Below are 65,226 nucleotides of genomic sequence, written 5' to 3' on the forward strand. Positions count from 1 at the left end.
CTAACCTTCGGACACGAAGTCCGAGGCAAAGAGAGTCGCGGCGAACGTAATGTTGATTCCAAGAGCGGAAGAGAAGTGAGGAGAGGCCAATGAGAAGGAGTTTATGATGACCGATAACAGCGCTGACACACCAGGTCGCTTATTCACCTGTCCTAACAACTACAGCGGCTTTATTGAAGCCCCCCCATTGGCGCACCCCTGCCGTATCAGACGGAGAGCTAGTTTTTGCGGCTCCGGCTATTAATCGATTGCTTGGCGGTTTTCCTTCTGCAAATCCGGCGACGTATAAGTAAGGTATCGGACACTCGCGGCGAATTACACGTATCTCAATATTTACGATTTTTACGAAAATATTTCATTTTAAGAATTATTTTCTACCATTTTCCCTTTTGAATTAGTTTTGTTAGAAGTACATTGGTCTGAACTTTAAAAATGCATTTCAGACGTCAGAATTATGTAGTCTCAAATGACCTAATATAAAGTTTCTTAAAGGCCGACTACATAAATCTTCGGTTTACTCTGTCTTTCACTGGAAGTAGGCTGACTGGATGGCACACGTGTATTGCAGTAAGCCTACTTCCAGTGAAAGACAGAGTAAACCGAAGATTTGTGTAGTCGGCCTTTAATTCTATTTCACTTAAAGGCCTAGTATTTCTTCTGCCTGTTTTCCTTTAAGTTTACTTCCCGCCGCGCAAATATCCTGGTGGTAGGCCAACGTGTTCTGCGGTTGGCCCACCACCAGGATATTTGCGCGGCGGGAAGAAAACTTAAAGGAAAACAGGCAGAATAAATCCTGGGCCTTTAATCTAATTTGTTTTTACAATGGAAAAATGTTAAAAATCCAATCACGCTTTGAAATCAACAAAGTAAAGCAGTATCAGATTTCAAATATACAAATGATCAAATGTAACGTTTCTTAATTAAATTTTACATAATCTAATTGGTTTTAACAATTGAAAAATGTTAAAAATCTGAAAACGTTTCGTTTGGTTAAATTGATTGCGTGCTCAAAGCATTTCGAAGTTACTTTTAGCCCTTAACCACTTAAATAATAACTTAACGTGAGTATTTTAACATCAAAGTCATGGTCCAGTTGGGTTACCATCAGGTACAAGTACTTTCGAACAAAGCGTGCTGAAATTCCCATTAAGACTTCAACATGATTTGATGGCACTGCCCAATTAACTTGACGAAATATGTACAACGTTTCAATGCAGGCAAACTTTAGCATTCGTAATGTTCTGCGCTTTAATAACCTCACTATTTAACAACATTAAAAGCTTATACAAGTCTTATGATTTCAATATAGATATTAAGTGCGTACAACAGAATGTGTGGGGATAACGCGTTTGTGTAGCCTGTTTTATATTTAATACACGTTTTGCTAATCACGAGCTAGATATTCTTTGAACTTAATGCGTAGTAGAGATCAATTTTAGCCAGAGTTATTGCCAATTTGAAAGCCATTGAGTACTTACTTCGTTATTTTTTTATTGATTTATTAAAATTCCTTAAATTAGTTCCCCATTTAATTAAATATTTAGGTAATCTATTGTGTGTTATTTAATTATTTTTAATGAAATTTTTCTCATCATATTTTATTTTATATTATGAACTATTACTAATTATTAATAGTGTAAGTTTGTGTCAGTGCAGTTGCCAGAAAAACACCAATTTCATCGCGAAATAAATGATATTACTTGAATCTCTATTTGGATAAAAATGGAATATTTGGTAAGTTACTTCATTTTGGTTCTCAGTGCGAGTGTCTGGGAGGCCGCAGTGACACAGAGCCTGGAAATTGGCAAGTTAGTTCCCCGGAAAATCGGGATTAGTTGGACCGAGCACCGGGGGGGGGGGGACAAACTTGGGTTTTGGGAAACTAGTTTGTCCTGAAAGCGAGCACTAGACAGTAAAGTAAACTATCAGCATCCGTCCGAGGCTTACTATAATCAGGTTAAGCGCTTGTTGGGAGAAAATAGACTACTCTGTAGACGTACTGTCGAGTAAATAGGGAGGATAAACTCTTCACGTTATACGTCTGTATATTCCACAATACTTTCTAGGCGTTTCTCAAGTCAACTTGGCAGTGATGTTAAAATATTCCGCAATCCCCGTTAAAACGTCGATGATTTTACTTTACTTCTCTATTTGCGAAAAACAGCCCTAGATACTCACGTTTTTACCAAGATAATTAATAGTGTATACAGGGTGTTTCAAATGGTTATGCAAAATGTTTAAGGAGTTGTAGGGGGTGAGTTGAGAAGTATGCCTGTTTTTCTCCCATTTTCCTACGCTAATTGAAAAGAGCACCAGAGAGCTTCAAAGTGTGGCCTACCACGCAGCAGGGAAACGCGAACATTCAGGTTTGGGTTCGTGTGATAAGTAAAAAACGACGTTGTAAACAAATCGAGGTAACCAGCGTAAAAAGGTAAACCTAAACAGTATTTAAAGTCCCTGCTGCTTGGTTTTGCGCTTGTTGCAGCCTCCCTCCAGGGGCTAGTAGGCCACACTTTGAAGCTCTCTGGCGTTCATTTAACTCATCGTAGGAAAATGGGAAAAAAACAGGCATACTTTTCAACTTACACCCTACAACTCCTTAACATTTTTGACTAACCTTTTGAAACATCCTGTCTACATGTATCTCCATACTGCAAATTAAGTATTACACACTTAATTAAGAGGTTTAATCGAATACTATAAACACTTTTAATTGAAACAATTAAAGATCGAGAATGAAGTCATTATAAAATACTAATGACATTGTGTTATTTTTAATTTAAATAATTAGCTCTCGATCCGTTGTTTTCAAATATTTAAAGCATCGTAGAATTTACGAAGTTACAGAGTAGAAAAGGTTCAATTAACCGTCCCACGTATTTAAGAAGATTTTATCCTGTCAAATTCAGGTCCGTAGGAGCATTTAAGCAGTTACAGGCAGTAAGGCAACTTAATTGGAAATTATTTATAGCATTTAATGTGATAATTCACACAAAATAGAATATAATTTAGTAAATATCGCATATGTTTTTTTAAAATAAATTAATATTTAATCAAATTTTAATTTTAACATATGTAATTTTTGCTAAGCCTTTAATATCTTTAGCTCGTGTATTTTATTTTTTTTAATCGACCAAAGGTTAGAGGGGTAATTACATTAGTAATTAAGTTAGAAGAAACCACCTATGGACTGTGATAAGGATGATAAAATACGCGAAAAAGTAGATTAGTCCATAATTAAAAGGGATAATATAGCTAAATCCTAAACAAATTTGAAGAAATTAAAAAACTTACTACAAACTCGTACCCAATGGGTCTTCGAGCAAAAAACGCGAAACTCGGATCAAATAGATCTTCGAGTAATAAACTAAATTAAAATTAAATAAAATAGCCAGAAATTCCAACGGTAGACCGGTTTCGTTCTATTTGGAACTCATCAGTACCGTGCGGGAAATCTGGCTGGCGACTGTCAAATCGAAAGGAGAAACTAAGCCTAAACATTATCCCTTTTAATTATGGACTAATCTACTTTTTCGCGTATTTTATCATCCTTATCACAGTCCATAGGTGGTTTCTTCTAACTTAACTTATCGTATATTCGATTCTCCACCACACTCCCCCCTTTTCGGCTTTCCGTTGCTATATGCAACGCGTTTTGAAATTTTTAATATTTAGGCATAGTTTCTCTATTCGGTGTTATAGTCGCGAGCCAGATTTCCCCGCACGGTACTGATGAGTTCCAAATAGAACGAAACCGGTCTACCGTTGGAATTTCTGGCTATTTTATTTAATTTTAATTTAGTTTATTACTCGAAGATCTATTTGATCCAAGTTTCGCGTTTTTTGCTCGAAGACCTATTGGGTACGAGTTTGTAGTAAGTTTTTTAATTTCTTCAAATTTGTTTAGGATTTAGCTATATTATCCCTTTTAATTATGGACTAATCTACTTTTTCACATTAGTAATTATATTGGTCCAACACTACTGTTAAATATTTAATTTATGATAATTGTTTCTGACGATTCTGGCAGAAACTCGGTCCAAAATTTGTAATTTCATAAATGTAGTTTTACAAAATAATGAAATCACCATAAATGTAGTTTTCCAAAATAAGGAAATCACCATAAATGTAGTTTTCCAAAATAAGGAAATCACCATAAATGTAGTTTTCCAAAATAAGGAAATCACCATAAATGTAGTTTTCCAAAATAAGGAAATCACCATAAATGTAGTTTTCCAAAATAAGGAAATCACCATAAATGTAGTTTTCCAAAATAAGGAAATCACCATAAATGTAGTTTTCCAAAATAAGGAAATCACCATAAATGTAGTTTTCCAAAATAAGGAAATCACCATAAATGTAGTTTTCCAAAATAAGGAAATCACCATAAATGCAGTTTTCCAAAATAAGGAAATCACCATAAATGTAGTTTTCCAAAATAAGGAAATCACCATAAATGCAGTTTTCCAAAATAAGGAAATCACCATAAATGCAGTTTTCCAAAATAAGGAAATCACCATAAATGTAGTTTTCCAAAATAAGGAAATCACCATAAATGTAGTTTTCCAAAATAAGGAAATCACCATAAATGTAGTTTTCCAAAATAAGGAAATCACCATAAATGTAGTTTTCCAAAATAAGGAAATCACCATAAATGTAGTTTTCCAAAATAAGGAAATCACCATAAATGTAGTTTTCCAAAATAAGGAAATCACCATAAATGTAGTTTTCCAAAATAAGGAAATCACCATAAATGTAGTTTTCCAAAATAAGGAAATCACCATAAATGTAGTTTTCCAAAATAAGGAAATCACCATAAATGTAGTTTTCCAAAATAAGGAAATCACCATAAATGTAGTTTTCCAAAATAAGGAAATCACCATAAATGTAGTTTTCCAAAATAAGGAAATCACCATAAATGCAGTTTTCCAAAATAAGGAAATCACCATAAATGCAGTTTTCCAAAATAAGGAAATCACCATAAATGTAGTTTTCCAAAATAAGGAAATCACCATAAATGTAGTTTTCCAAAATAAGGAAATCACCATAAATGTAGTTTTCCAAAATAAGGAAATCACCATAAATGTAGTTTTCCAAAATAAGGAAATCACCATAAATGTAGTTTTCCAAAATAAGGAAATCACCATAAATGTAGTTTTCCAAAATAAGGAAATCACCATAAATGCAGTTTTCCAAAATAAGGAAATCACCATAAATGCAGTTTTCCAAAATAAGGAAATCACCATAAATGTAGTTTTCCAAAATAAGGAAATCACCATAAATATAGTTTTCCAAAATAAGGAAATCACCATAAATGTAGTTTTCCAAAATAAGGAAATCACCATAAATGTAGTTTTCCAAAATAAGGAAATCACCATAAATTTAGTTTTCCAAAATAAGGAAATCACCATAAATGTAGTTTTCCAAAATAAGGAAATCACCATAAATGTAGTTTTCCAAAATAAGGAAATCACCATAAATGTAGTTTTCCAAAATAAGGAAATCACCATAAATGCAGTTTTCCAAAATAAGGAAATCACCATAAATGTAGTTTTCCAAAATAAGGAAATCACCATAAATGTAGTTTTCCAAAATAAGGAAATCACCATAAATGTAGTTTTCCAAAATAAGGAAATCACCATAAATGTAGTTTTCCAAAATAAGGAAATCACCATAAATGTAGTTTTCCAAAATAAGGAAATCACCATAAATGTAGTTTTCCAAAATAAGGAAATCACCATAAATGTAGTTTTCCAAAATAAGGAAATCACCATAAATGTAGTTTTCCAAAATAAGGAAATCACCATAAATGTAGTTTTCCAAAATAAGGAAATCACCATAAATGTAGTTTTCCAAAATAAGGAAATCACCATAAATGTAGTTTTCCAAAATAAGGAAATCACCATAAATGTAGTTTTCCAAAATAAGGAAATCACCATAAATGTAGTTTTCCAAAATAAGGAAATCACCATAAATGTAGTTTTCCAAAATAAGGAAATCACCATAAATGTAGTTTTCCAAAATAAGGAAATCACCATAAATGTAGTTTTCCAAAATAAGGAAATCACCATAAATGCAGTTTTCCAAAATAAGGAAATCACCATAAATGTAGTTTTCCAAAATAAGGAAATCACCATAAATGTAGTTTTCCAAAATAAGGAAATCACCATAAATGTAGTTTTCCAAAATAAGGAAATCACCATAAATGTAGTTTTCCAAAATAAGGAAATCACCATAAATGTAGTTTTCCAAAATAAGGAAATCACCATAAATGTAGTTTTCCAAAATAAGGAAATCACCATAAATGTAGTTTTCCAAAATAAGGAAATCACCATAAATGTAGTTTTCCAAAATAAGGAAATCACCATAAATGTAGTTTTCCAAAATAAGGAAATCACCATAAATGTAGTTTTCCAAAATAAGGAAATCACCATAAATGTAGTTTTCCAAAATAAGGAAATCACCATAAATGTAGTTTTCCAAAATAAGGAAATCACCATAAATGCAGTTTTCCAAAATAAGGAAATCACCATAAATATAGTTTTCCAAAATAAGGAAATCACCATAAATATAGTTTTCCAAAATAAGGAAATCACCATAAATGTAGTTTTCCAAAATAATGAAATCACCATAAATGTGATGGTTGGTATTCTATCTTTCTAACAATGAATTTCATTATATATTTGTTGTTATTAAAATTTATAAAAAAAAGCTGCTATAAAATTATTTTAAGCTATGAAGTAGCAGCTTTTTTATAAATTTTAATTATTTCTATTCATCATGGCTTTTAATATTTATAGATATATTAGTTGTTTTTAGTTTTTTCAAGTCCATATTTTTGAAACATACAGAACTTTGTTAAGAAATTATTTTGACCAGAATTTGTGCCAAGTTAATCAACAACATTCAGTCCTATGTAGATTGATAAATATGCAACATAATAATCAGCTAGGCTAATACCCAATTAAGGCACCACCCTAGGCCTAAGTCATCGAGCGACTTTTAAAGCCTTTAATTCAGGTGGCCGGGTTACAATGCGTAAGAGGGTGGTGGCAAGCCCTTCATGCCACGCGAGCCAACAGCTCCCTGCATTTACTATTACCGTTAACCTCTACAAGAATTTACGGAAATGGGAAACCGAAGAACTCGAGGGAAACCCCTTTAGCCAGTCAACTCAAGGCAGATGGAGTAGTTCCAAGTTTTCGCCCAGTTCCACAAGCTGGGTTTAAACCCGGCTCCTCTTGCTGCGAGGCAAAAACGCTAACCACTACGCCACCAAGTCACTTATGTTTATAAAGACATCATTATTGGATTCTACGAATTTATTTCGTAAAAAATTTACGAGATAGAGGTGAAAGAAAAAAACGTGTATTATACAGGGTATTTTAAAAAGTTACGCAAAAATTTGAAGGAGTTTAGGGGGTGAGTTGAGAAGTATGCCTGTTTTTTTTTTAATTTTCCTACGATGAATTAAGAGCGCCAGAGAGCTTCAAAGTGTGGCCTACTAGCCCCTGGAAGTAGGCTGCAACCAGTGCCAAACCAAGCAGCAGGGACTGAAAATACTGTTTAAGTCTACTTTTTTACGCTGTTAATTTCGATTTGTTTAGAAAGTCCTTTTTTACCTATCACACGAACCCGAACCTTGACGTTCGCATTTCCCCGCTGCTTGGTTTGGCACTTGTTGCACTCTACTTCCAGGGGCTAGTAGGCCAAATTTTGAAGCTCTTTGGTACTCTTTTAACTCAAAATGAAAAAAGGCGTACTTCTCAATTCACCCCTACAACTCCTTAAAGGTTTTGCATAACCTTTTGAAACATTCTGTATTTGGAATGAATATACCCAAATTTTTTATATTACCCACGGCGGGTGGTGGGAAAAGGACGTTGTAAAGGGATAGTGGTGAATTTACGGTCATAACAGTACTGTTATGCTCGGGGCTATTTCCTTTGGCACCCTTAATGGACGGTAACAGCTTCCGATAAAAGACGCCTCCACCAGGCCGTTTTACCGGCTCTCTTTATCAGCCAGATTAAATTACCCGCTTCTTCTGCGCAATAAATAAGACGCGTGGAGGAGGCGCAGTTAGAGAATAGTTGCTTCAACGGGCTCGAAGAAAAACCAGCGGAGGAAGATGCCCAATAAACGGAATTGAATCATCGTTACGTATACTGAATTTTCTCCAAATTGGCATTGATTTGACGTAACGGACCGAATTTGTAGACTTTTTTTTTCTACCCAAAATTACGACCGAAGTAGATTAAAAATTACATTTTTTTTAGATCTACGTCAGGAGAAAATTTAAAATGCTAGACGTATTCTTCGGTCGTATTTTTACGTTCTTAACCTCCCTATAGAGTACGTATCATGACGTCATCAGTGTTATTTCACTATTAAGAACCATAATGTCTCAGTTAGAGATCGGCGGAACAAATAAATTAACCGACAAAATTTCGATTAATCATAAACATTTTGGTTAACTGTTTATTTATGAACATTTTATACGAATAAATAACGATTGAACATGCAAAAAGTATGGGTTTTTTCTGATATTTTTTGGATAATTGTCGGTAAAATTGTAGATTTTAACGGTAATAGTTAGTGTAGGGAGCTGTTGGATCGCGTGGCTTGCAGGGCTTGCCACCACCCTCCTACGCATTGTAACCCGGCCACCTGAATTAAGGGCTTCAAAAGTCGCTCGATGACTTAGGCCAAAGGTGGTACCTTGGGTATTAGCCTATAGCTGATTATTATTATGAATAAAAATAAATGATTGGATAATTTCTTATTCAAACGCCGATCTCTAGTCTCAGTTATAGCGGGCACTATCTGTAATGACGAACAATTTGGAATTAATAATTAACCATACGTATGAAGATAAGTTAATTAATCAATATTTTAGTTTTTTTTTACTTTGGTGCCCATAAAAATCGAACCACCGCTCCACGGTGGCGACTTGGTGAACTTTTACCAAAGCATAGTTTATCTAAGTACTATCCGGGTGGAAGCATTGACTGAATTTATGATCTTTATTACTCCGCTATCCAGGCAAAATTTAGAAATTAAAACTGCTTAGTGATATTTATTTATAAAGCATATAGCTTTATTAAATTAGTAAGTACACTCTTTAAAAAAGGGTGTTTTAATGGTATATTAAGGGTGTAATATCTGTAAAAAACACTCTTTAATGTTAATTTAAACGCCCTAAAGGGATTTTTATTGTCCCAAATTAAACACTTGAATAGGCGTATAAAGGGTGTTATATTACCCCGTAAATTGAGTGATTTAACACCTGGTAAGGGTGTAGCTCCCTTAAGGCAGTAGTTTATTACCCTAAAAGCAGTATTTTAACACTTTAAACGGAGTATTGTAGCACCCTTAAGGCAGTAGTTTAGAACCTTAAAGGGAGTAGTGATAAAACTTTAAAGGGAGTATTATAGAACCCTTAAGGGAGTATTGTAGAACCCCGAAGGGGGTAGTGTAACACCCTGAAGGGAGTCATTTCTTACCCTAAAAGGAGTGATATTGTTCCCTAGAGGGAGTAGATAATAACCCTGAAGGGAATAGTTTTATACCACAAACTGTTAACAAAGGAACCAAAACGGAGGACATAAGCACCCCAAACAGTGTAAATAAACACCCTCGCAGGAAAACTGCTTTTTAAGGTGTAGAATAACATCCTTTATAAACCTGTTAAGGTGTTAAATATGGGACAAGAAAACACCCTTAAAGGTTTGAAAAGAAACCCTTTTTTTAAGAGTGTAGTGTGTTTTTCCTTGCGCAATTAATTTTTCTGGAAAAATCGACAGCAATCTGCGAAGGTGGTACTGGGTGAAAACTCGGAACAACTCCTTCCGCGTTGAGTTTGCAAGTTTCCCCTTCCATTATAAACTTGTTGAGGTTAACGGTAATAGTGAGTGTAGGGAGCTGTTGGTTCACGTGGCATGAAGGGCTTTCCATAACTCTCCTACGCATTGTAACCCGGCCACCCGAATTAAAGGCTTTAAAAGTCGCTTGATGACTTAGGCCTAAGGTGGTGTCCTAGCTGATTATTTTGACTTATTGGGCCTAGTTGATTAAGGTGTCTAAGAAATATATTATATTACATATTTCAGTTATATGTATGAACACGGTTCATCACAAAGGCGAATCAAATCGGGTAACCGATGAAAAATAACATAAATAACCAAAATAACAAATCAGAACGATTATTACACTGAACATTTTAAAATTGACATTCAAATTCGCAACCACAATTCTGTCTCCCTTTGAATTCACCGCCCCCTCCCTTATTTACATATTTTACATTTTTAACGATGACATATACCGGATTGGTTTGATGTTTTCGAGCATGACGGGGATTGGTAGCGACGCTAAATAATCGTCAGTCTTCCTACGCACAAATAAATACATTATCGATAACACTATACTGTCTACATAACAAAGTATAATTTGAAACGATAAAAAACCCAACAGTAGATACGTCATTCCACTATTTCGAAGGTAATATATCTTAGCACCCGCCTTTCAAGAGCGCGTGCAACTCTACTATTGGAGCAAAATGAGACGAATAGCCAAATAGACACGAGGATATTTTTCCAAGAATACAACAAAGAGAGAGAGAGAGAGAGAGAGAGAGAGAGAGAGAGAGAGAGTGTGTGTGTGTGTGTGTGTATAGAAGAAGGAGTTTAGCGTGATCCGATCTGATCCCGAGAGAAAGATGCGGATCAAGACGCGTTGTTTCCAACAAAGTACGTTGGATTAGGAAAGAGCTGATATTATCAACGTCAATGATGAAGCGTGCGAGGATAACATACAGTATTACGACGTGGTGGCGGCCCACGCTAAACTCTAGTAACGTAGGAAAGCGCTCGTATAGGCGCTCGATGCTGGAATACAAAAGCTTTAAGGAACGATCAATAGCGAAACTAGACGCCTTATCAAGAGATTTTCGCCAGAGAGGGTCGAAAAAAAGAAAACGCGTCTGACCTAAATACGAGCTCAAAACTAGCTGAACTAGAATAAAGCCCCTTGTACTCTGCAGCCTTAAATCGAGGGGATATTTAACAAGCCGGGTTAATTCGCTCGGAAGAAATCAACGTTCGGATAATTAAAGAACGATAATGCGCTTAGTGAATAATCGCGGGTTTCGGGGGTTAAATAAGCCGATTATCTTCGTTATTTCACTGCCGCCATCTCTCGAAAAGACAGTTAATGATAGCGTACCAAAAATTAATATGACCGTAACATCTGCCAAATTGTAGGTCCAATCAGCTCTAATCTGGAATCTGTATATTTGGACAGATTACGAAAGGTGTTAATAAAATACAAAATTTTTGTAGGCATTTGTATACAGCATCTTATGGACCTATTTAGCAGGCTAGAGGGAGTTTAAGAGCTGGTTATAAGTCGAGTGCGCTCAAAACCAAAGAGACACCAGAATGTGAAATCGTTTTCCACGCCCAAAAGTAGAGAATCGAAAATTGTTTTCGCGCTCATACGCAAAACGACGTTTGAATCGGGGATCGTTAGTTTTGTAACTAATAACAGATATTTTCCGCTCAAAATCTAAATTAAATTATGGAATTTTATAGAAATATTAAACTAGAAAATTTAAGAAATATTAAACTAGAAAATTTAAGAAATATTAAACTAGAAAATTTAAGAAATATTAAACTAGAATATTTAAGAAATATTAAACTAGAAAATTAAAAATGATTAAACTAGAAAATTTAAGAAATATTAAACTAGAAAATTTAAGAAATATTAAACTAGAAAATTTAAGAAATATTAAACTAGAAAATTCAAGAAATATTAAACTAGAAAATTCAAGAAATATTAAACTATATTAATTATTTATTTTTACTAAAAGAAAACTCCGTTATACGAGAGGGAGAGAGTCGCTGGCGTCTGGTAGTCGGCTTGTCCCAGAGCAGTAGTGTGCCGCGGTTGGAACACTTCTACAGGCGCCCGTAGATCAAAAATAGACTAATATTTTGTTACAATACTTTCTTTCATAAAATAGTAATTTTTATATCTGAAGTTATCGAAAATGATTAGTTTCTGTACAATAGTTGTTATCGACGAATAAATTAATTCAATAACCTATTTCTTAAGCGAAATATAGTTTGTCGACCTTTATAATAGTAGATCGTGTGACAGTAAAAGGTCTATGTAGGGAATGTGATGTCACATCACTTAGGAAAGATTTGGGAATACAAGAGTGACGGATAACTAAAATAGCGCACCCTCTTACTGGGCCCCAAAAAGGTGATCATTTTACTCCAGGACCGAGAACGAAACGAAAAAGACAGACAGTACGGTACGAAATAAAGCTCATGCCCCCGATTGCCATTGCGAAATTCGATTTACCAAAACGCTAGCCAAGATAGAATTGAGAGAGAGAGAGAGAGGAGAAGAACAAGGGGCGAAAAAGCGCGTCGCGATTCTTCCAGCTCTGTTATTTTTAGGGAGGTCCTGACTGGTCCCCGATTGTCTCCTGCACTTCTATACCATAGACCCCCCAAGCCGAGAGAGAGGGGGGTAGGTAGGGGTGAGTGCTGGGGTATAGGAAATACTGGGAGACACACGAGTCCGAAGTGGCTGCCGCAGGTAGGTGTAAGTATTGGGGAGGCCGGGCGACAGTGGCGTCGCCGCTACGTCGGCTGAGTCACGAGCGGCGCCCGTCTGACGACTCGGAACGAGGAACCGAGCCAGCGTCCTCGCTTCCTCTCTGCCATAGAGACTGACCGCCGCATTGCACTGGATACGGCGAGTGACCGCTTCGAGTCGCTGCAGTCGTCGTTCAACGCCGATTTTTAGGGTGTGGTGTGGACAGGCTCGAGAGTTGGACGGGAGAAGAGCAGCTTGCAGAAACCGATCGGCGGTTCGCGACGCGAGATCTCACTCCGACCCTTCCCGCAGTTCCAAGCGTTGATTCTTTCCAGAGTCGCCACCCGCGCAGACGAGAGCTTGTTTTTAGGTTTAGCGGTTCCGTTTCCTTGATTTATCCCTTCCCACGAGGCGCCTTCCGATCCTGTTTCGGGAGCGGTACCGATCCTTCGCCTACTATCTCTCTCCTCTCTCCTGTTTTTTGTACGAATCCGGGTAAAAACAAACTAAAGTGTCGCCAACATGGTCGGAACGTCCATCATGCTCGACGTGGTCAAGAAGTCGCTCGTCCAGTGCTTCTGTCAAACATGCGCAGCCAGCGTCAATCTCAAGGGCAACAATAAATTGACTAGTAAGTCTCGCGCGATTCATTTTCTTTTTTCTTAATGTTTAAAATAGGAGGTGCTCTCGGAAGTAAATAAGCACGCGTAAATAATGTGTTCTCGATAACTTATTGAAATAGCCATATTAAACGCTGTCATCAACGACCTAATTTTGAGAATTAGGCGTGCAATGACGTCACGAGTAACCTCCCATTAAATTGGAGTGCGCTAACCGTGATATGTTGAAACTACTTTTGTGGAAAACACCTTATATTCAACGGTTTAATTTTAAATCATAAACAATAGTTAAGTTAAGTCAACACTCGACGGAAAAATATTTTTTAAAGTTGCGAAATTGCGGCGGTAAACGCAGAGCGGAAAATTTTACCGCTAACGCCCAACGTTAAGCCGTTAATTTTCCGTCGAGTGCGAAACTACCGCAACAGTCGATACCCCATATAAATTTAATAAAAAACTAAATCTAGACGTTGACGTACGCGTAAGACCGTTGAGAGATTAAATCGGTCGGACACTAACCAGAGCGTCGAAACAAATGTCCCTTTTATTTTTAACCCGTTAGAGATAATCGATTAGGGTTTAGTTAGAAGGCGAGACAGCAACCCTTCGTTGCCGCAAACTTCGTTTTGCATATTGAGCCGCGTCCGGCAAAAGCGTTTACGGTTCATTAGCCTCTTTTCTATAATCGAACAGCTCCCAATGTCCTCCTTGACTTCGAAGCTATGGGCTCGAATTTCCAGAAATAAAGGGGTAAACTAGTGATATCGCGGGTCTTCCAAAAATGTTAATCTCCGTGACGAAAATCCAAAATTGGCTAAATCGTCGTTGGCTCGATAGAAAAAAGAAACCAAATAAATGAGCTGGCATTCGAGGCGAAACTAGGGCGTTGTCTCGCAAGCGCTCGTGTCGCTTCTAAGAGCCAAAGCCTTTTCTCCTCTGTTTACTAAAATCAATAATTTTGCGTTTATTTCGTACATAAATCACCGTGTTAGAAAAAAACATTATAAAGCTAGAAACCGTGGTTATTTTTAATGGTGAAATATCTGGGTTTTTTTCGGATATTCAACATTAAGAAATTTTTCAGGGTGTCCAAGAAGTTAAACGAATTTGAGTCAACTATTTTAGAATATTGGAAAATTTAAACATTTTAAATTGTTTTCGAGCAGTTTTACTTTTTGTACATTAGATTAAAATAGCAGACGACGTAACAAAATGACGTCATATATTTTTAGGGTGGCGGCCATTTTGTTACGATGACGTAAGAGGTATTTTAATTTAGTGAAACGCTTTTAAGCTGGTTTCAGACTGGATCGAAAACAAGATGCTATTGTTTTCTTAATCGAATTATAACTGACGCCCAAATTAACGCTACTAATGTTTCATCCAATTTAAAAAACGTTTTAAAATTTAGGGTACTTTGTGAATCAAACTTCAATTTAGAAACTATACAAGCTTAGTTTGACTTCCTTTTTGAAGTCGAGAAAAAAATGATATGCAAAACACATCTTTTAACAATTGCCCGGAGCAGGGTGGAAACGATCCGGTGTCGTTTTAATAAAGAGCGTACGCAGGGTCGGGGGTTGCTGCTACTAGGACTAGTTGATTCTTTTAATTTTCCACATACTTAAACTATTAGGTGTAAAGTACTCCATTTAAAAAAGCCTGGCAGGGAAGGGTTCTTCAAGGGGAAAGAAGCGTATAGTAAAGTCAGGGGGGGGGCATTTTGGCGTCGTCTATTCATCCCCCCCGCACGCACGCTACGACGGAGAAAGTCGGAGAACCGATCGTTTGCTGTGTACCGGGGACTTTCCGCTTTAGTTGCTAGGCAACAAGCCAACCCGAGTTTCGTGGGAGGGAGGCGAGAATATTCGAGTCGATGGTAGTAAGCTATTAAGAAACTGCGACGCAACGGCGGGATGGGAGTAATGAAGGCTCGGTTCGCCTAAGCCTTTGGCAAATTCCACGTCCATTCCGTAAAGTAGGTACGGGGCGCCCTCTCGCTTTTCATTTGAAAATCTCTTAGACGTTAATGAGAAATATTTCAATAAGAAAAGAGAGAAGGGACGAAGATGGGTGCAGACGCCTTTAAGCGACGCTGAAAGGTTTCAGATCGACGAAATTAGATTGACGGAATCGCACGGCCAACTCTTTATGTTCGGAGGAAAGGCAATTTGACGGCTTCTACCATTTTCAAGACACGTAGTAAAACCCTTGTTGATCTTTTCGCGCGGTTCCGTAAAAGAGATGAAGAGCCCGCAATAAATACGCTACCCTTACGAAAATAGCTTGGCACAATGTTCAAATTTGGAACCAGCTGGGATAAAAATACATCCAGTTTGGTTCAAATAATTTTGATCAAATCGGAATAAAGATTAATTTAATTGTAATTGTATCAAATATAACACTTTTTAGATTGTAATTTTCGATCTTTATGCCTAATTTTCGATATAATTTTATAACCAAATTTTAGGAAATCATTGTAATATTCAGCAGTTATAGTTATATAATATTTCCAGTTAATTAATATTTTATTTTATTAGACAGTTTTAAGCGTATCACAAAATTTACAAACGAGAAAAATCTTGAATTTTCTAAAGGTTCGATCAAATTGGAATAAATTTTCATACATTGTAATTATATCAAATATAAAAAAATTAAGATTTTAATTTTCAATCAAAAATGAATTTGGATCTATCCACTTTTGGAATTAAATTTGGTTCACCTTTATTACAGCTCTTCAGTTTTAATGGAATTTAATCAACCTTATTTTGTTGGTAGGTTTTACATAAAAACATAATTCTACATTCTATAGCAGACATATCACGGTATTGCTCCCACAGTGAAATGATAATTAATTACTTTCAATATCACTCGACGTCAGAAATAGCCCGGATTACCAGATTAAAATGCAAAAAACCAACGTGAAACGAAACTTCAATATCAAATACCTATATCTTTACCCTGCCTTAGTGATAGTGAAAAGTCAACGACAGTACAAGCGTTAGGAAACTACTAAACAAGTCTGCGGAAAAGTTCGGAAAGAATAGCACTTTTCGGATCAGGGTGAGATGGGGAAGAAGAAGTGGTAAGATTAATACAAGTCCCTGGATGCGGCTCAAAAGCTCAGAGCACTTGGAAACTAGCAAATGCCTTTAACAGGATTCTTAGCATATACATGGTTCTTATTGCTCATCTCTTGCACTAGAGAAAAAACCCGCAAAACAAAAAAAAACGTAGTGGAGTGTAAGGAAAAAATGGTATCTTTACCAAACCACACAAAGACATATTCGGAGATGAGACCATAACAAAGGCTTCCACCACCGAAACAATCCCCATCATACACTACGCAGACTTCACTTCCTTCCACTACTTTCCACTAAACTATTCGGTGATTCAATGGCTAAACGCGTACATAATGGAAAACGGCAGAAGAAGGCATTGTAATAAAATCATCGTTTATTCCACCGTCGGTAGGAGGCGCTCAAACGCAGCTGCTCCGCTTCTTCCGCGGTGGATCGCCTAACTCGCTTATAGCCAACGGAGAGTCGCTTTCTTTTTGAAACGCCCCCTCGCGAGAATAAAAAGAATCAAGAAACAAAATACAGAGGGTGAAATCAAAACTTTTTAAAATTGCAGTTTGGCTACGAAAAAAAATCTATTTGGAATAACAAAAGACAGCCCGAGGAGAAAAAAAAATACATCAAGTTCCCCCTAGCGTCGATTTCTTTCTTCAACGGAATCTCTCTCCCTTCCAGTTTTCGGAGTTAGTTCGGTAATGAGAATCAAGGGGGCGCTGGCCTTCCGGGAATCCCTTATTCCCATCAAAGGCTAAAAGACTGTTTCGTTTCTACTAGAAATCGATTTCTATTCGGCCTATCACGCGTCAAAACTCGCGTATCTTCAAAGAAGAAAGTTATATATGTACTCCAAATTTAGTTAGTATATTGGAGGTTTTTTTTGGTTACGTATCGAGGGAACAAACGAGAATGAGCCGTATCATAAAAGGGAGAACCTATTTCATTGATATTGTGATGGATTGATGGTGAATGCCAAACAAATTTGTTACTTCGTTGGTTATTACATTAAGGCCAGAAAACTGCTGTTAATGAAAATTGCGGAGTTGCGTCCCTGTTAATATAATTAATTGGCTTTGTTTATATTGAGCGCTGGAATTTCACGATGAACCGAGATAAAGGTATTGTTAGAAAGACAATATTAGACCATTGTTGATAAAATATGTAGTCTAATATTACAACATTTTTTGTCTTTAATTAGTAAATGAGATATTCTTTATGAAATTATACATTAGCATATATTGATCAGCTCTATGATGTTCAAATAATGCGCTTGTTATAGGACAGTTGCCATAGTAACGTCGAAATTTCTTGCAGTCTTAGCTTCCAGAACAATGGGGGTTTTCTTGCTGCATACTTATTTTCCGGTTTATATAAATCATCTCTAGCCTTTACAAAAATATACAATTTCAATTGATATTGTATGATTTTGTATCTCCATGCCATAAATCAAAAATTCTATTTCTGGTGCCTTTACTTTAGTCAAAAACATTTCGCAATACAACCTTTACGTACAGCAGAGGAAAACCCACCAGTAAATTGAAAGAGAAACTACATAATTTTTTTATATTTCACCTCAAATTTAGAATTTATTTCAAATGACTTTAAGTAAGTTATGATCAATAAATTATATACACTTGTATCGTACTGCGTATGTACCTAGATAAACGGGTATATTCAAGTTCATTGATTGGCCGTACAACTACGAAGCCACAGCCACAAAAATATGGAAGACGTTCATCCGGAAAATAAACATACCAGAAAAAGGACCTTCCAATATGAATTTAAAGAAATAAATTAGTTTAATTCACTGAAATTGTTGATGAACTTCAAATGTGCTTTACGCTATTGATTCAGTTAAACATAAATTTACTTATTTAAATGGTTAAAAAGAGAAAATGGGTTATTGTGAACTCTTTATTCGAGCCTAGGCTTAATGTTGAATCGACGCCGAGTTTATCGATAAACTACGCCGTTTAAATGTGAACCATCAGGGCCACCACAGTCTTCCTTAGGAATTCCTATTATAATGAATGTTAAACAACGAAATAATGGTAATGTAATCCTTGGGATTGGCGTTTTTACGGAAACAACATACCAGCAGCCTGATGTCGATACATTACAGTCCAACTTCGATAGGCGGTTGCAATCATATCAGTAGTGACAATTAAAAGGCAATTTATTTATACTTAAGTTTATATGCATACATGAATATTTGTAATTTTTTTAAATTAGGTATAATGACAAATTTATAATATAAATAATAATATGATATATATAATAAAATGTTAGAATATAAAAAATAATATGATATATATAATAAAATGTTAGAATATAAAAAATAATATAATATATATAATAAAATGTTAGAATATAAATAATAATATAATATGTATAATAAAATGTTAGAATATAAATAATAATATAATATATATAATAAAATGTTAGAATATAAATAATAATATAATATATATAATAAAATGTTAGAATATAAATAATAATATAATATATATAATAAAATGTTAGAATATAAATAATAATATAATATATATAATAAAATGTTAGAATATAAATAATAATATAATATATATAATAAAATGTTAGAATATAAATAATAATATAATATATATAATAAAATGTTAGAATATAAATAATATAATAAATATTATAAAATGTTAGAATATAATTTATTGACCTTTCTTTATTGTGGAGTAGTTTTAGGGATCCAAGCCACAAAAAACGGGACGAATTCAGTCCCCCAAATTTCCGTCAGGCAAAAACACCCTGTATGAAAGCCATTTTCTTAAATTAAATTCGTCTTTTTAAAATATTAAGAAAAGAATGGACAATGTTTAATTCAGTTATGGTTTTTTGATTAACCAATCATATAAATTAATCTCTGGTTCTACGAGAAAGTGGCCGAATAAAAATAAGGTGATTCGATCAAATGAGAAATTGCATTATGGAAATCTTCCTACGAAGAATGTCCACCTCCGCAGCCTCCAAGATCCGCCTACATCGAAATAATGTTCCGCCAGGGGGAGTGCCGGGAAGTTAGCCGAGCACGAAGGAGACGGCTAAAAGTGAAAAGAAAGAGTGATATGGGTTCTGGAACGAGCCCCCCATTTATTTCATATATGAAAAAGTAGTGGATAGCGGGGAAGACAGCCTACAGAGGCTACGAGGAAAGAACGAAAAAAAGAAGGGAAAAAGAAGGGAAAAAGAAGGGAAAAAGACTGTAAATTGCGGTTTTTCCCTCTGGAGAGAGAGGGACTGGAGAAGAAAAAACTAAGAAGTTAAATATCGATCAAGGAATTCTAAAGTTAGACGTTGTTGTCTGCTCAAGGGAAAAGTGCACCCTCCTCTGCGCTAGATCGGGCACTCTACCACGTATAGCGTGTGGTTTTCCTCCGTTGCTCTGTTTGTCTGTGAAGCTGTGTGCCCTGCTCCGTGGTTCCTTTGACTAGTGTTTTGCACGTAATTGGTTTCACGCTAATGCGGCAGTAGCAGGCGACCAATCAAAAGCAGGCGCGTTGTGTTACCAGATGTTTGAAAACCTCGTTTTTGAGATGATAGGCGATGACTTAGGTGCCTTGGGTATTAGCCTAGCTGATTATTAACCTATTTTACTTAATGGTTATAGCTAACTAAGCTACTTCTACTGCCTGAATCACACTAGACCTTAAAACCCTGTTTACGTTTTTGATTGCCACTTTTGACCAAAGAAATTAAGATAAACTGGTAGAATTAAGGTAACATTGGTTGGTACTACAATATACTGCATAGACTGCATTAAGAGTCTTTGGTCTTCGTGAAGTCAAATGCCCAAATGTTGGATCACCGCTTGAGACGTTTCCAAAAGAGGATTGAACTCAACTAAAAACGAATTAACACGTTACACACTCTAAATAGTGTTAACAAAAACCCATAGTATGGTTAAAAATTATCATTGGCGACATCCTGAGCTGTCGAATTTATGTGGGAAATCCAGATCCACAAACAGGAATTCTAATTACAAATAGCAAATTATGAAATCCGATGTAGGAAATAAGGAGGGTTACCAAAATATTAGGTAACATATCATAGTTAATAGGAATTTATTTTATATTATTTAATTTAAGATTTATAAAAATCTTTCTACGTGAAATTTCTACAACCAAATGAAACTTTATTCAACACTTTCGCCTATTGTCGGACAGTCAAAAACGAGGGGTCAATAAATTTGTCGAAAATCTTAATTTCCGCAATAGGTAATACAAATTTATGAAAATTACCGAAATTAATAATGGCATAAGGGTAATATTTGAAAAATCGCGAATACGTGACAACCTTGCCTAGAGGGAAAACGAAATGGACATCGTCCCTTTTAGAGACAGATAAATTGCATTACAGATACAGCACGGTCGGTTCAATTAAAGTATAGCAAGCAGCGCATCGCTCAAGATCTCATTAATATTAACGACTTAATTAACCCGACTGGCTCTTGACCCAGCCACACCCCTCACTCGAGTGTCATAATACAATACATAATAATCATATAGATACTCAGAAGTATCTAGCACATGCAGTTAGCCTGTTCGTAGCCAATGCCCGGACTAGTCGTGCACTATGGAAATGATAGTCACCTAAATTCAATCGCGTAGTATTTAAATGATATAAATTCATTTATATAACCATAAAAATAAATATTTTAAGAATATGTTATTTTCAGTACTAAGGTATGTTAAATTAGGTGTCAATTTTATATAAACTAGCATGCGTGTTTTGAACGTTTTTTTTTTAAATCAAATTCTTTTAATAACCAAAAAAATGGGGTGTCTCGTCTCTGCGGAAAAGCCTGGGGCAACTTGTTCCCTCAAACCTTTGACTCGGACGTATCGGTTTCCTGATCGCTTCGGGCAAACATGACGGGCTTAAGTATCCGAATGACCCTGGCGAGATTCCCGCGTAGAAACCGACCAAACTCCAATCAGCTTAAACTTCTGACCAGCGGGGAGGTCAGTAAATTGGCCAGTCTTAGAGCCAACTATAGGCTCACCATATCTCTCGTTAACCTTTCGTGGCAACTGACCCGTTTGTTCTTATTGAAAGCGGAAGGGCCATCCACCCACGTAATCAATCGCCTCCCCCTAAAGGATAGCATCACCGCTCGTCTGGCCAAGAACGTTGACGTCAGAGACGTGTCGCTAGACTGAGTGACCAATTCGGAAGCTTCGGTCAACAGACGGATAGTGAATGTATCTTTGATACCGGTGTTATTTATTTATTGCGTCGCCTTTATCGCGGAAAACGAATGGACATAATGAATGTCATTCAAGGGCGTTAAGCAATATAGTCTGCTCTTACGAAAGCCTCTTCGAGGCATTATTTTTTACGATATCCAATCGGAAAGTGTGTCAATTGGTCGAAATAATAGCTTCGTGTGGAGTGACCCAAAAAGATAAGCGCCTCTATAGAGAAAAATACGCAACTTAAAAAGGTATTAGCAAGCACCGCCCAACGCCTCGGCATGCTCACGCTCACTATGACGACCATGCAAAGAGCACGTATTAGGCTTAATGACTTGGTCCGAAGTCCACCAAAAATGTGTGCTCCGTATACAAATGGCTCTTAGTAAATGTTTTAACCCACGGAATATAATGAACTGACACACTAATTATTTAGTAATTATAAACTTACGACAATATATGCAAATATAACGAAGTTTTTATTTTAACCTACAATTTATAAACTTACAAGGTACGTTGAGTAACGCAAATCTGGGAAAAATCGGTTTGTACTTGATGAGTGCTTGTCGTCATAGTGACGTAGAAAGTTACTGAACGGTGTTATTTCTAGTCAGCGCTGCTTTTAAAGATGGCGGCTATAAATGTTACGGGGCCCGAATATCAGAGGAATTGAAAAATATTATTTTCAATTATTAATGAGTTGGTAAATGACGAACTTGTTGATGACAATATTCTTTAATGTTGCAACCATAGATAAAATAACTTCGTATATAGATAGGAAACTTAATGTTGTAGAAGTGACGCCAGAATTTTCGCCGACATCTGGTGGCGGCACCCGAATAATATTATTTGGTGAAGTTCGCACTACTCGAAGTCCGTACTAGAACCTTGGTGTAACGCAATCCCAGTTGCAAAGGCTTAAGTGAGCTATATGTATTAAAAGTACTTTTTTCTTGAACTGAGAGCAAATTTAAAAAATAGCACTAAAGAAATAGCATTCAGTAAAGATTTCAAGTTTGTTTTAAACGCTATTTCTGGTATATTTGAAGACATTTACCTTGCAAAATACGTTTATTCCCAAAACTCCGACCTCAAATTCCTCAATACGTTCTACGCTCTTGAGAACACAGCCAACTGGCGCAGTCACTAGATGTCAGGGCAATCTCGTGATAGTCAGTTTGCCCCATTGAAGTTTCCTATCTATATACGAAGTTATTTTATCTATGGTTGCAACGATCAGTCTTTTATTAAAAAAGCGAAAACGGCCATTGCAGTAGCTGAGGCATTCCAATTAAATGATATGCATTCAAATGACCAAACCAGTAGAATTGTTGATTAACTACAGTTGTATAATTTTAACTCCTCTGCCAGATAACCTGTAAACATCGACGCGTCAAGACATAAAAAAAAACTTTTCTCCGATATGGTTTTTTTTATGAGCATCGGATGCCCATCGTGACGTCAAATCGGAAACGCGTAAAATCGTACAATAACAAAATGTTGGCATCGATTACTCATCGATGTATTTGATGAGCGTTACTGAGCGTACCCACGGATAGCAGTTAGTTTTCTAACGGACAATAGTATACCTGGTTGACTCTCTACTTTGAAATCACACTGACATCTATCAGTTGAAATATGCCCTATTGGCATCATTAAAATGAAACTACTCCCGTTTGTTTATGCAACAAAGAAATGACTAAGCAGAATATTTTATTGTGATTTATCATCATGTAATTTGTATACTTTTCATTTTGTATAAAATTCAACAAACAAAGAGATATCTACAGTTTTAGACACCATTACCGGAAAACTAAAACGCTAGATTTCTCTGTACAAAGGTTAAAATCAAAAATAGCCAGAGTTGCAAATCCTAGTGAAGGACCCTCGGAAGTACCAGTGTAGACTTCGTGAAGGGTTTGTCCGATTTAGCGAGGAATTTCTAGAATAGATAATTATTCTTAGCCGCAAGAAGGAGCGTTCATTTGAGTCCCCGCCCTTTCACGTACATATCCTTCTGTATAGCCCGTTTCGCGTCTTTGCATCGGAAGTGAGCGGACAAAGGCAGGTTGGCCCTTTCCTGTTCAGATGGAATTGGGCGCGCACACGAATATTAAAAGGCGCCAGTCGCCCAATCAATAAAAGGACGACTTGGTACGTTTGCGGCCGGAAAAACCTTGAAAGGAAGAGAAGCTTGGCACGTTCTGCCGAGAACGCCAAATAAGGCCAAATGCCGTAAAGTGCCCTGCTCCGATTTCCTCAAAAATAGCTTTTAAAATAAATATTTATACATTATAAAGAGATCAAGTTTGTACGATAAAATGAGAAAGTTTTAGGATACCTGAGAGCAAAAGCAAAGCAAGTCGAATACGTGATTTTTGAAAGAAATGTTAAATAAGAATTCTGATTATTTTTATGTTAAGTTATTACTTAATATTTAAAACTTTTTCAAACCTTTTAATAATATATTTCGATTATTAGATTAGTATTGCGATTACTATAAATACAAAGGAAAAAATGCCTTTTCTCAAATAATGGTTATAAGACTCGCTTGACCTTTGCTCAATTTTGGGGATTACCTACGCAACAAAACACTAAGCAGTGCCGAAAATGTCTAAAGCCATAGGAGGGAGCGGACAATATTGGAACCTTACGGGCAGGATGAAATACTAGAGCTTATATTCTCTTTAAGCTAGGTTTCAAATGACGTTTCTGTGGATTTGAAACAGATACACGAAATGAATCGATATAAACTTATATTTCTTTGGTATTTAAAACACTATCGGAAACATAGCTTATGAGCGCTAAAAATATACAATTTTAATTTCTAAGATACGATATCCGAACGTATTTCGAGAAGCTACATGAAATTAAACCAAAATTTTTAAAAGAAGCCCTTTAAGTTTCACTGAAAGATATATTTCTACTCGTTTCATTGACGGGCTTAATTTTCTTTTCAAGATACACGGGATTTATAATTTACCCGTGTTTGGGAAATAAATTCAAAACTGGCGGCACTTACCGCACAGATTAAAAATTCAAATTAGCGAAATTAACTTAAGTTTATCCTTCCAGAAGTTTGTTCAGACATTAAATACCGCTTACTAAAATGTCCCTAATTATTAACCGCTAATAAGGCTGACGTAGGCAATGCTTAGAACCGCGACACCAAAGTATAGCGGGTGGCGGATAATTGACCAACGCGACTATTTTTAGATCATCGACGCAGCTGCTGAGCGTTAAAACTTTCCTAAATCGACTACTCGTAAAAGTCATGGTCAAGGGTGGAGTCCACTTTGGAACGAACCATTAGACGATATTTGAGGGTGGGGGAAGTTATGGGGGACGAATAAATCGCCCCCTGCCGTACCTTATGTCCACCCATAACTCAAACAACGTATTCGAGCTCATTTATTAAAATGCCAGAAGTTAGTCTTAGTAATGATAAACTGTAAGCTTACACCCAAAGTGTGTTTCCGAAGTGGACAAGCTTCATTCCTCGACATCAAGCCGCCATAAATAACTTCGAGGGCTATACAGTTTTGCAGAAATCCCAACTTCAGGATATATTTTTGAAACTACCTTTTGACCGGTCTTCTCACCAGGAGAGTACCCGAAGTGTTTATTGCCGATTTTGTTCGGGTGTAATGTAGACCGATATGAGATATGAAATTTCCCAAAAGGAGAAGTTGCACAACCCATTCGATTTGCCATGGCAACCGAAAATGTTTTTGACCACTTAAAACAAATAAATTTCCAATTTAAAAAAGCATGGGATTTTGTGGGTTTTTAAAAATTTTAAAATCACGAAATGGGTAATTTGGACCCATTTTAGGTAATTTCATCAAGTTTGGTTAAATTGGAACATTTTTGGGGTAAAATTGGAACATTTTTGGGGTAAAATTGTAAAAATTTTTAGGGTAATATGTAACAATTTTTAGGGTAAAATTCTAACAGGTTTTGGGTAAAATAAGTAAAAATTTTGTTTTAAGTGGTCAAAAACATTTCGGTTGCCATGACAAATCGAATGGATAGTGCAACGTCTCCTTTTGGGCAACTTAATAACTCATATAGGTCTACATTACGCCCGACTTTGAACAAAATCGGCAATAAACACCTCGGGTACTCTCCTTGTCAGTAAACACTATAAATATTCGATAGTTTCTTAAAAATTTATAAATAGTCGTATATCTATAAAGGTTTAGATCCCTATTCGTTTCCTCTTAAATTATATAAATATAAACCCTTTATAAATTGACTAAACTAGAGCCAATTTAACGATATCAAACAATTTCGCTTTAAACAATCAAACTAGAAAATCATTAAGTTTGCCAAATCGGAAAATTATGCACCCCTTTCGCCTTTATCATTGACTCGCAATCACGTCAAACGCCTTTGGCTTTCTATCTCCCCGCTCAATCTATACTATTTATACGCTTATACATACGGTCAACTTTGATTACACGCTGGCTATTGTGCTTAATCAAGTTGGTCGTGGTATATACCAAAATCAAAATTATAATTGTTTCAACGGCTACATACAAACTACACCTTTTGATCGGACTTCACAATAGAGGCCAATAACCTTGACGTCTCCTTTTCCCAAGGATCAGTGACCCATAGTTTTTACATAAATAAATAATTGCAAAAATTATTAAACTAGCAGTCTATAAGCCACCGTATTTTTGAAAAAGTTATTATTTATTTATGGCTTACATGGTGTGATTAAGTTTTATCGCACGAGATAAACGGAAATAAAGAATTTACAATTTTGATCGATAGATGGCCTGGTAACACTCACAATTTGTCAGTTGTAATTGGTAACGTTTTACCTCAATTTCCGAATCGTGCACCAACTCATGAAGAAGTCGAGGGTCAGTTCACTTCCATGATTAAGTTGCACCCTTGATCGATTAAAATCGATCAAATCATGAATAAGATGATTAAATGGATTAAATCAGGATTAAATCGAGATAGGAATTAAGCCGATTAAATCACGATTAAATCGGGTTAGGGATTAAGCGGATTAAGATGATTAATTCATGATTAAGATGATTAAATCGCGATTTAGAAATAAATATATTCCAAAATTGGATTAAATCGATTTAATCACGATGAATCGATTAAATCACGATTAAGCTGATTAAATTGTGATTAAACAGAATAGCTTGTGATTAAACAGATTAACTTGTGATTAAACATATTAACTTGTGATTAAACAGATTAACTTGTAATTAAACAGATTAACTTGTGATTAAATCAAGATTAAAAACATTAAATCACGATTAAGCTGATCAGATTGTGATTAAACAGATTAACTTGTGATTAAATCAAGATTAAAAACATTAAATCACGATTAAGCTGATCAGATTGTGATTAAACAGATTAACTTGTGATTAAATCAAGATTAAAAACATTAAATCACGATTAAGCTGATCAGATTGTGATTAAACAGATTAACTTGTGATTAAATCAAGATTAAAAACATTAAATCAAGATTAAAAGATTAAATCAAGATTAAAAGGATTAAATCAAGATTAAAAAGATTAAATCAAGATTAAAAAGATTAAATCAAAATTTAAAAGATTGAATCAAGATTAAAAGATTAAATATTGATTAAATCAGATTAAAAATTTAATCGGATTTAAGTCCACCCGACATTTTCGACGTTACTATACGGAGCTTATCGAGAATTCCTGTTTAAATTATTATCTCCTATAAAGGCCAAATCAGCAGTATAGACTTCATTAAAATGAGGAAAGCCTTACATCCGGAATTTATCGGTTAATTAATACGATTGTGGGGAATGCTAAAATGTTCCCTGAGTCGATGCTATCATACCAAATGTACTGATGAAAACCCATACACCCTCGCTTTAAGGCAAAATCGCTTATTTCCATCGAGCTCACTGGTGGTATGGGCCTTACAGTGTTCACATTGGCAGTATTTCCTCGCTGGAAGCCGCTCCCGGAAAACTCTGGCTAGTGTGAACGAGATTTATGACTAAAATTTTCTGGTTTTAATTATATCGTTTGTTCTTTTTTCTTTTCCCGCGTGTAGAAAACCAGCTCGTTACGAACGCTCCTCAAGCGCGTCCACCGAACAAGAAAGTCGTCCTCGAATACGTCGGTGAGTTCTCATTCTCTCTCTATTTCAGTTTCTTTATTCCTTAATTGGACTGGGCTCTTTAGGACTGGCATTTTTTCCCTACTCGTTTAGTTAGGCGCGCTAAGAACGGGCATTTTCCCCCTACTCGTTTAGTTAAGCGCGCTAAGAACGGCCGTACAAAGACAGGGATTGGGGCTTAAGAACAAGCCAGATCGATACAAATTAATTGGACCCGCCGTAATTAGGGCGTTGAAAGAAAGGGCTCTTAACTTTGGAGCGAGTTTCTTTTGCGGGAAAGGCTGCAGGATTCTTCCATGAATTATTTATCGTTAAAGGATGTTCTACTGTCTGAAATCTCAACGCCAAGCTCGGGGTTTAATTCTTTTTGTTTTTAGCAAATTAAAGATCCATTGTTTGCACCATCTTTCTCGTTAGCGTTAGAACATCGCTAAGAAACCTAAAGAAAGCTTTAATTAATTCGAGATTGTTTATAAATAATTGTTAGCTTTGAAGGAGACGAGCATAAATTCAAATTATCAAGGGTTTCAAACAAATCCTTTGCAAAGAAAGCCGCTAATCTGTAAAGAGCTTTTCCAATCAGCTCGTGGGTGGCGCTGTCACAGTTGCAATCGTGTATTAGGTAGACAAGGAACATGCTTGTAATTATATTCCATAAGCTTGTCAGTTAGTCCAAATATTTGCTATAGCTTAATCTATAGCTACTAGTGGAGTTACGTGGAATTGACGTAATCCCCAAAAAGACACTTAAAGCAAATTAACAGACGTCCCTCCTAGGCCTCGGCACGGTTCATTGCACGCACTCACAAGTGCCACGAGGCAAAGAGCACGTAGTAGTAATAATGATTTAGTCTGAGCGTGGCAAATATGGATGAGGAATAGCAATAGCTTCAATAAAACATATTCAAGGAAATCGCCCAGAAGTAATATTTCCAAGAGCCAGGACATTGTCGTTTCCGGAAGTTAATAGGCTTAAAGTACCCCGAGACGATAAATTAGCCGAAATGCTATTCCTCTTCCATATTTTCCATGGTTTGAAGTCTGCCAAAAACGTGTGGTCTTTCTAAAAATGGCTCTCAGGAAACGTTCCACACTTTGAAGACAGGGAAATGATACACTTACTGCGTTTTCCATTTGACTGCTCTCGAGCGCTCTAGATCGCTCTCATCAACATTTTATGTTCCATTTGGGTGTTTGAATCTGCTCCGATCAATTTCACGTGTTCCATTTCACGTTCTCGTGTGCTCCGAGATCGCCCAAAACCGATCTTCCGATTTCGACGGATCAATGGATCGAGATCTAGATCGGAGCAAATTTTTGCGTGTTCCTTTTAGATTTATCGGCAAAATGGCAGACGAAGACGCGAAAATTCAAACTACTTTCAGACGAAAAACAACAACGCGCGGGAATATGTTCTTGGAATGTTCCATTTGGGTCTTACTCTAGCCACTGCCAACTTTAGCGGACAACCCATTCGTTGAAGTTTCTATGTTAACCTACGAGCAAAGTATGAGTTGAGCGCCCCTAGCGGAATATTATTTTTAGAATAGTTTTTGCACTGAAGCCAATATAAAAACTGTATGAGTTCAGCTTGTTATAGCTGGCGAATGGATTGGCCGCTATATCCCGAGATCAAAGTTGACCGTGCTCTATTCGATTGGCGCGAGATCTATGACGTCGGAGACACATTCGGGGCGAATCTCGAGCAATCAAATGGAAAACGCTATTATGTGAAACATAATTATAAACGCGTACCAAAGAAGAAGTAGAGAACAAACTTGTAAAGGCGCACATGCGTGGTTTGGTTTCTTTTGGTGTGGGTTCAGCGACCGAAGTTCGAGCGTCGGAGAATGCGAAAGGAGGCATCAAGTACGAGTTGGTTCTGGCCGAGCCCTCCGTGGACACGCCGCAGCTCAAGACGAGCGCCATCCTCCCCAAATACAACCTCTCCATTGAGGAGATTGAAAAGAAACTCAAAGCTGCCGAGGAAAGGAGACAGGTACGAACATTCCCACGCGTACAGGGATCTTTCGAAAAGTTTCCCAAATCGTTGCATTTTTTACAAAACTATGAAACGTAGAAATTCCAATTAAAATTTTTGAAAAATTGCATTTTTAGACTAAAGGTGCTAAAACCAAAAGTGTTAATGAGTAAAATGTTAAGCATTATGGAAGAGCTAAGAAAAAAATTCTTCACTAACTGTTCTGAAAACAGTGCACTTAATTGAATTTCGAGGATTGGTATATTAAATTTGAAATTGTTATGCAAAGAAGCTATTTCTTTGGTAATGATCTACAAATGACAACTGAACCTCTTTCGTCCAGTAGCTAGCATAATATGCATTTGTTTTTCAATTTGAATTTTCTAAGTTTATATTTCTGCCTAAATTATAACAGGCCTTTCTATAAAATAAGCTACGCTTGCTGAACTGGTTTTTATTCGTTACGAAATATGCAGAAGAACAGTTTTTAAACATTATGTCCAGGGCTTTTCGTATCAAAACGTCTTTAATACGTCACCCGTGACGCACTAGCAACATCAAAACAAGAAGGCCAATGTTAATTTAATAGAAAGGCCTATTATACCCCGAAAACCGAAAAAGTCAACAGTGTGCCTTAGGCAGGTTTTGAGGAAAATGCTCCGAGACCTTATTCTAGCGAGTATCGTAACGGTAATTATTAACAACGTATCCTCTTTCTAATTTTATCCGCGTGGTGGATGAAATGGCATATTGTAGCAAGCCGAGGCCCGAAAGTTGACGAACATTAATGAGCAGCTGAGTCATTTGCAAGAAGTTCAGCAGAAGAAGCAAGTTCACAACACCCAGTTTATGCACACGGCTCAGGAGAGCCTCCAACAAAGAATGGAGATCAACAAGGAGAAGAGAGAGGCTTACATCCGAGCCATCCAAGAGAAGCAAAGGGGATACGTAAGTAGCTTCGTCTCCCATCCTTCCATCCACTGTCTCTGTCTTATTTACCTTTTAAAGTTTTACCGTCGCGTCTCTCAAATCCGGCTAGATCCCGGGTTGTCTTATTTTAGAAGTCCCGTCAACATTCAACTACGCCGGGAAAGTGAGGGTGCCGATTAAACAAAATAAGATTTCAATTTCCTTTCTCCTTCAGCGTGGAGATGGAGTACTTCCGGTGATTTGACAAGGCTTACCTCATATTGACGGAGCGCATGGGGAAGGATCAAATCAGTCTGGGGTTGGGTAACCACCGTACGCGCTAGTGTAAATATAGGGTATCGGAAAAAAGGTGCCACCAGAATCTTTCGTGTCTGATTTAACAAGTAGTTTTAGTACAAGAAGAGACATTGTAAGTTTAGGCTATACACTCTTTTATATCCTTATTTGTCTGATTTCAAATAGTGCATGCATTGAATTTTTTTTTTGTAATGAGAACTTGTAAAAATGCTCTTCACTTTTAGATTACACTCTCCTTTAGTGCTTAAAATAGTTTTGACAATTTTAAATTCAGTAATAATTTAGTACTGAAATATTTAGTATTAGTATTCAAAGTAGCCCTCGGAACTAAAGACGCCAGATTCGCGCAAAACTATAATTGTCTCATTAACTAATTAAATAATAAACTGACGTTCGTTTCACGTATTGACACATCAGTGTTGTCTTTGAAATACTAATCAGGAAGATTAAAAACTTCAAATTTAGCTTTCTTTACTATTAAATGATTTCTTCGTAAGTAGAAAATGGAGTAAACATTTTAACCACTTAAACCAATCTCATCAACACCGAGGGGCAGGTCACTTCCATTTTTGGTGCGTCTTAATCATAGTAAAATGATTAAATCAGGGTAATCGTGATTAAATCAGGGTAATCGTGATTAAATCAGGGTAATCGTGATTAAATCAGGGTAATCGTGATTAAATCAGGGTAATCGTGATTAAATCAGGGTAATCAAGATTAAAAAATCTGATCACGGTTTAAACGAGATTTAATCATTCTAATCAGGATCTAATCTTTTTAATCAGGATTTAATCATTTAAACGAGATTTAATCATTCTAATCATGATCTAATCTTTTTAATTAGGATTTAATCATTTAAACGATATTTAATCATTTTAATTAGATTTAATCATTTTAATTAGATTTAATCATTTTAATTAGATTTAATCATTTTAATTAGATTTAATCATTTTAATTAGATTTAATCATTTTAATTAGATTTAATCATTTTAATTAGATTTAATCATTTTAATTAGATTTAATCATTTTAATTAGATTTAATCATTTTAATTAGATTTAATCATTTTAATTAGATTTAATCATTTTAATTAGATTTAATCATTTTAATTAGATTTAATCATTTTAATTAGATTTAATCATTTTAATTAGATTTAATCATTTTAATTAGATTTAATCATTTTAATTAGATTTAATCATTTTAATTAGATTTAATCATTTTAATTAGATTTAATCATTTTAATTAGATTTAATCATTTTAATCACGATTTAATCAATTTAATCGAATAGAGAATTTATCATTAAAATCAAAACTAAAGTACGATTTAATCATTTTAATCAGATTTAATCATTTAATCATGATAAAATCAGATTTAAACATTCTAATCATGATTAAACGTGATTTAATCAACTTAATCGTGATTAATTTTAATTTAATCAAAATAATCACGATTAAATCGAATTTAATCTTTTGAGGGGTGCGTCATTAATCAAGGAAATGACCTGCCCCTCGATCAACACTCAAAATGTAGCACTCAGATCGGCTCAAAATGTTTCGAAATATGTGTGGGTTATTTACGGTTTGAACTTTTACTTAATTCGTTTTCAATGGCAAATTTTTCCTGAGGTACATTATGCACTGTTATAAAAGGGTTACATTTAAAAGCTTAGGACAAAAAGGAAACAGGAATAAAAAAATTGTCGAAGGATATTCTCGAATAAATCAACTATTAAGGGGGACTGGTAGGCGTGTCTCGACTAGGCACGGGAATCGTGGCGCGAGACTGGCGACTTGCGGGAGCTCAAAATATTCGAAATAGACGAAGGGGTTAAAAAGAGGGGCTAGAGCACGCTCACGGTGCCTGGCTTGGACCCAAAAGTCCGCTCGCACACCTGCCTTGTTTTTCGTAGCAATGCGGCTCAATGCAGGAAAGGAAATTACCAGTACACGCGGGTTAGAATAAGCTGGATTTTCGTAATCTGGGCGGACCCCCTCCCGTACCTACACTTTTCGTTTCCACAAAGACTCACGTCATGTTTCGGGCTATAATAGCTCCTTGCAATGCGGAATCATTCTGATTTGGTTAATAGCAAGGTTTTATTATTCTAAAAACAAGTTGATTAGATAATATTTCGACACAACGCAAAGACATTTAAGACAATGACGTAACGGTAATGGTGTCTCTTCTGAGTAGTTGGGGTTTAAATTATGAGAAATCGAAAGAAGGTGAGACGAATTATGGGGAGGAGCCCCACCCATTTAGTGCTCGGAATTGTTTATTCAATATCCACAAATTTTCCGATTTATTTGGTAAAAAGAATATCATTTTAACTTATTTAATTATGTTTTTTACGCAACCAAGCATTTATTTGAATAAAAGTTGTATTTATTTAAATAATTGTTTGTTTTATTTAAATAATAGACTTATTCACTTTCGATTATTTAAACATTTTACAATTTTTATTCAACTATTGGTTATTTTAATAAATATTATTTAAATATCGCCGAGCTTATTTTATTCATGGATAAAAATTAATCGAATGCCGAGCACTACACCCATTTTCCTTCTAAAAACGGACCCACAACGTCGGTAACATTTCACATTTAAGATCATTATGTCTCAATTTTGATTTAACATTTACCATCAAAAACTGTTACATATAGATTCGACAATCATTCCTAATTTAGATTGAGTAATTTAGGAAATAAAATTTAAGTTAGTTTTGCTCGAGATAGCTAATTCTTTATTTGATAGAGTGAATTTCGCAACAACATGCTATTTATATAATATCCCTAAACAGTTTAATTTATAAATTTTACATCGTCAGGCGGATTAATACACGCGGTAAAGTTTTAACCGTGATGCGATGTAGCCATCCGCGATTTGAGGCAAAATTATCTCCCATTGAAAATTGTCTCGATACGAAGTTATGTTTCGTTTTAAGGGCCTTAAGAGTTACTTCTTTCTTAAAACATACTTTATACTCTTTTGGTAAAAGTTACAAGGAAAAGAAAATGTTTTGCGGGAGTAAATGCAAAAATAAAGGCGTGGCACTGGAACTAAATTTCTAAAAGGCAACGACCACGGTTTCCTTGCCCCCTTTAACCTGTAAACTAGCCTGATTGTTCATTCTTTTCGCCCCCCCCCCCCCCCACCAACGGCGAGTAAAGTTCTACTGTTAATTAACACGAATCGATTTTTTTGGTTAATTTACGGCAGGTGGCGCGCGTCCAAGAAGTGCGCAAAAATTTGGACGCTCACCAACAAGAGATGCTGGACTCGATCACCAAGAAATTGGAAAGTGCCTCGGGTGTACGGGAAGCACAGCTCTTGGCTCTCCAAAAAAGACTTCGGGAACACGTAAGTCACACTTCCTGCATTTACTTTCAGTGGAAACCCTGTGAATGTTCAGTAGCTAAATTTCCAAAAATTCTGTAATAAATTTTACAAAAACCAAATCTCTGATTTGCTATAAGTATCGATAACGATGGCTGCGTAGATTTTGCAAGTTATCTCTACCCTTTCCGTAAAAACTTGTAGAGGTTAACGCTAATAGCGAGCCACCTGAATTAAAGGCAATAAACAGTCGCTAGATGACTTGGGCCTATGGTGGTGCCTTGGGTATTAGCCTAGCTGATTATTATTATTATGTAAATTAAATCGCATATTTTTAATAATTTTATAAATAATTTTTAGCCTAAATTGGAAATGCACTCAAAACAGATTTTAAAATATAATTTATTTATCAAAATGTATTTAAACCTTTAAACTAGAGGGTTAATCAAATCAAATTCATGATCGGTCAAAAATAGCAATGCGCGTGTGCAGTAGAGGCTCATATCAAAATATTAAACTATCGATAGTAAGGGATTTTAAAGAAATGCTTAGACACGCGGTTGATCGTGCCAATTTAAGCGTTGGGCACCAAAAATAAACAGATATTTGTCGTCCACTTAAGCATTTAGTTTATGATTTGACTAAAATACCGGATATAGCTTAACATACCACTACTTAAAATTGAACTTACACAATCGATGGTTTGATATTTCGATATCTGGTCCTTCTCCATATGCGCATTGCCATTTTTGACGGATGGAGATTTTTAGTCATTATATCCAAAATGATATAATTCATCACATTCACAGGGTTTAACTAAGAATGCACCTATTTCTACCTATGGAGAATGACTATGTCGAAACAATATTTTGCATTTTTTTTCCAATCCCTCTCTAATGCTCTTAATCCACAGGCACAATAGAGCTTAAAATCCAGTTTAGGTCGGTTTGAATGCCAGTTTTGACCGCCAAAAATAATTCTTGGTTCACACGTGCGAAATCGCTTCACCCCGGTTCGCTTATAGCCAAGGCTTAACGTTATTTCAAACTATGACCAGAAATTTGAAAATACTCAAATGTATCCCAAAACAATTAACTAATCATGTTTACTATACATATAGTAATATTATTTGACATTATTTAGAATTGTATTCCCATTACTTCCCCGCCTTGTCGTTTTGAAGGCGAATTGAACGAGTAATGTTGCTTCCCGAACCAACACGAAGCGATTTCTCACGCTGGTTCAGCGTTGCCAGTTCCTGAAACTCACACTATCGTACCAGAGCTAAAAAATTATCGATTTCAGAAAAATATTATCGTATGCCTGAAAACTGGCGGTTGAGATCTTATGTTAAAAAGTGGTAGTTTTAACTGGATTTCAACTAATTAAAAAACTTATCGTACATTATCGTACGCGTGAGCTGAATTATCGAAAAATGCGTACTATATAATACGCCATAGAAAATATTGAAATTATAGACGTGTACGATAATCATCGTACGTCTGGCAACGCTGCGCTGGTTTTGAAAAATAGTTATCTAAAACGAAGCGATTTAAGGGGTAAGTGTGAACCTAGCTTTAGAGCTAGGAGCAACAAACAACACCCTACACAAGGAGAACGCAACCCATCAAAAGTCATGCATTTTCTGGTGCACAGTTTTAATTAGTTAGACGCTTTAGCGCCTGCTGTAGTCGGAAGGGGAAAATTCGGAAATTGTCTTCCCCCCCGCCCGTAAAACGTTCAGCGTAAAAGTTCGTCCAATGCGTTAGCCTGTTTAAAGGCTAGCTGCGTTCTCCTTGTGTTTGTTGCTCCTAGCTTTAGAGTAAGCTGTGGATAAACTAGACCTCGGTATCCGACATCGTCATTCTCTATAATTAGAAATAAATATATTCTGGATTTAACTATAATTTATTTCTCATTATTCTAAAACAATTCTTGCATCTGATTCCTTTCTGTCGCAGGATCAACACGTGGAGGCCGTACGCCAGAACAAGAAACTGCACGCCAGAATCGAAGCCTCCTCGGGTTAGGACGTAATAATACAAACGTTGCTGATAGCAAATATTATTTAACCAACCAAAAACAAAAAATAATTAACTAAAAAAAAGGAATTAATAAAATGATAGCTCTCGACTTTAACAAAAAAACAGCTGACAACGCCTCTCGCTATTTTTCAAATTCTCACCCGAAAAGAATTGATTACCCCCACCTTAAACAATACGTTTGAGAGACTAAAAAAATACGGAATTGATAATATAAAAAATAAATTGGAAAAAAAAATCAACCCCACTTTAAGTTTAGAACGAGGATCTAAAAAATGAACGCCTACGAATTAGCGAGGGGGACTTCAACCCAAAATATTTCTCTCACAATTTGCCTGTTGTACCTTTTAGTTTTTTGGTCGAATATATTGAAAATGATGTAAATTCACACCTCCAAATTTTCGTATAAACGTTTGACTATATCTCAAATTATACTATATATAGCGTCGTTTTTTTATTTTATTTTTTTATTCGTTGTGGCTTTTAGTGCCGAAATGGTTGAAATAATTTCGGGAAAAATTGTGCGTAAGTCATAAAATTGGTCGGGGTTGTATGCAATAAGTAGAGTGTTTATATCGAGATATTAGATGTAAAGGAATAAGATAAAACATTCGCAAATATTCAAAAGTCAAAGGCATGCTATGGTGAAGATTCACTGACAATGCCGCTTGTTTTTGAGGGGTCGGACATTCAGAAAAATTCAAAAATTTTTTCTTTTTAAATAATGGATACAAATCCACAAAAATCCTCTAAAAATCCAAAAATACATGGAAAAATCCAAAATCCTGCGAGGATTTTGAATTTTTAAAGAATTCTGGATTTTTAATAAATCCACATATCCACAAAATTCAGTAGCAAATTTACCATAAAAAAATCCCACAAATCCATCAAAAATACAAACCCGTGAATTTTTTAAAAATACATTGGAATTTCTGAAAAATCCACCAAACCAGGAAAAAAATCTACTAATCCACAAAAACCATGAGAACAATTCACAAATCTACAAAAAATCTCGCAAAAAATTCAAAAATACATAAAAAATGCAAATATCTGGATTTTTTTAAAATACAGCTGAATTTTGGAGAAATCCAGAAATCTATAAAAACAATCAAATCAGTGGATTTTTTAAAAATGCAACCGTATTTTTGGAAAATCTACAAAACCAGAAGAAAAATCACAAATCCACAAAATCCATGAATAGTATACAAAATGCAAAAGAAAAAAAAATCATAAATCGACAAAATAAACAAATACACTAAATACAAGAAATTAATCTAAAAAAAAATAATAGAAATCCGGGAATTTTTTTTTAAAATGCCGTTGAATTTTTGAAAAATTCACAAAACACCTTAGGAAAAATTAACAAAATAACCAAGATAAAAAATTATAAAATCCACAGAATCCTCCACAATATATCCAAACCCACGTTCTGAATGTCCAAGCCCTCGCTGATTTTCTACCGTACTTGATTTCAAATATCAGCCTAGTCTGCTTTTTACCGTTTTGGTAGAAGAAAGTAGACGATTACTATTTAAAAAGCGAGTCAATTCCAAACGTTTATACGTGAAAATAACGTATTTATAGGTAAAGGATTAAAAAAAAAGACTTGAAGGAATTTGGTAGTGTTTAAAATGTAGATTAACAGCACTGCCAGGTTTAACTCATAAATTGCACTTAGTTCAATTTTCCCCTCACACCGACCTCGTATTAAAAACCAAATCTTGAAACAAAAAAACAATAATGAATAAAAAAAAATTACTTAACGAAATAGATTATCTGACATTTCCAAATTTTTTTAGATGTAACAGTTGAATTACTGGAACCTTTGGAGGTTACCTTCTCAGTTAACGAATCTTAACCGAAAAAGGTAGGCCTAACTCGAAAAAAGCCAAACCATTTCCAGCCTAAATAAATGAACTAGTAGGAATCCTTGATAAATATTTTCCCAGCCCATCCCCCTTGTTTTCATTTCATTTGGGTCAATATAACAAAGAGCTTTTGTGTATTTTTGTTTCTCATTTTTATTAAAATAAAGCTGGGCCAAGCTACAAAATTTGGTCATTTCTAATTATTTCCCAATCCATACATATAAAAAAGGCATGTTTTCACACCAGGATGTTGTTGAATCGGGAGAAATGAAACGGTGCAATTATAGGCCTATAGATCAGAAGGCTTGAGTCTTGTTCTGTGGTGGCACTTGGCTGAACGTATGCGAATGATATAAAAAAACACATGGAAATGAAAGAGCTTTTGAAAAATTAGACATTTAAATAAACCCAATTGACAAAATTTTCTTTTCTACATGTGCAAGTCGCCGGGAATTACGCTGTGAAATGAAGTGAAGGAATTTCCGAAATAAAACTCGGATTAAATGTGCTTAAATACATATAACCCAAAATTTGGTCATTATATAAGCTGAGTATGCAGATATCTTACTATCAATTCACCACGGTTAATCAATTATTATTTCTTTGAATACACTTGATTATTTTAAATTTTATTTTAAATTTTTAAAGTGTTGTTGTTTTGAGTTAAATTACGCTTATAAATTTATCCGCCATTTGGTGAGAGCTTGGAAGTGGACTCTAACGTATAGTCGATAGTCAAACGTTTGTAATGAATTAATCACGAAAATAAATAGCTATTCGCCTCAACCGCACTTTGTAAACAAAACGTAGATTTCATTCAATAAGGTAAAAGCCTCATGCTTAGCGGAAATTATTAAACACCCGAGAACATTTGATTCATTCGACGATTTAATTATTATAATATGAAATAGGTATTATATTTAAAAAAAACACACATTCAAAAAGATAAAAACCAATGGAAAAGTTGCCTTTTACATTAAGTTGTGATTTGCATATCTATCAGGCCTACGTGGAAAGTGTACCAACGCTACGGTATGAAACCAGTAATATTAAACGTTTAGTGTAATAATGAAAAAAGAATATACGTTTTGTACATAATTCAATTGTTCGTGTCTATTTTGATATTCCATGCTCGGTGTTAGTCATTCTCGTATATATTAAAAAAAAAATATGAAATATTAATTTCACGGAAAATTTAAGTTTTAAGATATCGGATTGATTGACGATATATAATATGGTCTATTTTCATAACAGCGATTTGTAAAAGTTGATGGGTTTCGTTTCATTATTTTGTGTACTTAAACTATTCATGTGTGCTTTAACAAGATTAAAACATTTTGTTTTTTTCCTCGTCTAAAGAAAATTATGGATATTTATTTAAAATTTTTAAAAATAAAATTTACAATAAAAAAAACCGTCAACCTTTTCGAAACATTTTCCTAATTTTTATTTTATCTGGCTTAAGGATCCGGAAGTTCCAAAACCACAGTTTATTTTCGAAAGACTGGTAGGCCCATAAATATCAATAATAGTAATAACAACAACAATAATAATATACAAAAATTAATATACAGAAATACGCTACGACACAGTTTTCGAGATTGCGGTTTATAATTTTGGGGAGAAGATTTATTTCTATTTGAGTAGGTTGTAATATTAAATGACATTTACTAAAAAAATGATTAATGAAATGTAAAAAAGTATGCGACTGCGAAATAAAAATAAAAATATTTGTGTAGTAGCTTTATTTTTTGAGAATTTAATTAATACTGACGGCTGTAGTTCTTTCGCGGTTCGTGTTTTTCTTAATTTAGTATTTTTAAGGACGCCAAGGACTAGTTCACTTTCTTTTAAACAATTAAGTTAACCTTCATTAAAAGTGTGAATTTCAATAAAATATTAAAATCTATTATCAGAAAACTATATATGTATGTATATGCTTAAATAAAAAGGCTATATCAAGAAATAACATCTTGGTCGAATCATGGACCAAGAATCTATAAGGGGACTCGCTGTTCCCGATATTTGGACACGGTAGGCGTGGCCTAAATCAGATGGCTTACCGAGGTACATCAGCCGCTTTGAAGCGCCTCAAGAATTCTGTTCAACTATCACTACAATAATCCTAGTCGGGGTTTAGGTGACAGTATATGCGAGAAAGTTAGGTTAGGTTTAGTTCATTAAATGGATTTCAGTGAATTTGATTAAAATACCTCAGCCATACGCGGCTTACTGGTTATATTTACTTAACAAAACATTTTATTAATTACCATTACTTAAATTTTAAAGAACCAATTTCAAACATAGAAGGTCTAAAACTTACTAAATTTATTATTAGTACAGCGGGAATTTAGAACAATATTCCTTCCCAAAAATATAGCTCTCAATGAAAGTAATTAATTAATCATAAATTATTTTCGTACAAAAATAATTGTTTAAATAGTAAAATCAGTAACCATACGACTTAAACATTTATATTTTTATTATTTTTGAATTCAATGGATTAAAAAAACGTTTTAAAGATAAAAAGTTTAAAAACTAATTATGTTAATGAAAAAGGATAAAAAAGCTAAACCCTAATCAAAATTAAAGAAATTTAAGAATTTAAAGAATAAAAATAGCATGGTTATTGAGAGTCATCGGTCGAAACGAATATTGAAAATAACCAAATAATTGAGCACCAATGGATGACCATGGGATTAGGAGCCAGCTGTAACCATATGAAACCGCAGGGTGCATTCCAGCTTACGTTAGCAAATCTTTCCGGGCCTGGAATTATCGATTTGCTCGGCAGCCCTGATTAAAGATTTTTTTAAACTAATAAACTGAAATTATTAATTAATTAACAGTCTAGTAATTTACGCCTGAAACTAGTTGGTTTCTTTATTTTCTATCGTAATCTAAAAAGGTATTTAAAAATGCAAAGAAAATTTGCCTACAAAAAACGCAACGTAACAGTTCATTTAAAACGTTTTAAATTATTTTTTTTATTTATTTGTGGACGGACTTCCTGTACATGTATATTTTAAATTAAAACGTTTTTAACAAATTGCGGTTTTTTAAATGGTTATTTTAAACATATGCTTCTAATTTTTGTTTTAGTTTTCTCGAATTTGTTCAGAGAAATTTTATAATTAACCCTATAATTATTATTTTTTAAACTTTAAAATTGACGAACCAACTCAAAACTATACAATTTAACAATTTTTAAATACTTTTTTTATTAGAATGGTGTAAGATAAATGGTTGGAATTTGTTTTATTTGGTTAAACAGTTAATAGCTTAATATTAAGATATTGGTCATTTAGACCATTAATTATTATTTCATGAAAATTAAATTTAAAGTGGGCATTTTAAGTCACACTTTAACTATCGTTCTCAATACTTGTAAAACATAATATAATAGTTTTATATTATTTATTACTTGCTGGGGTCCGGCCTTCTGAAAAACTAAATGTGTACGCTTAGAGGGAATATAACCTTTAGTATTTCTGCCACCCTCTAAAGCTACGTTCACACTTACCCCTAAATTAGCTTCGTTTAGATAACTGGTTTTTAAAACCAACGTGAGAAATCGCTTCGTGTTGGTTCGGGAAGCAACTTGTCCAAGTCCGCTCGCTCAGAATCGCTTTCAAAACGACAAGGCGGGGAAGTAAAATTGCTCGTATTTTCAAAAATAATGGGGATAAAATTCTAAATAATGTCAAATAATATTACTATATGTATAGTAAACGTGATTAATTAATTGTTTTGGGATACATTTTAGTATTTTCAAAATTCTAGTCATAATTTGAAATAGCGTTAAGCCTTGGCTATAAGCGAACCGGGGTGATGCGATTTCGCACGTGTGAACTAAGAATTATCGTAGGCGGTCAAAACTGGAATACAAACCGACCTAAACTGGGTTTTAGGCTCTAGTGTGAACGTGGCTTAAGCAAAGAGTATAACTACCTAAGAACGATTTTTTAAATTTTCGGCGCGAATTTTCAACGGTCACAACGCGAGCCTCAGCTTCTTGCTTTAACTCACGGAAAAAGCAGGCATTCAATTTAATTTTCTCTACCGTATAAATACTCCGGCCCTCAAGGGGTCGGAGTGTGCAATAACTGGTGGCTTTACCGGGGAGTCGGGGTCCGGCTCTTGTAACCCGTAAGGGCGGCGGCGCACTGGGAGATGTTAGCTCCGTCCAAAGGGTCCTATCTCCGACCTCCGACTTCGGTCAGGTGTGGGCTGGATACTGGGCTTCGGCCCAGGCTAATGGAGAGGGGCCGGGCAAACTGGCCGCCTCGGCGGATTGAGTTGCCTGCTGTTGGGCGGCGGGCCTCCATATGCGGGCACGGCGGTCCTGTTTCCCGGCCTTTTGGGGCCCACCGGGATCTCCGGTGCCAGCTGTGCCGGGTTACTTGGGCTGCTGTGTGCTCGTCGTTCCCCTTTAGGAGCTCTCTCCAAAGGGCTTGGCTCCTTACCTACGTAGGTAGGGTGTCGGCTGGAGTTGCTACCGCATCCACTCTTACTCCCACTGCTGTGTGCGAAGTGGGGATTGGTCCACCCATTGCTGCACCTTCTGCTGGGTTGAGTGGCTTGCGTCGAGGGTGCGACCATCACTAGTGGGGTTCTACTACCCATGCTGGATTTGTCACCTGTCCGGGCTTGTGGACGCTGGCGTAGGGCATTCTGATGATAGACCTCCGGTGGTGTGGTTTCAATCTTACCGGTACACCGGGCTACAAATTCTGACACATAAATACTCCTAAGTAAATTTCAAACTCTAATTCAGAATACGTCATCCCTTTTGCAAAACGCGGTTTTCGTCATATTAACGATTTTGCAACGTGTAGTGAAATAGCTAATGGGCTAATTCGAAATCCGAAATCAGCCACTCCTCGGCCCCTTTAAAGTCGCCTTAAAGCAAACCGGATAAACTTGCTAATGAAACGAAGCGAGGCTCTCATGAATTTTGCGCTATAGTTTGGATACATTCATCATTCAAAATCAATGAGAATAACGCTTCACAGTGTTATTTTAGAACTACCAGATCTACCGAAACCAAGGAAAACATGGGTAGTTAAGCCAAAGGCAGGGGAATATTAATAGATAGAATATAAATATATAGAGACTTGGCACTCCGTAGCTTTGGCCATGGCCGCCCTTGTGGTCATATTTTTTCTCCCCACGATAAAAACTATTGAAAAAAATCTGTGACGTAGCACTGCCAAGTCCCTATTCCGAGTCCTCCGAGAGGTGTAAATTTCAAGGCAAAGGCAGATACTGTCTCCAAGGGCAGGAGGCTAATAAGTCTGTACTCTTCCGAGACCTCCCCTTTGACTGAGTATAACAAATATCATGGGAGAGAATACGGGCGTGCTACTGTATTGCCCTCCGATTTGGCGTGGGAGGGTGCTTTTGCGAAAATTTGTTTGTAAAATAATTAATTATTTAATTAATTAATTAATAATAATTAATTCAAAATCAGATATGACAATTTCCAAGAATTGATATCGTTCTTACCGATATACAAATCTAAATGATTCTATCAAAGTGCAAACACTGGGTACAACAAAGGGTGGGGTGCATTTGGCCGACTCCGCATTTGGCCGACTCCTCATTTGACCGACTGCTCATTTGGCTGACTGCTCATTTGAACGACTGCTCATTTGACCGACTGCTCATTTCACTTACTCTTATACTATAGCCTGTCCTTATCTATGTCTTTAGTGTTAGGTTGACTTATAGAACGGGCAATGTATTCTAAGTATTGGCGCCTGACGGCGCCGCGCACTCACTTCGCTCGAGCGCTGGGAGGCCGGACCGGCGCCCCCCCAGTCCCGTTCTTTATAACCAAGCTGGGCCTTCTAAAACGCGACCTAGAGGACAGTACCTAGCCAAACGCACCTAGTATCGTCTAAATGACATATGAGCAGTCGGCGAAATGAGTAGTCGGCCAAATGAGTAGTCGGCCAAACGAGTAGTCGGCCAAACGAGCAGTCGGCCAAACGAGCAGTCGGCCAAACGAGCAGTCGGCTAAATGAGTAGTCGGAAAAATGAGCAGTCGGTCTAATGCACTGTCCATTTGGCCGACTGCCCATTTGGCCGAATTCTCAGTCGGCCAAATGGACAGTCGGACAAATGTTCAGTCGGTCAAATGAGCAGTCCATTTGGCCGACTGTCCATATGACCGACTTCTCAGTCGGACAAATGTGCAGTCGGCCAAATGGACAGTCGGCGTAACGTGTATTTTGTGGTCGGCCAAATGAGAAGTCGGCCAAACGAAACTCTCCCACAACAAAGAGTATGGAGGAAATAGAGATAAAACAACCGGGAGAGGTCGGCAACGAAACGTTCACCACCGAGGGGGTTGAGTGGTTGACAATGGGGAAAACATCTGTAAACCGAGCTTCAAAATAGCTACCGCTGCTCGACATGAAGACGGTGAGGTAGCTCTTTTTCAATAGATACCGCTAGCGTCGAAATAAAAAAGGCGATACTTATAGGTACCGCTCGCGTTGATTGGATCGTTTGTAAATTGGTCAATAACATAAATTACAACAATAATAAAAAATATTTTTACATGGGATATATAGTTTAGGTTAAAGTCCACTAAATAGAGTATAAGCTGTCTAACTATAATACTCTACAATGGCTCTGAGACTCTAACGACGTTATCATTTGGCTATTTTAATTTTGAGCTTCCTTTGTCATAAATAGATGGCACCACGCTCTCCAGTAAAGTCGCGTTTTTAGAAGAATCGGATTGATTCATGGCCATTTCTAACAACAGGGGCCTTTTCATAATACAAGCTAGGAATATGAATGTCCCATCCTCCTAGATACAAGTGGCAATGATGGAGCCGCCACTTGCTTTTCTCCATGCTTTAACAGCCATGGAAGTGTAGCGCGACGCTGAGGGAGTCTTTACTCCATCTAGTGGAAGAAAAAGCTACTAAACATTTTATATTTGCTTAAAACTTGCCTACACGTTAAGGAATTGCCAATGCTTACTATGGCCAACCTAAATAGAGAGTTTGATGATGTAAAATTAAAACTGGTTTTGATCTACTTTTGGAATAAAATCAAGAAAACAGAACCTGTAGACTTTAGTGTGGCACATGCAAAAATCAATGAACGATATAGCAACATAAAGTGTCATTTTCCCAACAAAGAAAATTAGAAAATAAATTACTAAAAAACATACTAATAAAAATAAGCAACATTATTATTTTATCGATGTATAAAAATTAGAAATATATTAAAATTTATCCAAGTGAGAAATACCTTCACGTTGCTTTACATAGGTGGCAGCACCATCTGGGCGCGTGAGCAACTAGAGAACTATTATTGGAAGGACTTTTGATACGGATAATTATGTCTGTCTGTAGAGCCAGAACGGATGCCAACGTTTCTGAGATTAAATCTACTCCTTTTGAAAATTTGTGAAGTGTATATACTTCGTCTGCAACATTGCTACAAATCTAGAAAATAGCATTTGGAGGTAAATCAAAATTAAGTTAAATGTTTGAGGAAAATTTAAATAAAATGTCATAGCATTAAATATTAAACTTACACTAGTTCCATTTAAAAAAATGGTTTCTGGTTCATTCAAGTACATAGTTTTTGCTTAATGAATAGACGCTTCAAAAAAAAATCTTCAAGGAAATTGCCAAGAAGTAATATTTCCAAGAGCCAGGACCTGCAAGTCACTGTTTATATAGTGTTTGTTAAAATAATTGAACACGGCGTTCTGTTCACAGGTGAAAATTTTACATTATTTCAAAACAGAAACTCGCTAGTCCTGGCTCTCGGAAATATTACTTAGTGACGATTTCCTTGAAGGATGTTTTAAGCGCCTATTATGCAGCTTATTCGCGGAATCGCGACCGAAACGAGTCTAGGTGGCGTAACGGCGCTAGCTTCTCAGTGTCCGAGGTAGCGCCTATAATCTAGCGTCTGCTACAGACAATTTTAAAGTCATAAGAAAGTTTTTCTTAAAGGAAAAGTCCAGGTTGGGTAAAACTTGGGTCTATTTGAAAGATCATGTTTAAATATACTCAAAAATAGCAGTCGTAAAATTGTATCTTTTTTAATGGCTTAGATTTAATAGCCAAATATGGGAAATTCATATTTAGATAAAAAGAGTTGGAATTCAATGCTTAAAATAGTTCGACGTCACATCTGCAGCTTTATTAATGAGTGCAATTACTAGGGAATAATTTCCCGTTTTGGCACTTTGGACCTTTTATTATGTATAAACTGGGTGCATATAAAGTCAAAGGGTAATATCAGGGGTATCCCAACGGTCTGTCCATCCTAATCAGTGGCGGACTGGCCATAGAGTGAACCTGCCCGATGGCAAGTGGGCCCCATGGACCGTTCATGAAGTGGGCCCCCTTAAACATGGTTGCTTTATAGTTGTTAGCTCTAGGGCCCTTGGTCTCCTGGCAACCAATAATATTAGACCCAGTCCGCCACTGATCCTAATACTTAAATTTTCTGATGACGGGCTAAAATCTTTACAATGAAATTTGATAATTTCAAATTTTAACTTCGTTCTCAAAGTGATATATCGTTCAAAGTTTCATCACATTTCGACAATAATGGTGCAAGATTCATTCAAACTGATCACTGCGTTCCAAAGGTGTTTCCCATTAAATATCCTTAAATGATCACCTTTAAATCATAGTTCTAAATACCTGAATTTACGAGTAACTACACCGTGAGAACGAATCAGGGTTTCTTAAATCCTTTATCTGGTTTATAGATCATTTTCCAGGTGAGCGCCGTTCATTTTTATTTCGCAGCCAGCCAATGAATTTTGTAATACGTGTGACGCCTTGCATTCGACGTAGTAGCGACACCTCCCGTTTTCTATAGGTTACATTCGTAAGACGGTGGCATGGGAAATACAAATATAATTTCCTGCTTTACCTTTAATTTAACCTTAACTTTAATTCTATATTATATTTTTCAAGGTTTGCTTGTATCAGTTGAGATAAATGATGTTTATTTCGTGTTAAAATGTTTAGTATATTAATATTTGAATTTGGCATTCTGATTTTTAAATCAATAATATGTAGTTTCTCGTTCTATTCGCGACCGAAACGAGTCTAGGTGGCGTAACGGCGCTAGCTTCTCCGAGGTAGCGCCTACGATCTAGCGTCTGCTACAGACAAATTAAAAAGTCATAAGAACGTTTTTTCTTAAATAAACTTATCAAAATATAGGCAAACGATGCAAAAATTATATAAAAATGCAAGTGTCATTAATAGACCCATAACAAAAGAGGGGCCGCAGACGAGGCTTAAGTGAGACCTTTGGACGGAACATCCTGTTTGTGACGTTTTGAACCACGTGACCGCCATTGAAATATACAGGCGGAAGTAAGGAAACGGATGTTCCGTCCAAATGCTGAGTTGCCAGGTAAATATGTTAATTTTCGGCCCCCCAACTTTCAACATGGGTCTATTATAAACTCAAATTTACGAATAACGATGCATAAAAACTAATAGCGTCTGCTTTAGCCGTTAGCTATCTAGGTTTCAATGGCGAACCAAAGGGGGCGTAGCGATAGGTTTCGGTCGCGAATACGTACTAACTGAGAAGTAGGAAAATTATTTTATTGGGTTAAATAGTCCAAAATTAAACACGTATTTACGAACCACTATTGAGAACGAATATAAGGATTTGTCTGTTTCCGAGATCTTTTATACATTTGATATTTTCGTGGGTGGAGCTTATTTTAGGGACCACCCTAGAAACTTCCCCTGGCGTTTTCTAGTGCATGCTTAACTTCTCTAATTTTCCCCGGTTAGTAAAGTTAATCCTTTTACGCGTAATTTAATTGCGTAACTTATAGTCCGTATGTGGTTTTTGTTAACTTTAACCATAAGTGTATAATATTGTTACATAAGTGTGAAACTTCCTATTCTTCACATGCAAAAGTTTTACTGAGAGCTATTCACAAGACAGACTGCATTACGGGCTTCGTCGCCGTTTTGCGTCCTCTCGCTCTCGCATCACACGTAGCCTTTGACAGCGTATCGAACAATATTATAGACTTATGCTTTAACTTATCGCGCATTTCATTCCACACCAATATCCCACTATTTGGTGTTCCGTTGCTACGCTTTTTGAAATTTTTAATGTTTAGGGTTAACTTCTCTTTTTGGTTTAGATAGTCGCGAGCCAGAAGCTGCCAGATTCCCTGCACGTTATTGATGAACAGTGCGAAACCGGTCTACCACTGGCTATTTTAATTCTATTTTAATTTGTTTTTGACTCGAAGATCTATTTGGTCCGAGTTTGACGTTTTAATTTTTAATTTTTCGTAAGTTTGATCATTACTTTAAATAAGGAATCCATACCGTTACTTGGAATGCTTATCCTGTCGTATCATTCTGACGGCTTTGGCCCCGAATAGGAAATAAAACAATCCCCTCTGCGCACGCTCCCCTCTCACTTTGTTGTTTACATTAACATAGTGACGCAGGGCCGTCTTAAGGCATGGGCTAAATGGGCTACAGCACAGACCCCCCAGCCAGTTTTGGGGCCCCGGCTAGGGAAAAGGGTTTAGTTGGTTAAATATTATTTATGCTCATTTAATATTACGTATCTTTTAGTTACGTCTAAAGTAATTTGACTCATCGTCACATCGCGTATCATACGGTACCTACAATATCTAAAACCTAACAGCGAGTCACTGTCAGTAAAAATCTGATTTTCAGTAGTCTTATCTTATACTTTTGAAAAGTTTTGGTTTGATTATTGTGTAGTTGAATTTAAACAACGGACATAGAAAGGCTGACCGTTGAGATTGCAAAGGTCTTAAAAAATAATTTAGCCCAGGGCCCCAAAAGGTCTTAAGACGGGCCTGTAGTGACGTCAAAACAACCGTCCGCCACATCGAGACGAAAATCTGCCGGGATAAGCATTCCTAGTAGAGCTATGGATTCCTGTTTAAATTTGTGAGGGTTTAGCTTTTTGGCCCCCTTTTCTACTTTTTCGCGTAATTTAACAAGTGTGCCTCAATTAAGTAACCAATGAGATTTCGGTCTGATTTGATTTTTTAGAAGGGGGAGGAGCTTACTCTTGGGAGCACGAGGGAGATTGGGAGCCAGGATGAAAATCATGCAGTCATTACCGTGAGTAAGAAACGGTTGCATTTCATTTCCAGAAACTAGAGTGGACGCCACCATCAATTTTCACCAAAAGAATAAAACAAGTTTTACTATTACATTCGCACCGAATTGATACATACGCATTATCTTTATTTAGTTTAATTGGTTTCAAAGTAAAATTAAATTAATATTTTCCACCAAAATCAAGGTCAGTGTTTAGGTTTAGGTGGTAGCTTAAATGGGGGACATTGAATTAGCTGAATTTCTGGCACCATAGAGATATGTCATTTTTTATAATTGATTTTCCGTAATTAGCACCTTCGCGGGGTGATACGGAAAAACACACTTAAGCGCGAAATCAAACCGCCACTTTGCAATAAAGACGCGAAACTAAGGGTCCGTAAGAAGGGGTGTTAGAAGCCCAGAAGCAAATTTCTTCAAATTTTCACACCTATCAGGAAGCTTCGCCAGTAACAAATCTTTTTATAACACCTTTTTTTCTTCACATTTCAGCACGGTGAAAGAGAGGGGTTGATAGAGTCATTAAAAGCTAATAACACCTTGAAAAAATCGTCAGATTAAATAAAAAATATAAACGGATTTAATAGTAGCGCCGCCTGTGGAGTGTTCTGTTTCCGAGAAATTAATCTACTTCGCGCCTCTTAATAATCGCTTTATTCGCCTTAATGATAAGGTGCTAGACGGATTTGACACCTACTGCCCTTGCCAGAAGGCACTCTCCCCTTCTTCAAACCCTGGTCTAATTAATAATACCTACACCGACTCCTTCAGGGCGAAACTCTCCAAAGTACCCCATCAGAAGAAAAAGCGAATGATCATCCGCTTTATTAATAACTCTTTCTTCATTAATATATTCGTTTCGGCTCTTGGATAATTCGTTCAACAAGGTCTCGAAGATGCTTTAATGAAGCGAGCCAAGAATGCGTACACTTTACTGATGTGCGGAATGGATAACTATTAGAAGATATGTTTCTTTCGATATCTATTATTATTTAGCTAACAACTTTAAATTAGCATAATCTTATGGTAATGCTCTGTCAGTTATTTCTTACCCTGTTTACCTCTTATTGTGTAAGTTGAGTGCACGAATTTCAAGTGCAAAGATTTTAAGGGGGAATTTAGCGATTTCGAAAAGTCATAAACACGATTATCAAAATGTATTACACTATTTTATATATCAGGTGCATCTGTTTGATTTAATTGACAGTATTTAAATTCATTCGCTTTGGCAGCACCTCGCTAAAGTGTGGCTTTCTTGTCCTCATGACTGCTTTGGAAGCACATTGCTTAAGTCTGGCTTTCTTGTCCTCATGACTGCTTTGGCAGCACCTCGCTAAAGTATGGCTTTCTTGTCCTCATGACTGCTTTGGAAGTAGCTTGCTTAATTGTTGCTTTCTTGTCCTCATGACATACATAATGTTTATTAGAAAACCTTAAGCCTATGCCATTATGTCCAAACGTCTTGATTCTAACACTAACATTACTTAAATTTATTATACATATGTTTCTTAAATATAGTCAAACAAATTATAAAATTATGATAAATATTTTACCAAAACTTAAGCAATGAACTACGAAATTTTAGTTAAGATTTGCTTCATAAAATAAAGCGCTCTGAAACAGTGCTAGAAAGTTTGAGATCTATAATCATGTCTCAAATTGTAGATTTGTACAGTGAAACATCGACATGATTGCCCATACCGTAATAAATCAAACAAGGAATTTTGCCAAATTTGGAAGGTGTAAAACAACTGTACCATTCTCACTTCATCCCGCAATTACTCTTTGGTACGGAGGTGTTATCGTAGCGATAAGTCCCTAAAAGAGGGCCTCCAATCAATTAATATTCAGTGTCTACCGACTTTTTTTAATGTCTTCATCAGAAGATAACTTTTTACGAAGTAAAAATGCTCGAGGTGATATTACATAAAAAATTTAAATTAAAAAAGCCACTTTCAATCAAATAGCTCGGGCCTCCCTCGAGAAAAAATCAAAAGCAAATGGGTTTTTCGGGTCGAAATATAATTCCGAGTGATTAATGGAAGATAAAAAATTAGCACCCTTTCCTCCCGGCTCCGTCGATCTCCTCCCGGCTCCGTCGATCTCCTCCCATAAATTCTCGCTGCTGACTTTTTAAAAGTAGGCCTTTACCTTTTTATCTTCGAATTGCAGATGTCACCGAGTGACCGTGAAATATCAAGAGCGCACGCTTCACTCTTTCCACGAGCTCGCTGTCAATCTCACATCTGTTCTTTTATCGTGAAAACATTAATAAAACTTCCTTGTAGAATGCAGAAAGAATGTGATACGTTCTGTGTATCATCTACTTAATACTTTTTCTTCAAAGTAGGGGCGATTTTCTGGAAAGGATGCTGAATTTTACACTCAATTTTCTTTTTATAACATTCCAAAGCTATAAACTTATAAGTGATATATTTACATTTCGGATTCTTGGTTGTAAAATAAAGCGCTTTTTTCGTATTAGCAAATCTTACTAAATTTAAATATTAATCGCTTTTTTCGTAGTAGAAAATCCTACTAAATTGGAATTTGAATCGTTTTTTCGAAGTAGTAAATCTTACTAAATTGGAATTTTAATCACTTTTTTGTATTAGCAAATTTTACTAAATTTGAACATTAACGCTTTTTCGTAGGAGCAAATCTTACGAAATTGGAATACTAATAACTTTTTTGTATTAGCAAATTTTACTAAATTTGAACATTAAACGCTTTTTTGTATTAGCAAATTTTACTAAATTTGAACATTAACGCTTTTTCGTAGGAGCAAATCTTACGAAATTGGAATACTAATAACTTTTTTGTATTAGCAAATTTTACTAAATTTGAACATTAAACGCTTTTTTGTATTAGCAAATTTTACTAAATTTGAACATTAAACGCTTTTTTGTATTAGCAAATCTTACGAAATTGGAATATTAATCATTTTTCGTAGTAGCAAATCTTACTTAATTGGAATTTTGATAGTTTTTTTCTTAGTATTAAATTTTACGAAATTGGAATTTTAATCGCTTTTTGTAGTAGTAAATCTTACTAAATTGGAATTTTAATCATTTTTTTGTATTAGCAAATCTTACGAAATTGGAATATTAATCGTTTTTTCGTAGTAGCAAATCTTACTTAATTGGAATTTTAATACTTTTTTCGTAGGATCAAATATTATTACATTTGAATTTTAATCGAAGTTTCTCGATTCGATAGAAACTTTCTTCAGCAGGTTCTTCTCGACGGGAGGTTCTTCAGCGCAGGGTGTCGGTGTAAGCGGCTTAAGGGCCTGTTGCAAAAGTCTGCTTTGCTAGAATCGCACATGTTAAATTCTATGGGCTAGCACTTTGGCTGGGGCTTTTGCAACAGGCCCTAAGGCTTCCAACAGGTTTTAAAAAATTATTAAAAAATATACATTTTACAATTTAATTGGATATTATTTCATGAAGTATGCTGATTTTTAAAATTATTTTTTTAGCGGAGTACATTTTTTAGGCATCTCTCTGTCAAAATACAGCAACCATATATTCAATGGAATATAAAATAATTCCGTTCAAAGTAATATCAATAATTCACTAACTTTATATGGTGATAAATTTACTGATGGCGGTTTTAAACAAAAAGTTATTTGCATAAAAACTAAATAATATCAATAAGTTCAACGTAATTTCAAAGTACAAATTATGATGAATTTCGAAGGAAAGTAAAAGTGAATATGCCATAAATAACAGTAAAAGCTTTCGTAATACTTTTCATTTTTTATCACGATAGTTACGCCAGGAATTTTGAAACGGTGAAATTTGGTATTCTGTGACAGATTACTGGCCAGCTCTGTCTATTCTAAAGTTTACGAAAATTATTAAAAGCAAACGTCTTTTTACTTTTAATTGGTCTCGAATAAACTTGAAAATGGAACTAGACGAAGCGTCGAACGAAAGGAGGCGGGGTACTTACAATATTTAACAGTTTGGGCTCGCTGTCGTGCCCCGTCGCCAAGAAATGTATTGGGTGATGGTTATCGTTTGACATACTGATTACCTTGAACGAACTCCGCCGGCGAAAGCGAAGATAACCACGCGAACTTAAAATGCTTCAATGGTTTAGTTTAAATAGACAAATATGGGAAATTAACATTTAAGAGCAAATGTTTAGATAGTTCAATTTCATGTCTGCTGGTTTAACCGGAGGGTCCGTTGTACCATTCAATTTAATTAGTGACTAAAGAGGCAATAATAATAATAATCAGCTAAGCTAATACCATAAGTAACATAATAACAATAAGTATGACACTTCCTATTGCTTTAATGCTAATTTTCTAAACGAACCTTTTTTCGGCACTGATACTCTCTTCAAGCTGTGACTTGGACTCGCGACTTATCGTTTTGGATGACTACGTTTTGATAAAAATTTAAGCCTTATATCGGAGAGCACGTTCTGGAGTCGCGAGGGGCTTTTCTTTGTTTTGAAGCCCCGCGTGCGAATCACGCGTGATAAAAAAAACATGAGCCCAAGGCGCCGAAAAAAACTTTTTTAATTTTTATCATTTTAGCCTAATATTCCGCCTATCTATTGGAAACCAGATATTACGGCTTAGCGGAAGTCTCGCGTATTCTAGACACTAGAAGGCTCTGTGCTGAGAAAACATCTTGATTACGCAACAACTATATGTAACTCTCGTTAATTGTCATAGTTATTGTTATTATGTTACTTATGCCAATACCCAAGGGAACCACACAGGCTTAAGTTAACTAGTGACTTGTGAAGCCAATTTCCGGTAAAAGGTGTTACAAAAAATTGTCCCACCCAAATTATTTTTATGATTGAGATCGGACAAGGAATTCAGATTTAAAAAAAAATATATTTTCACAAAGTGAAAGTTTCAAACAAATCTTGAGAAAATTGGTGTAAGATTCACCAGATTTAATAGTTTCCACATACGCCGCAAGGGGGTTTGGAGCTGTATGTAACTTCCAGGTTACGAAGGCGAGGAATCTTCTTCGCTAGGTAATTTTTGCTCGAGACCAAGGCCTATTGAAAATGAGAACGCTTCCTTAATGACATTTGACGCTTACTTCGGCGAAATAATGAAAAATTATTGAATCGGAAGCTATAATTGACTAATATAAATACTAGTTTCGTTTCTGAAGGTACTTATTTTGATATTTGAGATGACAAACGCGTCTTCACGGGTATTTATCCCCATCAACGTAACCTGGTAGCCACTAAAGATGGATATAATTAAAGCTTGTTTTCGCATTTAAACTTGGTCATTTGTTACAAGCAAAAGACGCAGATATACATCGCACTTACAATAAGGATTGGTTTAAGGGGTTTTCCCCCTAGTTCTTTGGTTTCCCCTTCCATAAAAACTTGTAGAGGTTAACGGAAATAGTTAGTGTAGGGAGCTGTTGGCTCACGTGGCATTATAACGCGGCCACCTGTTTAAAGGCATAATAAGTCGCTAGATGGCTTGGGCCTAAGGTGGTGCCTTGGGTATTAGCCTAGCTTTTCACTGGGACAAAAACGACTACGCTAAAAAAAGGATAATCTTAGTTACCAGTACCACTAACGCACGTCATTATGTCTTTTCATAATGTAAGGTGAAGCGCAATTACACGTGGTAGCGAAAACTGGACTTTAGGCCTAACGGAGATTTTTTGCGTCGAGGCTAGCCGTCGCGGCGTTTTTGCGTTTAAACCAGCTTTAAGCTGATTAGGTTTGTTTTCACTAAGGCGGAAACGCCGCGATGTAGAGCACCGACGCAAAAACAATGGATTATTCTTGGTTTCCATTAGCCAGCGTCATAATGTATTTTTCTTTACTCGCGTCCAAACGATTGTACGCCCCAAAGTGGAGTGACGCGGCGTTTCGTGCGCTAGTGAATACCAAGCCTTAGGCCTAACCGAGATATTTTGCCTCGACGCCCACCATCACGGTATTTTTCCCTTTAGTGAAAAACCGAATTTAGGCCTAACGGAGATGGTTTGCCTCGACGCCCACCATCATGGTATTTTTTCCCTTTAGAGAAAACCGAATTTAAGCCTAACGGAGATGGTTTGTCCATAGAAATCTTATAAGGTAGAAGTATAAGATTTCTATGGGTTTGCCTCGACGCCCACCATCACGGTATTTTTCCCTTTAGTGAAAAACGGAATTTAGGCCTAACGGAGATGGTTTGCCTCGACGCCCACCATCACGGTATTTTTCCCTTTAGTGAAAAACCGAATTTAGGCCTAACGGAGATGGTTTGCCTCGACGCCCACCATAACGGTATTTTTCCCTTTAGTGAAAAACGGAATTTAGGCCTAACGGAGATGTCTGCCTCGACGCCCACTATCACGGTATTTCCTCCCTTTAGTCAAAAACCGAATTTAGGCCTAACGGAGATGGTTTGCCTCGACGCCCACCATCACGGTATTTTTCCCTTTAGTGAAAAACCGAATTTAGGCCTAACGGAGATGGTTTGCCTCGACGCACACCATCACGGTATTTTTCCCTTTAGTGAAAAACGGAATTTAGGCCTAACGGAGATGGTTTGCCTCGACGCACACCATCACGGTATTTTTCCCTTTAGTGAAAAACGGAATTTAGGCCTAACGGAGATGGTTTGCCTCGACGCACACCATCACGGTATTTTTTCCCTTTAGAGAAAACCGAATTTAGGCCTAACGGAGATGTCTGCCTCGACGCCCACTATCACGGTATTTCCTCCCTTTAGTCAAAAACCGAATTTAGGCCTAACGGAGATGGTTTGCCTCGACGCCCACCATCACGGTATTTTTCCCTTTAGTGAAAAACCGAATTTAGGCCTAACGGAGATGGTTTGCCTCGACGCACACCATCACGGTATTTTTCCCTTTAGTGAAAAACGGAATTTAGGCCTAACGGAGATGGTTTGCCTCGACGCACACCATCACGGTATTTTTCCCTTTAGTGAAAAACGGAATTTAGGCCTAACGGAGATGGTTTGCCTCGACGCACACCATCACGGTATTTTTTCCCTTTAGAGAAAACCGAATTTAGGCCTAACGGAGATGGTTTGCCTCGACGCACACCATCACGGTATTTTTCCCTTTAGTGAAAAACGGAATTTAGGCCTAACGGAGATGTCTGCCTCGACGCCCACTATCACGGTATTTCCTCCCTTTAGTCAAAAACCGAATTTAGGCCTAACGGAGATGGTTTGCCTCGACGCCCACCATCATGGTATTTTTTCCCTTTAGAGAAAACCGAATTTAAGCCTAACGGAGATGGTTTGCCCATAGAAATCTTATAAGGTAGGAGTATAAGATTTCTATGGGTTTGCCTCGACGCCCACCATCACGGTATTTTTCCCTTTAGTGAAAAACCGAATTTAGGCCTAACGGAGATGGTTTGCCTCGACGCCCACCATCACGGTATTTTTCCCTTTAGTGAAAAACGGAATTTAGGCCTAACGGAGATGGTTTGCCTCGACGCACACCATCACGGTATTTTTCCATTTAGTCAAAAACCGAATTTAGGCCTAACGGAGATGTTTGCCATCGTATCCCGCCGTCGTAGGGTTTCTTCCCGAGTGAAAAACCATCCTGAACACCAACAAAGATAAGACACCCAATAACGCGTCTTAAATCGGATCAAGCTAAAGGAAATTGCGACTCATAATAGGCCAGGATTTACTCTGTATTTAAGTTAAGGGGTAATAAGTATTCTCGACACTGCTTGACCTTCGTTTATCAGCAACAAAAGGCGGGGGCACGGAGACTGCGAAGATATGAGCTCGCGCACCAATGCAAAGACGAGGCGGAAGATGAAAGCGATACCTGTAGGGGCAGAAAGAGAGAGTCGGAAGGGCCAGATCGAGCGGGGTCTCCCCGAGGGGAGGGTGGAATGCAAAGGACCCTCATCTTGTCGCGTGTCGGCCGCGTGTGGCGAGGCAATTAAGAAAGAGAGAGCCCAAATAGAACGCGCATTCAATCGCCGATAGATAGGGGCAGAAGCTGCTTCTATCGAAAAAAACGGTAATTTTTTATACCACTGAGGGAGACTAGTATATACCGTTATACTTTCCCCCTTTTTCCCCACTAAACTGATGTTGCGAATTTTTAAACGTATTTTTTTTACTGTTAATGTAAATATAAAAGTTGCAGTCGCATTCGATTTTTTGAATTTCTTGAAAAGCAGATTGCAGCTAATTTAATGAAGACTTTTTAGAAGATTCAAGGACTGATACTTTAATGTTAACCTGTGATTTTAAAAATGGTAGTTTGTACTCATAGTTAGTTGTATCAGAAGTTAATAATATATGTACTATTAAAGGTGTATCCATTGCCCTATCCTACTAATTTTATTCGCTGATTTTTCAAATAGAGCGTTCTATAAAATCGGCCCAAAACCGGCCAAACTTTTCATACAGACTATAGAGCTAGTTCAGCAGGACTAACTACATTTGTTATTCTTTGGTTTAAGAGAATTCTGTCTTTATATGAATATTTTAGAGACGTACCTTTTAGGAGTGGTAGGAGGGACACTATGTGTTGAAGTATGTTTGGGGTTAAGAATATTTTCATGATCTAAGTCTCTTTTTAAACCCGTGTATTAATTTGGGACTAGTATTTTGCTTATTTGCCATCATACATTTATTACAAAAATCATTTAAAATAAGAAAAAAGGTGCGGAAAGCCGGAAATTAGTGAAGCCTAGGCTAGCAACTACGCTACTCCTAAAAATCGACCGCTCTCAATTTCCTACGGGTTTGGCAGATAAATATTTTTCTCTCACACGAAAAACCGGCCAAACCTTCACTTCCTCCGAACTCAAAAGGGGGAAAGCACACCACACCGATTTTATAGAACACTCTATTATGTTTCTAAAAAAAATAGTGTGAGGCTAAATACATCGCAAGTTACATCGAGTAAACATTGAAACGTCTCTCGAGTTTGTACCTGTTTCATGGAAACTTCTAACGTAATTTTAACTTCTGGTATTGGTGAAATTGCTTAAAGGTAGCGAAATATAATGCAAGCTATCGCTATTCGAAATATAACTTAATTTGCGTATATCTAAAGCATTCACAAATATATCGACCACTTGCAGATTATCTGCTTTTTCCTTGAAATTAGTACGCTGATCAATTCTGTTAATATGCGAAGCTGTGGAATTGATTTGAAGTTAGCCGTTGATTCAGTCAAAAATCAAACAATGACATTTCTCGAAGTAAACAGAGTACATTTGTAAAAACATTTTGCATTTTATATTTTTATTTTGAGCTGCAAAAACCATTTTCAATATGCATTTTGTATTTTATATTTTTATTTTGAGCTGCAAAAACCATTTTCAATATGCATTTTGTATTTTGTATTTTTATTTTGAGCTGCGAAAACCATTTTCAATATGCATTTTGTATTTTGTATTTTTATTTTGAGCTGCAAAAACCATTTTCAATATGCATTTTGTATTTTGTATTTTTATTTTGAGCTGCAAAAACCATTTTCAATATGCATTTTGTATTTTGTATTTTTATTTTGAGCTGCGAAAACCATTTTCAATATGCATTTTGTATTTTGTATTTTTATTTTGAGCTGCAAAAACCATTTTCAATATGCATTTTGTATTTTATATTTTTATTTTGAGCTGCGAAAACCATTTTCAATATGCATTTTGTATTTTGTATTTTTATTTTGAGCTGCGAAAACCATTTTCAATATGCATTTTGTATTTTGTATTTTTATTTTGAGCTGCAAAAACCATTTTCAATATGCATTTTGTATTTTGTATTTTTATTTTGAGCTGCAAAAACCATTTTCAATATGCATTTTGTATTTTGTATTTTTATTTTGAGCTGCAAAAACCATTTTCAATATGCATTTTGTATTTTGTATTTTTATTTTGAGCTGCAAAAACCATTTTCAATATGCATTTTGTATTTTGTATTTTTATTTTGAGCTGCGAAAACCATTTTCAATATGCATTTTGTATTTTATATTTTTATTTTGAGCTGCGAAAACCATTTTCAATATGCATTTTGTATTTTGTATTTTTATTTTGAGCTGCGAAAACCATTTTCAATATGCATTTTGTATTTTGTATTTTTATTTTAAGCTGCAAAAACCATTTTCAATATGCATTTTGTATTTTGTATTTTTATTTTGAGCTGCAAAAACCATTTTCAATATGCATTTTGTATTTTGTATTTTTATTTTGAGCTGCAAAAACCATTTTCAATATGCATTTTGTATTTTATATTTTTATTTTGAGCTGCAAAAACCATTTTCAATATGCATTTTGTATTTTATATTTTTATTTTGAGCTGCAAAAACCATTTTCAATATGCATTTTGTATTTTATATTTTTATTTTGAGCTGCAAAAACCATTTTCAATATGCATTTTGCATTTGTAATTATGGAGAAAGTATTTTGAACAACCGTGCCAATGTACCTGCTTAGGCTTTCGTCGAGGATACTTCCATCGTAAATAATTATTATAATAATCAGCTAGGCTAATACCCAAGCCACTACCTTTGACCCAAGTCTGCTAACGAATTTTATTGGCTTTTTTTCAGGTGTCCGGGTTACAACGCGGAGGAGGGTGGGGGCCAACCCTTCATGCCTTTACAAGTTTTAATGGAAAGGGGAAACCGAAGAACAAGGGGCAAACCCCTTAACTAGGGCAGAGAGAACTTGCAAACTCAACGCTGAAGGAGTTGTTCCTATAGCGGTTGCACATTAGAAAATTTTGGGTACGTAATTTGGAATCTCAACGTGATTTCACAAACTGATTTTTATTTATCGGATCACAATTTTCGTGTTAATTTCTGGTTTTTAAGGTGGATTAAGAGATTTTGGAACTGATTTTCGCCCAGATTTCGGGATTTTCAATTTGATTTCCAGATTTCTAAAATCATTTTTCTAAATAGTGTGTACAGGATTTGTACGAATGTCGCGTTACACCGAGTTTTCAGCCAGTGAAAGTTTAATGCCCTATGTGGATACTTATATAAATGATATATGATACACTTCTGGAGAAACCTAAAAGTGAAAAGGAAATGATTGGTCTCTCATTGACGAGGCTTGAAAGTTGTCGAGGCGCAGATGTCCTGGGAGTCAAAAATGGAGCGCCCCCTCCCGAAAAGGGGCAAATCGAGGTTTCCGCCCGCACCTATCGACGCAGCCATCAGCTGCTCACTAAATTCTACAGAAAAAAGTGACATTTGTCGGATTACGTTCATTGGGTAATACTTATATGATAGCCATGCCATACTTATAAATCACCTAGAATTTTTAATTTTAAAGTTCCGTTTAAGAGAAAACATATTACGTATGGAATACGTACGTGCAAAATGAAGTAACTCAGAAATTCCTGTTTTCTGGAAAACGCGGACTTGATGTTTCCACAACTGTATACCTCGCAACCAGAGTGTTCCGCGAGGTGGTCCAATGGTCAATAACATAAGTCTACGTATTTGTACCCCGCTGCTCCGCCTTAAGCACTACAGCGGCCTACTCAACCAACCAGCCTCGGACAAAAGTGGTCAATAACCTTATGTTTAAGCCATCAAGTGACTTTTGAAGCCGTTAATTCAGGTGGCCGGGTAACAATCATAATTTGATGGGAGCTTCTTTATTTTTAGTAAAGTCTAACATTTTATTCCTTTCTTCGTGAATCCTCTTGTACCAATATTTTAGCAAAGTAATCTCAACTTACGCAAAAAGTTATTCCATAATAAAAAGGTGGCATAAAAGCTAAACCCTAACAAATTTAAATTAATTATAAAACTTACGAAATACTAGGACCAATAGGTAAAATTTCGTAAGTGTTATAATAATTTTATATTTGTTAGGGTTTAGCTTTTTTGCCCCTTCTACCTTTTCGCGTAATTTAACAGTTTCTGCATTAGAGTCCAATGGTTGTTTTTCATTAACTTGAATCTCAACTTAAATTGCTTCTGAGATTTGAAAAACAAGAGAGCTGTGCTAATTAATAGTTCACCAATTAATCTAGGGATAGTTTCTAAAAATCCAACAAGCTTACGTACTAATAGTTCAGCAAATAATATAGGGACTGTTTCTAAAATCCAACAAGCCTACTAACTAAAAGAATAGTTCAGCAATTAATCTAGGGACAGTTTCTAAAATCCAACAAGCTCAATGACTAACAGTTCAGCAATTAATATATAGGGACTGTTTCTAAAATCCAACAAGCCTACTAACTAATAGAATAGTTCAGCAATTAATATAGGGACAGTTTCTAAAATCCCACAAGTCTATTAACTAATAGAATAGTTCAGCAATTAATATAGGGACTGTTTCCAAAAACCCACAAGTCTATTAACTAATAGAATAGTCCAGCAATTAATATAGGGACAGTTTCTAAAATCCAACAAGCTTTCTGACTAACAGTTCAGCAATTAATTTAGGGACAGTTTCTAAAATCCCACAAGTCTATTAACTAATAGAATAGTTCAGCAATTAATATAGGGACAGTTTCTAAAATCCAACAAGCCTACTAACTAATAGAATAGTTCAGCAATTAATATAGGGACAGTTTCTAAAATCCAACAAGCTTACTGATCAGTAATGAATCGAGGGACCGTTTCTTAAATCCAACAAGCTTTCTGACTAACAGTTCAGCAATTAATTTAGGGACAGTTTCTAAAATCCAACAAGCCTACTAACTAATAGAATAGTTCAGCAATGAATCCAGGGACAGTTTCTAAAATCCAACAAGCCTACTAACTAATAGAATAGTTCAGCAATGAATCCAGGGAAAGTTTCTAAAATCCAACAAGCCTACTGACTAACAGTTCAGCAATGAATCTAGGGATGGCATCACGTTTTTGATTAGTCTCCGTGACAGTATAGGATCGGCTTATTGGAATCCAAATTGGTGTAAATTTGGCTAAAATCGCAGATAAGACATTTTTGCCCTCCGACTAAGCAGCGTATAGTTTGAGAAGGGGGCGGAGGGGTGGTGTTGGGAAAAATAGCACCTGCGTCGGAGAGAAAGAGGATGAGCGCACTAATTAAAAACAACTCTCGTCAACAGGCAGGTACGGACGAGGCTACAGGGTGTTGACGCCGAAATGAAATTAGGAACGGAAAAGCGCACAGACCACTATGAGTAGTTGTAAAATGGGAAATAATTACTTCGGGGCTGTCGCATTACGTCGAGTTCGCAAAATAACCCCATTTAATAATAGCCTCAAAGAGACCATTATTGGTGTATCGCGTTATTTCACACAAAGACAGAATATTAAATTTCATTTAGGTTGGTTTATTGATGTTTTATTAATGTTAATCGAATAATGACAGGGCCACACCGGCGTTTGAATAGTTTCCTGGAGACATCCTCGAAAATGATTGGAAGCTCTGCTATTACAAGGTACTTAAAAGGAGGAGTTACTCAATTTTCAAGCAGATTTTTCGAACGCCAGTTTAAATAAAGAACACTTTTAATTTTCATGGAACCTATAGAACAAATATGAAGAAGAATATATTTGTTTTACATGGAACAAATCCGAAAACACAATTATTTTACATGAATCAACAGAACAAATCCAGAGAAGAACACAAATATTTTACATTAATCAACAGAACAAATCCAGAGAAGAACACAATTATTTTACATTAAAGAAATAGAAAAAAATCCGGAGAATAACATAATTATTTTACATGAAATATGTATAACAAATCCGAAGAAGAACACAATTATTTTAGACGAAAAAATAGAAGAAATCCGGAGAAGAACACAATTATCTTACAAGAATCAATAGAACAAATCTGGAGAAGGACACAATTATCTTACAAGAATCAATAGAACAAATCTGGAGAAGGACACAATTATCTTACAAGAATCAATAGAACAAATCTGGAGAAGGACACAATTATTTTACATGAACCAATATACCAAATCCGGAGAAGAACACAATTATTTTACATGAAACCAATAGAACAAATCCGGAGAAGAACACAATTATTTTACATGAATCAATAGAAAAAATCCGGAGAACAACACAATTATTTTACATGAAACCAATAGAACAAATCCGGAGTAGAACACAATTATTTTAGACGAAAAAATAGAACAAATCCGGAGTAGAACACAATTATTTTACAAATATTGAATAAAACTACAAATTTAATTTCAACGAATATTCAAAATAACTACAAATTTAATTTCAACAAATATTCAAAATATATTTTTTCCTTTAAAATGTTATTAGTTTTTAATTATTAAGTTTATTAATAATGGATTAGAAATAAATTCAGCTGTAAATATTAGCGAGTCAAGCACCACCCAATCTTAAAGCCAGTTACGGGGGTAACCTGTCTCGCATAAAATACGAGTAAATACGAAGAAATAAGCATGGGAAATGTTTTAAAAAATAATTAGAGATTATCATTAAAAAAAGGGAACTATTTTAAATAATTGAGGTGTTTCTCCCCTTCCCCAATTCTCCTTCTCTCATCATCATCTATACGCAGACACATTAAACCAGAACTAACTCGGATATACTAAGGATAAAGAACATCGGCCACTTTCCACCAAAGGCTGTAGTAAACGCACCAGCAAACTATAACCGTCCGTAGCCTTTGTTTCAAGTGATAAGTTAGACTTACGAAGCGTCGTACGGAATATAGAGACTGGGACGTAGACGACGATGTCAGTTGAAGCTGGCACTCTCTGGAAGAGCAAATACTCCCATCAGCCGAAGAGAGATCACCTCAAGGGCGGAAAGGCGGATACCTCGTGAAAATAACTCCGTAACACCTCTTACTGTCCCCAACCCCCCCTTCCCTCTGCTTGTTCCACCTTCAACTCGTAAAAATACCTTCCCACGGACATTTTTTTGCCAGAAAATGTGGCATTTCGGGCTATTTCGAATTATAAACGAAACTAATACCTCAAAGTATTTTGACCCAAAATTTTGGTCGGATGACATTTATTAATTCCTCACTTTGATTATTGAATATATGATTTTCTTGGAATGATTTTAATTAAAATATTTCCCCTAGAATGTTATTACGATCAAACAAACCTACGCAAGCTGTCACAAGTACCATAACTAACTGTACGAATGTCAGAAAGGTCATTTTATTAAGATACGTTATATTCTCGATGTGATGCGGATATCTAAAATTCGAGCAAATGCAGGCTACTTTCTAGAGCCTTCACTAAATTCCTAGTTAAACCGGCCAAGACGTCCACGAAGATTATATAGCGCACATTCAGTGGGACGTGCAATTCTGACTATTCATTGTTTTTAAAAATTAGTTTATATTGGTCCTATTTCAGATTTCAATAACGGAATCATAAGCATAACTTCAATTTTTTTAATAAGGCTAAGGTAACCTACGTGAAGAGAGAATAATTAAAAATATAACAATATTATAAATAGAATATTAATACAATTAATGCCATATCGTTATTTCAAAGAATGCAAGGTGTTGTTTCAAATCTTAATCAAAAACTGAATAGAACTGTACTCTAATATCTTAATATTCAACACAAGATATTAGGTTTTGTAGGTTTTTGGCCACATTCAATCCGGGAGCAATAGCAAAGGAATTTATAGAAGGGTCTATTGGTCCTTTAGTCAGATAATTTTGGGATTTCACTTCCGAAAACGTACAAAGTTTTATAGGGGGAAAAAGGACCAAACATTTCCCCGCTAATATCTACGTTTACGTTGTATTTAGAGCCATTCAACCTATTACGAAATTAAAGGCTTGGCATTATCATACAAATACGTAAATATTTTGTGGCCTTTTTCCAACAACTTGATTGGGACTTTTTACACATTATTTATTAAGACTAAATAAATTTTCAAAATTTGAGCAAATTTTTGTCTACAGTTATTGGACTACTTTGGAATTTAAGCACTTTAACAGACCAATAAATTATACATTAGATAATCTATATTACTAATTTGTCACTAATGATATAAGTAAAAAAAATGAATAATTAGACAGTGAAATGGGAAAACCCAATTTATCGAAACT

General features: G+C 35.9%; 1 protein-coding gene across 1 annotated transcript; it reads left to right on the forward strand.

Annotated features, from left to right (window-relative positions):
* The first annotated feature begins 12,696 nt into the window (after window positions 1–12,696).
* Window positions 12,697–38,299, forward strand: LOC149936394 (stathmin-3-like). The gene is made up of 6 exons (XM_090181442.1): window positions 12,697–13,240; window positions 27,592–27,660; window positions 29,484–29,656; window positions 30,395–30,586; window positions 34,084–34,224; window positions 36,162–38,299. Exons 1-6 carry the CDS (start codon window positions 13,132–13,134, stop codon window positions 36,228–36,230), a joined length of 753 nt encoding a protein of 250 aa, XP_090037568.1. The 5' UTR covers window positions 12,697–13,131; the 3' UTR covers window positions 36,231–38,299.
* Window positions 38,300–65,226: the final 26,927 nt, after the last annotated feature.

The sequence above is a fragment of the Leiobunum rupestre genome, chromosome 7, assembly GCF_980474605.1.
Source record: "Leiobunum rupestre chromosome 7, qqLeiRupe1.1.hap1, whole genome shotgun sequence".
Taxonomy (NCBI): domain Eukaryota; kingdom Metazoa; phylum Arthropoda; class Arachnida; order Opiliones; family Sclerosomatidae; genus Leiobunum; species Leiobunum rupestre.

Bases quoted from the DNA above. Each gene is read 5' to 3' on its own strand.
- LOC149936394 (XM_090181442.1), top strand. From the start codon at position 13,132: ATGGTCGGAACGTCCATCATGCTCGACGTGGTCAAGAAGTCGCTCGTC. The intron at 29,657-30,394 runs GTACGAACATTC...GGCATATTGTAG, and splicing joins CTGCCGAGGAAAGGAGACAG to CAAGCCGAGGCCCGAAAGTT. The intron at 30,587-34,083 runs GTAAGTAGCTTC...AATTTACGGCAG, and splicing joins AAGAGAAGCAAAGGGGATAC to GTGGCGCGCGTCCAAGAAGT.